The following is a 72,089-nucleotide window of genomic DNA, read 5'->3' on the forward strand; positions in this document are numbered from 1 at the left end:
GAAACATTGATGTGATTGTGATTTGTAAAGGTTTTGGAAACGCTGTCCCTGCTGTCCTGACGGATCAGATAAACAGCTGTTTTCAAAGGAAATGATGTGTTTAATTCTTTAGAGAACAAAAGAGAACAAGCACAGCTCTAAGGGACCTCTTTATTTTACAGTAGCTCTATTCATGGAGGAGACCAGAGCTTCGATAACGATACGACAAAATCTTTGTGTCCAGTGTTCAGCTTCACAACAGCTCCAACAGCTGCAGCTAAGCCTGTGCAGCATTGACAGGATGCAAGAGACCATGCAAAAGACATGTTTTGTAATAAGCAGTTTGATTATCAAATGGTCAAAATCAGAGGAAAAAGGTGTTTGTTTTAGGACAAATCATATCAGAGGATAAAACACAGAAGAACATGAGGATTTTCAAAACAAGACAGACTGGGAGTTCTGGTCTGGCTGAGGCCACAGTGAATAACCCAGAGACAGCATGCCACGGGAGAATGGTTTATGTGTTTCACTATTTCTAAAATTGTCTCTACTAGGATCCTCAAATAAACTGCACAGACATTTCATTTTTTTCCATCTATACATCCTTTCCCTACTGCCTCATTCTTTCACATCGGTCATTAGAGACACAGAGTGTGGATAGGTGGGTTCTGAACCTGAATTCCTCCAAACCTCACTCTACATTTGGCAAACTGGAAGTGCTGTATACCGACCACATCAACCGCCTCCACTGGCCTCAGCATCACAGAACATTCCTTGTGCACAGATGTTGGGATTGCTCAGCGCAGTTACTTGGTTTGTGAAACAAATAACATCCCTAACGTGCTCATGTCTGCTGCATTTCTGACTGATGGCTGAGAATAATATTTGGTCACTGCAATAAATGATGAGATGTAGGGTTTAGATATTAGTTTTTCAGTGTGGTTAGGTACTGGAGTTAATTTTAATGAAATACCTTCTCCTTTTAAAGAAACGGTTCTCACATTTTTTACCATCAATGACACTTAAAGTGACAGGAATTACACCATGGACCCCCATTTGATAAGATTTTGTCCCAGGGTCCCCCAACTGATAAGATCTTTGCTTTTAGATGTTTTATTACAGAGAGTGTTTGAAACCTTTGACTAAAAATAGTCCTACATTCTGTCATTGTGTTACTTATGGATAGAATAATAGTGAAAATAAATTATTCCACTTTTTGTTGGGGAACCCCAGGAACCCCCAGAAGGGGTTTTCCAGACCCCACTTTGAGAACCACTGTTTTAAAGGACCAGTGTTTTTGCACATTGAGGCCTGTTTACCGTCATTTACATATACTCTACAAAACTACTGCCCACTTTCTAAAGCATGTTTTGTATTTTCTTTGGATTCTGAATGTGATATTACAATTTTCCAGTCATTACTTTTCATTCATGACACGATGGTATGAAAATCTATTTGCAGTGGCTTCAAACTGGTAAGAAATCTTGCTGAAGTAACAAATGGGGCAAACAAAAACACAGATGTGGTTCTTAAATTTAAGTATAAAAACTTGGCATTAGCGACTGATCATACCACACCAAGAAAGGCTGTAGCTGAACTGAGCAATGTGTGTATTATTGCTTATGAATTGTACTTGTACTATTTCTTCTTTCAACTATAGCCTTGCTTTAGGTTAAGCAATGGCATGAATAACTCAAAGCAAAAATAACTACAGTAACCACAGTATCTTAGCTGTCATGTAAAGCCTGTAGATGACAGATAATTGGTGACTACTTCTGAAGACTATACTTTTCTGACAAATGATCTTTATAGGACAAAACTATACTGGTGTCTTATTCCTCGACTATCTTGAAAACCATCCCACACACCTTCTCCATCATTTCCAGTTCATTCTGTAGTCGTACATACGGTAATTAGAATGGAAGACAAAGTTATTTCAGGCTGCAGACTCAACTAACAGCATAACTCTGAAATGCCAAGAGACACACAGAGAAAGAGGCTGGTGCCTTTGCGCTAAAGCAGAGGACCTCGCTGACCCATAATCACAGAGGTTGATGTATGCAGTTATACTGTATATTTAGCTTCGTCTTCTCATTGTCCTGATGGCTGGTCACTTGTGGCCAAACCAAACCCATGCCATGGTAGCATCAAGTTTGGAGAACACTACTAAAAAACAGTGATGATGCATGCTTAGATACCGTATATACAACCTACAACCCGAAACTACAACCACCTGACTAACAAACAACCACCAACACGAAGAGAACATTCGCTTAAAAAATGTTCTAACATTGTCTCCATTTATCTAACATCACTTTGCTACTGATTTGTATAATATATACGGAACAAAATATGATCTCAGTCTGAAAAGACACATCAAACACTGAGTGCAGTAGAGGCCTACCCTCCATATGACAACACGTGCCGTAAAGATGATGACAGGGTCTTACCTTTCTCTTTCAGCTGCAAGAAGCCAGTGGTGGCTGCCACTTTGCTTGGAGAGAAAGTGAAGAGAGTGAAGTCCTGCCTTGGCGGTGACAGTCCTCCCTCTGGTTGGCAGAGGGAGTGGTGGGAGTGTCAGGGCAGCCTTTTACAAATCATGGTTATAGCTTCACCACAGAATATGACACTACAGAGACTGATGTGGATCCAGCGTGGATTTACACACACAAACACTCATATGGGATGTGTGGACTGACCACAGTGTGAACTTGCATTAGTGTTTGGGTGTATTTATATACTGTATATTAAATCACTGCTAAAATCTGCCATTCACTATTAAACATGAAATGAAAACACACAGACAACAGTTTCATAAGATTTCCAATCACTCAGTAACAGGCGAGGTTAGAGTACTAGGATTACGACTTAAGGGTTGTCAACTTACTTACTTCTGATGAATCCAGTTCAACTGATCCAATAACATGCTCTTATTTTGAAATTAGGGCCTCTTGTGAAAAGTTGTAACCACGATCTGTAGTCATACCATAAACCATAGCGGCGCTGTGTTCAGCACGTTCTTACTGCAGCTATACAGGAGTTTCATTAAACTACAGCTCTGTGAGATGCAAGAGATGAAACAGCAGGTGTAATGAAGTGATGATTTAGCCGTTGCTGACTCACAGGTGATTAAAATTTACTGTATTACTATTTCTTTTACTTTAACATTTTATTGTGAAAATACAAAGCAGGAAATTTTTCAATTACAGCCTGATCTTTCAGGTGAATTGTAATGAATTTTTGGTCCATGCCACACTGTCCTGTTAAAGTATATTTAATACTAGGGCACCAAATTAGGATTAATAAAGAGCTGTGAATGGTCTCCAAAAAACACAGTTTTCCTTTGTTTGTTTGCTAAAACAGCATGTGTAGAGTTGAACTGCATTTTATTAATGCATGTTTCTCATAAGTTTCTGTCATGTAAAGTAAAGTAATCTAAGTAGAAGTTTACCCACACTGCCAGAGGTTTTACACACAAAAGACAAAGTTTAAAGTATCTCGTGTGTCTTTTGTCTTTTCTCCACATTTTGGATTTGAGTGAACTTTATTTCTTCTATGACACCAGTGTTTTTTTCCGGGTCGGAAATGAACATGTTATTTTGATGTGTAGTCTTGCTAGATTCAAAGGGCCTTCTTTGGTTATTGTTCCTTCAAGGATCAATTCTGTGACAAGAGGGAAACTATAGAATATCAGCTTTATCCTTTAAATAATCCTGTCACAAAATGTCTCATGGTTTATAACAGGCTTGTGTCGACACCACTGAAACAAAGGATGGAGATAAACAAAAACCAACACTCTCTTAATAACTATTGTGTAGCAGCTGTAAGTGACTGAACATGTTGTACTGGGATTCTCCAACTGTGAATATGTGAAAACGTGTGACTATGAAGCAATGTGTTTCTGGGCAAGAGCATAAAACTAAAACAACCTGCTTGAATAACAACACTTTAAAAGACATGTAACATTGATATGGCATCTTGGCACACTGAGACCCTGCAGCTGCTGTTCATTCAAGGACAAGGAACTCTGAACTGTGTTGCCCCCTGTTGGAGCTGCACAGTGAGGTTGTTCTCAGAGACCCTTTTGATCAGGGTTGCTACTCCCTCAGTGCAAGTTAAAAGCTTTGCTGTTGCCAGAGCTTTCTGAGCACAGGAAGTAAACAACTGACAAAAAAAAACAAAAAAAAAAAACAGGAAAAACATAGCACTAGAAAAATGAATATGTGCCTTTACATGTTCTCCAACCAGACCACAAGAGGCTGGACAACACAGAGGACTATGACAAGCTCCAAGTCTGTTTACTGCAGAGGAGGGAAGCAACAGTACAATTCAGTCTATGATGCATGACACTTTTCTTTTCCCCTTTACATGCATCTGAAATACTTTCACTGTTCTACTGAATACACTTGATGTATGTATCTATTTTAAGAGAGCAGGGACGGAAGAAACTTCTGGGATTAAATTGGGTCAACATATTAAATACAAAAAAAAAAAAATCTCACTGAAGGCCAAGAGGTGAGTCTGAAAAGTCTCAAAAATACTGGACTATACTTTATGAAAACAGGAAACAGAATGTGGTGATTATGAAAAACACTGGAAGTAGAAACACTGGAAGGAAAGGTTAAAACTTATAGTGTTTAAAGGTCTGCCTCCAGTACATCTCTTTTATCAACTACTATTGGGAGTTACAGCTTTAGACAGAATCATTAAAATGCTGTTGTGTTTGAAATTGACTATTTCACACAGGATAAGTTCACTGGGATTCTCTCTGGTTGTCTTGTTCTGTCTCCAAATATCTGACGTCCTGACCTCATGCTTCTTGGCGAACGGCAGGAAATCCAGTCAGAGAAAATGGAGGCAGTTTTTTTTTGGCTGTTCAGATCAGTCCAGACACTTGAGAAGCTGCTTTTATTGACTAACACATCCTCAAACTCAGAGGAAGTCTGTAAAGCCTCCATATGTACCCACTGTTTCTTTTATTTGTAATTGTAACTTCTTTTCTCTAGAGGGCAGTATTGCCTCAATGACAGTCAGTGAAACACCATCACCATTTACTTAAATCATGTCAGTCTCATCATAGATGTATGAATCTCAGCCATTATCTTCCTCAAAACCCAGGTGCTATATAAGAGGTGGAAAGAAACTACGTATATTTACTGAAGTACTGCACTCAAGTACTGGTTTGAGGTACTTTACTTGCGAGAAATATTGTGTCATTTTACTCCACTACATTTATCTGATAACTTCAGTTATTTGCAGATTCGGGTTGACAATTGTATAATTGTAGGTTAAGATAAGACTTAGTTGATCCCCAGGGGGAATTCACAAGTTAGTAAGTAAAATGAACCCCAGCTTTACAAATTGCAGCACTGATGTACACATAATGCATTAATGATTACAATCCAGTGATATAATATACATTATTCTGAAATGGGCCACTCTTTTCTGTTATTTCTGGCACTTTAAATATATTTTGGGGCTAATACTTATACTTTTTAAGTAAAAATTTAAATGCCTGACTTTTACTGATTATTTGCATATTTGTAAGGGAATTTGCACCACTAAAGTACATAATCAACTCTGGCAGGTCCTCCATTAATAACTAACTTGTAGAGGGGCCATGTGTGTGCCAAGATCTAATTTTAAGACCTTTATTGTGCTCATTTTAGTGCTTATCAAGAAATGTTATTGTTGTATCAAGTTGTGTTTAATAAAATGACCCACTGCTATCTGACAAAGAAAACCTGGGGCCATGCCAATGTTATTTCATCATACTCTCTGGATGCGTCATAGCATAACAAAGTTGCCATGTGTAACCTGCTGTGTGTACTGTACATTTACAATGCACAGAGGGCTGTACATTGGAGTATTTTAGATGGATAATAATGAGTAGCCTAGAGACATTTACATTTAAAAAAAACAAACAGAGTAAAAAAGTAGATGTACATTTACTACTGGGAGAATAACATATTCACGACAGAAATGTGCTGACTCCAAGCCTGTGATAAGATATTTTTGATATGATGACTGAACATGTAAAAAATATATAAAAATACTAGCCTACATTATAATCAGTTTTATAAAGCCTGGTGAAGGTTACAGAAAGTCCACCAACAGTCGCAGGGTGGCAGCAGAGCGCTTATTGTGCATTGCTACTCCGCCGGAAATGGGCAGCAGAAGAAGAGCGAACCGTTGGAAAAAAAACTACAGTACTATCGCCGCGTCAGATGATTAGCTAATAGTAAAAACACTGTCAAACGACGGATAGTTCGCCTCTGTTTTCAGCATTACGATACGGTGTAAGTTGTCAATAATGTATATTGGTCCGTTATTTACACTTTGAAGCCTCTCTCGCAGCGCTGATAATGCTGGAAATGAAACTGCCGATGAAAACGGGCGAGGAAGGAGGCGACGAAACGGCCGAGGACGATTCATTGGATCAGTCGGAGCACCAACATATTCCCAGGGCTGTATCTCCCTCTTCGGTGTCCGACAGGCTGGAGGAGTCGCTGAGACCTCATTTGTATCCATCCCAGTTGGACAAGGAGACTGTCTTTGAGTGGTTCGGCCTCCATCTAAACCCCGCTAAGCGGATCGAGTTCATGTGCGGGCTCCTACATATGTGCCAACCCCTGGAGCTCCGCTTTTTGGGATCTTATTTGGAAGACCTCGCAAGGAAAGATTACCATGTTTTACGGGACTTTGAGTTTCGGGCAAATAGTCCGAGCGATTTGGGAGTTTTAACTGACGTGATTGACCCAGTGGTTAGGTCCAAACTCCTAGTCTGCCTGTCCCTCCTCGGGTCTGACAGCAGGGAATGTGCTGGAATACTCTTTCGGATACTGAGCCATGTAGACCCGGCCTTGTTCTACAAAAATTATGATTACTCCCTTCTTCCATTCAGGGGTCCTCACCATCACCCGTTCCGTCCGCCGTGTCAGGACGGGAATGTGTACGGGCGGACAGAGCAGACCTGCGGCTTGTCCACTTACGAAACAGCGGCAGGACCTCTGGAACAGTTGGCGTTGCTTTTTACCATGGCCTCTCTACACCCAGCTTTCCATTTCCACCAACGGGAGACGGTCCGAGGGCAGCTTGACAAAATAGAGCTTGCTGTAGAGGAGAGACGTCAAAATCAGCTTAGAATAAACGCCCAGACGACGGTAACTTAATGACCAATAAACCAACATTATACTATTAAACGCTAAGCTAGGTCGACATTTGCTTAACTTCAACTTTTGTTCTTCAAAGGAGAGTTTAAGTTTGTTGTATATGTGGTTATAAGTAAAATTATACGTAAGCATACATGTATAGCTAATTAGATAATAATATTTAACGTTACATTAGGCTGCATATTACAGCATGCTGAGTAGTGTGGCAGGAAAGGTCCTTTTCTTAGCATGAGCTGTCGTCCATGCTAACAGAGTTAGCTAACGTATATAAGCTAGCCGGTTAACCTGCCAGCAGCTAAGTGGTTCCAACTAGTGACACCAGCCATGTTAAAATGGTTAACATATTGCTAGGACTACGTTGCTTTTGTCCCATTGTGTTGCTTTCCATTTGTTAGGGCTGTGTATCTACATCCTACTAGATACTGTTATCTTTCTATATGCCCTGTAGAGTGAAAGTCATTAACAACTGGCTGCTAACCGGTGCCCTGTTAAAGCTTTATCCAGACGAAATGCCAAGCGCTGTTCTGATGATATTGTCTAATTATCCAGCAGCCTGCTACTCCAGATTGCCTATCCCAGCTGGTCTGTGCTATAACTGTGCAGCAGCAGGTGTTTGTCAAAGTGCTCTTTAACTTGTAGCTGTTTAAGTATTGAGTAGGGAAATTTTTACTCCAGCCGGACAGCTGATTTTACCGATTTTCTTCTCTTTTGCGGTAGAAATTTTGTCAGGTAAATTATCTATTGAGGAACTTGGTAAATTGAAGTTAAAATTTGCACCTGTTACTTTTCAGATTTTTTTTAATAGCAATAGTAAAATGTAACTCCCAAGGTTATCTGAGATTGAGCTGTTGCCTGCTTTTTACACAGCTGTTTCTCATTTCATCCCTTAATTTGTAGTGTACCATTAGAGCTTTCGATGAAGTAAAAAAAAATAATCAGACAACATAATGAAAGACATGCATGTGCCCTGGAGCATATGTGTGACTTATATAACAGGGGTAGTCATGCCTTTGATATTTGGATGTCAGATATTTTTCCCCACCTTGCAGTTCAACTGCCTGGTTTAATTCAGTTTGATTTTATTTATATAACACCTAATCATAACATGCATTATTTCATGGCACTTTACAGAGTAAGGTCAAGACCTTACAATATTATACAGCAAACCCAACAGTTATTGTTGTATTGAAGCACTGTCAGACTGGTTTTTACAATGGTAATAATGAAATTGATACTTATGGGTTTATTAATGTTATTAATAATGACAGCAGCAAATACAGAAACACCAATTATTTATAATAATGACAATAACAAAATTAATAATGATGATAGAGCTGCACAATATGCAAAAAAAAATCATATTGCGATTATTTTGGTCATTTCTGTTGTTATGGTCATCTTTGCATTTAATTTTCACTGAAAAATATAAAAATGTTGATGTGATGTCTTGTACCAAAAAAACATGTTCCTTTACATCTGGAGAACATGATTTGTAGGCCAGGGCATCTCTGTAGGACCACAACACTTATAGTGCAATCAATGTACAACTATGTTGTTTTGGTAAAACAGGGTTTCTGAAGAAGAAGAAGTTTATTAATGTTGTCATCATTTACCTGTTGCCACCTCAATAGAAAGCAGGTACAGCAGCACATTTGATTCTCTTGTAAATCAGTAGGGAAAGAACATATTTTTTAGACAACAGGTGTGTAGGAAACATAATTCCAAACATACAGAAGACACAGTTGAATACCCAGACTAAACAATTGAAACTTAATGTTATTTTGATAATATCTGAGCTTTCTTGGAACCAGAAAGGTACGTCAGTACTTAAACCACAATAGTGGTTGCTCTGGTTGCTCCATCTTTAACCAATATCCATGAAGGTCCACAATTAGTAGGTTTTTATTTCATGTGGTTCCAAACTAATTCAAATAGCTGATCATACTGATTAGACCCGTTTCCTTTCCTCAGGTTGGGGTTTTTTAACTGTGGAAAGAATCACTCTACTGTGCTTGCTTGAAATTAAACCCTCCAGACTGTAGAAACATAAAGTGGGGTGAAATCAGAAACACAAAGTTAGCCCAGGGTTTCCTTCCAGAAAACTATTAAACAAAGATGGTAAGAATTTTCTGTTGATCGAAACATTGTTTCAGCATTGAAAATGAACAGTCGTGAAAAATTAAGTACAACCCATGGAAATTGTTGATTTTTTTTTTTCATCATATTTGAACAAGCAACCATTTGATCCTCTTTGAAATGGTGCCAATTAATACAGGTGATCTACTCAAATAAATGACACATTTAGTTGAATATTTCACTATATTTTGTAGTCATTTTCGTTTTTTCAAAAAAAGGGATCAGTCGCATGGAAAGTCACACCTTTTCGATCCATAAAGGAGGAATCACATGTAGCAGATTAGGTATCAGTGATTTCAAAAAGATCTTCAAATTATTTGAAAGAAATCAATCCATTATAAGTGAAATTATTGACAAGTGGGGAAACTTTCAAGAGTAGACCATTTGATGCAAAGAGAAGTCTCACCAAACCCCAAAATTTCATCACCAGATCTGCTGGTAACTCTTGCAGCTGTTGGTGTCAAAGTGCATGCGTCTATAATCAGAGGGAGATTGCATAAATTTGACCAGCAAGGGAGCCTTGCCAGGAAAAAGCCTCTGTTTTCTAAAAAGAACATCAGAGCAAGACTAGTTTGCCAGTGAACATATAGACATAAGCCCAGCCTTTAGGATTAATGTGCCCTGGACAGATAGATAAAAGATAGAGTTGCTTGGCCACAGTAACAGTAGACATGTTTGGTGCAGACCAAAGACATCTTTTCAGGAGAAGAACCTCAGCTGTGAAACATGGTGGCGAAAATGTTACGGTTTAGGGTTGCTTCGCTGCCTCAGGGACTGGGCAGCTTTGATTCATCTATGAGTTCTGCATTATTTCAAAGAGTACTTAAAGATAATGTTAGGCCACTTGTCTGAAAGCTTAACCAGAAGGGGATCTTTCAACAGGACAAAGATCAAGCACACTAGCAAATCCACCAAGGAATGGCTCAAAGAGAAGAAATGGAGGGTTATAGAATTGCCTAGTGAAAGCCCAGATTTGAATCCCATTGAAATGTTGTGGGAGGATTTGAAACGGGCAGTGCATGCAAAAAAACATCTTGCAACATAAGGAATTTTGCATGGAAGAGTGGTCAAAAATTTCAGCAAGTCAATGTCAGACTGGTTGACAATTATCCAAAACGCCTACAAGAAGTTATTTCAGCTAAAGGGGGCAATACCAGCCTCTGTGGCCAAGGGTGTACTTACTCTTTCCACAGAGGAATATTAAATCTATTGATATTTTTGTTTAATAAATTATTGAAAAAGCTCACTTTCATTTTGGCTTTGTTTAAATAAACCTCCTCTATCTTTAGGCACTGTATCAAAGAGGATCAAATGTTTGCTTGTTCAAGTATGTTGAAAAAGTCAACTGTAAATGTACACTGTATACATATTAATGGAAAATCACTTCCCTAATCTGAAGTCATGTTAGGAATGCAAATGTAGCTGACTCTCGAGTGTCAAGAGTTTCCCATCAGCACATGAGCAACCCAGTTTACATTAGGCATACTCTCATCAGTTTAGCAATGAGTGGAAATGAATTGTCAGTATCTATTATAAATAAGTCTATCGGTAGTCTCGCAGAAAACGTTATTGTAAAACAGGCAATAATTAAAAAGTTAAACGTTACTTAAACTATTGCTCCTGCCTGATAAATCATCGCTGGTGGTTGACTACTAGAGGTAAAGCCCACATACGATGTTTAGCATTGCATAAGTAGCAGTAGAAATGTGAGCTACATTTACCTTTTTCGTTTAATACAATTCAAAGGGGAATTCCATTCCATTTTACCCACCATGTTTTCAGGTTAGGTTTACCACTTCATATGTTAAAAAACAAGCCCCGCAGGTGGAGCTACACGAAAATGTGTTAAGTGATGAAGACGTGATGAAAATGAAAAATTTCTGGGTTTGTGGAGTTAGAAAGAAGTGAGCATACCAGACATCTGCAGCCTGCTTCTCATCACTGCTTGAGACTAGCATTACACACCACAGTCTATCTATGATATAGGAGACCAGTGCTAAACCAGAGCAGTTCTCTTGTAATACAGTGACTTTACCTTTAAACAACACTGAGGGGTTGTCTCTGTTCTAGATGAATCCGTGGGGTTGACATCATTGTGAGTCAGGGCCTGGCCTGGTGAAGATGCACAGCTCTTAATAAAATCACACTTGCCATTTTTAGAGAGATGTTCTGTGTCTGGACCGTGGCACTGTCAAATCTGGTAAAAGACAGACTGTGAATGAGAGGGAGGTCGTGGCATTTCTTTGTGCTTACATAAGGTCTGCTCAGTCCCTTTGGATTGTCAGACAGTTATGCTTTAGTTGCCTTTTTGAAATCCCGCAGGCTGTGTTTACATGAATGGTGTAGCTTGACTGTTATCGCTTTTGCTGTTCCATTTCCTTTGGTATTTGTGTTGTACACACACGGTATATTTGCTGTTCACTTTGAACTGGAGATTAGTGGGTTTTCTTTAGGCTTTTCAATCCTAGTCACTGTATATACCAGACTACATGATTAGCTACATGATTAGCTAACTATGAAACCTATAGTTTCATATTTAAATGAAATTATAAATTATTAAGATCTTATGACATTGTAGTTTTGCTATAACTAAACATGAAACGTTGAAGGAACCAGTATGTGGCTGTAACTAACTTCATGTTTTTTTGCTTTCTAGGAGCTAACAGGTCAGAAGGTGGATTACCTGCCTCCCCCAGCGCTCGGTTTGGGAGAGTGTACAGCTTCTCATCCTCCCTGCCAGAGCCGACGCTCCAGCCGCTGGGCAGCACAGAGAGAAGGTAAATGGAAACATCGTGTATACTGTACATAATAATTGTTATTAATGTGATGCTGGTGCAACAGGGCAGCATTTTGATTAGTGGATCCAGTTTGTTCAGCCTCTTGATCTACTCTGTCAGCAAGGACAGTGCAAGGGACAAATATCTGTCAGAATAATAGATTTCTTCCGGAAAGCAAGGACATTAGTTACTATAGCTAGAATTGTTTTTTGTAAATTTAATTCTTATTTTCCTTTTTTCTGTCATTTGCGTGGCCTTGTAATTTTTTAAAATGCTTTTTATGTTGGTAGTTTTGCACAATGACCTCACATTTTTCTGTATTTCCTTTTTGAATAGTACATGGTGTTGACACATACAAGTTCATAGTAAGCGGTAACAGATAATTGTATGGGATTAAGTATTTATATAGGCTTTCTGTAGATGTGTTTGTCAAGTCAATATTTGCCTTGTCTCTAGCAGCTGTGATACAAAACCTGTCACAGAGTCATAATAGTTCATTTCTGGTCTCTGTTGCTGCAGCGGTGCATATAGAGGGAATTGTGCTCAGGGGCATCTCCCGGACCAGAAAAGACAAGGAATACAACTTTGAGGTATGTAACACCACAAACACACACACACACACACACACACAGCTCTGCTAATATGTGTGGATTAGGTGTGATTTGGTATGTTTATATATGTAATCTCAAGTACAGTAAGACTGTTTACACATTCATTGTGGTTATGTGTGGTGTTTCCTGTAGCGTAGCTGCGGGACACCACACATGCACACGCACATGCGCACACTTTCCGCTCTGTGGCTAACACCTTCCTGCATTGTGCTTTCAGCTTTGGTAGGTAGCCAGTTCACTGCATTCGAAAGATAAAACAAACAGTTAGCTTGATAGTGGAGTGTAACAATAACAGCTTAGTGAAAAACCTTGAAGTATTAAAGATAATGAAATTTAATAGAATAAACTTTCAAACAACCTATCTCAGGGCCACATCATTGGCTGCCTTTCTATAGGGCAGAGACGCAGGCAGAAAGTGATCATACCACATGGTCTCTTTCAGTCCATAAACCACGTTCAACCCCACACTGCTCAAAAATATAAAAACATACAAGCAGATGAACAGGGTGCAAGTATTACACACTGTCCTGCTACTGCTGATGCCCTATTTAAAAAATTTAAAAAATATTTCATATTAGACAACAACTCCTGCTGCTGAATCACTATCAGGTCAGAGGACATCATGGACTCAACTATTCACTAACCACAGCCTTCATATGCTAGTTTGTACGTGAGGTGTCTCTCTGGCATCACTTTCTCCCGTTGGTGTATTGTGCTGGTTATGCCAGTGTCAGCCTGGGGATAAGGCCTTTTTTAAAATCTCCAACATGATTTTTGAATCTGTTGAGCAGGATTTTAACAAGGTGGTTGCCCTGTATGTTGTAGCAGCCAAATTAAACTTGACCATGCAGGAAAAGAGCAGGTTCTGCATACGTCCATATTATTACAGGCATCATTTTGAGTGTGTGGGTTGGCTGTTGTAGGAAAATCTGGGGATTTTTTTCTTTATTTCCTTTATTCCTTCTTTTGCCCCAAATGGCTAATTCCACAGTGAGTGAGTATTCAGTGCTGCATTACAGAAAGAAAAATTCAGTAAGACAGATGGAGAGGAGACACTAACAGTCCTGTTGCGAGCTTTGATAGTCAAGCCAACAGCACTCACAACAGTGATCCACTCTCACTCTCCATCTGTTTATACTGGACACAAATCACTGATGCACACTCACACAGACTCAACACCCACATATTCTCACATGTTCGTACTGCACCCATGGGCTAAATAGACGTGTCGTTTTTATCATGTTGCATAATTAACATACCTTAGCTATAGATACGAATATTGTATAATACTGGGAAGGGCTCCTCCAAAGTCTCTTTTGAAAAAAGGTTGACTGTAAAAAAAAAAAAAGGCTGTAAAAATCACTTTTCCTTCATGTCAGTGTGTTACCAAGTTGGGATTTCCTCTATAGTTTCCATCTAGTTATTTATTTTAAAAGTATTATGCAGTTTTACTGGGAACACTGATTATCAGTATCAGCCAACAGACAGTTTCCCATATAACTGAGCCCCACAGTATTTAATCTATAGTCTGCCTATTACAATACTTAACTGAATTCTAAGCCCAACTTCATTAAAGCGAACTGAAGTAGTTGGCCCAATAAAACCAATCAAGTTGAGCCTCACTTGCCACAAGATAATGTAGCTAGCTGGTATTAAGACAGTAAGTCATCCCCTTAGTTGTTGCATGATAAGTCATAGCTTGCTATTTTTGTGGGTGATACAACACTGAATAAGATGCTCTGCAATAGCATGACTGTCTGACTATTCACACAGTTGATTTTAATACTTTAGCATCTACTGCAGACATAAAATTCAAATACAGTACTGTTTGAAGTGTTAGCTGCTAAAGGCAAAGTGAAGATGCTTTCAAAAATATAATGACATGACAATTACTGTCATACAAAGTTTAATTAACAGAGAAAACTAAATCAAATCAATATTTAAAACAGCACAGATTCTTCTCAGGACACTTACTTGGCAGGCAGGTTGTTCCTAGCCTCTTGGAGAACCTGCCACAGTTCCTCTGTTCCTCTGTGGATGTAGTCTGACTCAGTGTCTTCTGTCTCTTCCTGAGATCTCAGACTGACTCGATTTTGTTGAGATCAGGGCTCCGTGGGGGCCGAACATAAACTGGCACAGGCAGCTGTGTGGTGGAGGCTGGCCGGACATAGTGTATCAGTCAATAAAAACACAGTTTGACTGATGCTTATTGATCTGATAATTTATAATTAGGTTTTTGGTCTGGGACACTAAATAAGCATTGATCAAGTCATCTTTAATGAGCCAATTCTGATCAGTGTCCATTCATAAACTGCTTGGCCTTAAGAAGAGCACAGTGGCACTGTTCCTGTCCTTTGTTAATGGATTCCTATAGCTCATACAGTCACTCATGGCCACAAGTAACAAACAAATCTATTTTATTTACAACCTGGTTGTGTGTGTAGAAGTTAGAATTTTTTACGATGTTTGTTTCGTATAAAGAGAAGAATAGAAAGTGTTAAAATATGAACATTTCAAAAGTAGATGTTGTACAGTCTGAACCATTACATAACTGAAGAACATTTGTTCTTCTTAAACCCATTATATGTCATTTTCTGTCGCTAAGGGTCTCTCAGTGAAAACAATAACAAAAGACGGAGTTTGGTGACGTCATGAAGTAGCATGGGAGTTGTTGTCTCCACCGCTATTGCCATCATTGCAGTTAGCTTCTCCCGGTTCGGATTCCTTCATTGTTAATCATTCAGGAGGTTTTTATCAGGAGCTGAATTATCCACAGAGGTCTCCTCATCTCCAAAACAAACAGACCTGGTGATTATAACTGTAAAAAACAATGAATAAAATTGTTTCACGTTCAAAAATCTGTGTTTCTCTGACACTGTTTTGCGGACACAAGATGTCTCGGAGGGGCTGTGAGTCAAGCTGCAGCTGACAGCAACTTGTTTGTCTGACCTAATGACTAAAAAGTTTAATGTAAAAATGGGGCCTAAAACTGGATAAAAAGTCATCTTTGAATCTTCTGGCAGACAAACACAACAAAGGGCATATGACGCCATTGACAGACGACCAAACAAAATAGACTGTTTCCTTGATTACAATTACAGATTTCTCTTGGTTTGAAAATTGCTAGAAACATTTATGTTAGTACACAACTCAACAAAATATATAACATAGGTTTACTCATTTTTACACATTTCAATGCAGCCAAGTTAATGTCATACCTACATGATCATAGAGGGGGATGAAAAGGCAACAATACTATTTTTTTTTTTTGTGTGTCATGTTATTTTTGTTGATCTCCAAAAATAGATCACTTAAATCAACGTTGTGTAATCTTCTCTGTTTGGGTGTGTGCTTCAATATGTGTGTGTTTACTTTTTACTATGACATTATACCATCATTGCGTCTTGACGTCGCTGTTGTCAGTCTCATTGTCGTCCATGTAGTGATGGAGGTTGTCCTCTGCTGTGTTTCAGGTGAAGTGGTCAGACTCTTCTTCTAGCAGTGTGACCAAAACCCATCTGGAACTGGAGAACTTCCTTCTCAAGGTATCCACTTTTGTTTTAGCATGTGATTAAGTTATGGTTCTTAATCACAGGAAAAATCACAGTTCCTTTCCAGCCACACCACTCTAAAGGCACAGACATACTTTTCACATCCACATCTGCAGACAGCTGCAGGCTTTTCCCTGGTCATGGCATCTGGTTCCATTCATACTACAACTGAGGGTCTGTGTCGGTCCGGTGTTCTATACCTGAGCATTTCCCAATCCACACTCCATTCTAATTGGTGGCAGTAATGCTCCACAACGATGTTTGCCAACCGGTATAAAAAAATCAAAAATTAGAAGAAGAGAACAAGAGGAAGGCAAAAAAGAAAATATAATGTGCAAATACTCAATCCCAAAATGGATCCAGGCACATAATGTGTTCCAGCAAGTTTCCATGGAACTGTCTGAATAATTCAAAGTTTTAATAAACAGGGGTGTATTAATGTAAGTAAAATAATGAATCTTAGTTAAATCAAAGTTCAGTTCCTGGTCCGGTGTCTTGTGAGGTGAAACTTGTTGTGATGAGTGTGTCAGCACCATGGACAGTGTCAGAGACCCATATACCTTTTTTCACATAAGATCTTTTGTCACAGTCATAAAATTACAGGTGTAAATAGTAAAATGAACAATGGCTGAATTCCATTTAGCTACTTCAGTTTCAGGGTGCTGGTATTGTGCATGCAGACTCACTGTCAGTGAGACAGTTGAAAACTTCAATAGAACTGAGCCACCATTCATGTGTAAATGTTACAAGACCTGTGATTTCTCTGCAGTGACAAGTCAAAATATCTACTGTGAAAAAGACAATTTTACTGCCTTATTAAATGATAGAGACTGAACTTTTAATGAAGAATATTTCTGCATATTGTGGAATTATTGCCAAGTAGCAGAGAGTGATGTCAACATTTAAAATGTTCAGGCAGCAAATAACAAGATAAAAGGAGAAGATTTACTTTTACAAAAGTAAACACCAGTCAAAAGATTTGTTTTCAGTCTTCACCGTTTGAGCTACAGTGTGTAAAACAGTTTAAAAGCTTTATGCACAAACTCCAATGATGTTCAGTCGAGTCTAGAAGACAACTGACACATTCTTCAGCTAAAGCTTCATTCAAGACCACTGAAGCTGAATCCAAAGCTGCACCGCTGCATGTGGTACGACACATTTACACACTTATGACTGTTGTAGCTGTTACCAGGCAGACAATGATAGCTTTAACCTGTTTCTCAGTGAATCCTGTCTGTTGTTTACCTTCCCTCTTTTCTCTGTACAGCTTCCTAAGGATCAGTGCACCGAGTCCTTTGAGAAGAGCATCCTGAAACTCCTGAACCAGGGAGACCAGCATGAGAGCAGGGAGGTGGAGAAGAACCTCAGGTACATTACACTGTGGCACAGTAATTTCCTATTACTGATCATAATTACATAATTTGATTACAACCTCATTGTTTCCTTTTGTGAGTCTCAGTGGCCAGTCTTTCTGCTGTGTTGGATATTTTCATGGTTAGATAGAGTTAAAATACATTGAATTTCAGTTCGGGCAGTTACAGAGGGTGGACTTGTCTGGACTCCATGCTGTTGTTTGGTGTTCTCTGGCATTCACACCATGTAACATCATACGAGAACATTACAAACTGCAGCCTTGACCGAGGACAAACCGCTGTCCACACTGTGGTCACTTTCGGGGCTCTTTGGGTCATTTCCTGTATGTAATAAATCTTGAGTACATTCTTATTCCTCACTGTGCCTCAGCTCATTTAGAAGGCAGCTGACACCCATGCTTTCTGGGCTCAGGAGGCAGTCAGTAGAAACACCCAGAGAAATCCAAATCAGAGCAGTTAACTCCCTACAGGTGTTCAGTAACCACTCACGTGTATGAGCTGTTGTTTGTCACACAACAGAACTTTCTGTAACCGAAGATCGACAGCCTGTGAGTGTTATTAATGCTAATATAACAAAGCAATGCCAAGAAAAACACTGGATGAGAATCAAGAATGAGTTGAGACAACTGCGCCCCTCACCCCCTCTGACACAAGCCAAATTCCCACCCCCCCACCCCCGCTGCAAATTTTCAGCAGTTTGTTTATCTGCTTGTCAACAGATTTTCTACATAAGGGGAAATATCTGTATGTAAGAACAACGACTAAAGATCATCATTTTGAGCCCTAGTCAAAATGTCAAAATTTATTGAATGAGTGCAACATGCATAAAGGTTGATATTAATTTTTTGTCTTACTGTTGGGGAGTAATAATGCTCAAATTTTTGAAACTGCAGTTCCCATAATGCTTTTATGGATGTAACCAGAAAATATTTTGCCATGGATTCAGGGAGTTAGCTGTGGCTTACAACTTGATTCCTGTTTTTGTTAACAATTTGGCAAATTGGCACTGTTTAAAGTATGCCAAATTGTCTGTTAGCCTTTCCTGTTTGCACTGTACACATAGACATACAGACAAGTATCAGTGGATTACTTTGATACTGAAGGAAACTTTAAAATGTGACGATTCTTAGGCGAGTTCTAAAGTTATAAAGAGTGTTTTGTTTTCAATGATTTTGTCAGAGTAATGACTCAGAGAAGGAGTGAAATCTTTGGCACAAATTGCAGCAGTTGGATGCTAATGGTTTTGAAGAACCTTCATTTCCTCAGTAAGCGCTGTCTTTCAGCCTCTGCTGCAGCTCCAGCTGCTGACTGTTTCAGTGAATCAAATCACTAACAAACTACAACAGATGACTTCAAGTTGTATTCTCCCCTGGGGAGGAACCTCTCACATTGAGAAAACCTCTGATCTAGAGATACAGTTTCACTAAGGTTGACTATGACTATTTCTTTTAAATAAATCCAAATGATGCATGCAGCTTTTTACAGTTGCCCCTATAACACACTGTCAGGCACCAGGGATCTTATATTTTGTGGGTGTGTCATAGTTGGATGGCTGAGAAGAGGTCAGGCTGATTTTCAGAGCCAGTTATGCCCTTCTACTCATTCACAGCTTACACACACACACACACACACACACACACACACACACACACACACACACACACACACACACACACACACACACACAGTGGTGTCCATGGTGCATGAGTCTATGGGTTTCATTTTGTGTGAAGTGAAACTGGAAAATGAAACTTATCTCCCTGAGCTCCAGCCCATGACTCGGCTGCATCACTTTTATTTGCAAGTCTTTACGGATCTGGGCGTTACTGGTGTCAGGACAAAGCCTTTTGTTTTATTATGTTAACTGCAGTATGTTAGTGTAACTACAATATATTGGTATTAGGAGAGAGCTCTAAAGATGGTTACAACAGTTAATTTTTTTATTAATGAAGCGCTGATTTGCATGTTCAGGACCAGTGTGTTGATATGGTTTGAAGAGAGCGACACAAAGCCCAGTACTGTGACAGACATGAACAGGTCCATTGTTAATTGTGTTTTAAGTATGAAACAATGGCTTATTATAAAGTAATTTTAAATGGATTCATTTTCTCTTACAGATACTAAAACAAATATATGTAAAAGAAAGTAAAAAATGTAAAACTGTCTTTTCAGGGAGAGGTTCCTGTCTGCGCCACCAGTCTTCAGACAGACCAGAAAAGTCTGCAGCTTCTTCAATTGTGACTCCAGTTACTCTGCTAAAGCTTCTTCTTGCAGATGTGAGTATCAGACTAAGAATCACTGTCCATGAAGCTGTGAAGGAATGTGTTTTTCCTTCCCTTATAACATCTGCCCTTTATTCATATATTTTTAGCATATGACATGGTTCCTTTTAAAGTCAGCTTCAGTGATATGATCTCACATGGACACCACACACTTTCAGAATCTACTCTCTGTTCTCTTCTTCTACAGTCACTGAATAAATCTACTGTAAAACTGCAGTTTTAATTGTAGTTAAAATAACAAGAATGTTATTGTGGTATTGTGGCATTGTTAAAATCTTACAATAACAGTGTCAGTGTATTTTCTCTGATCTGTTATGTTCTTTAATTACTAATTAGATAGCTCATTATTGAGAAAAATATATTTTCACAGTCAGAACACTCATGGTATTGTTACTAAACCTTTGGCTAGACATGAAACACACGGATGTGGTCTGGCTCCAGGTAATTCATACATGATACAGTGGAAAAAAACACCTGGACAGCACAGAGAGCACATAAAAACACAAAAATGTAGGCATACTCCGTCATGGTTCCACGCATATGGAGGAAAATAAGTTTTTATGGTGATGTAGTGGAAAAAAATGTCTTTGTAGTATCAAAGGTTTGATAAAGATGAAGCAGTAACCCAGAATGGGTGCCTGCAAGGGGCATAGATCTCCAGCAACAGTTGTCACTGAGATGTGTGACCATAATCCGATTACTGTTGTCAGAAACCAAGTGATTGTTTTCTTTATAGGCAACTGCCAGCTGGGAAAGGCCTACCAAGGAGACTGCTCTGACGCCTCCAGTCAGGAGGAAGGTGAGACGAAGTGAAAATCTTTTACAGCCAATTTCCTCTGCGTAGAGTAGTAGTGGCAGGGAGGGAGCGACAAAGAGGACAAAAGAAGCGCACGGGAGCATGTATAATCAGTGAATGAGGCCTGACTGTGTGCACAGACAAAGCAAAGGAACAGCCCAGCAAGTAGAGCTGTAGTCGCAGCTTAAAAGCTAACTGGAGTTTATTTTTGGAGGTCGTTTGGAAAGGCTGAGTGTGTTTCAAATCCTCATATTTCTGGGCTATATTTGCCGGGTCATGTGCTGGACTGAGTTCAGCGCGAGCAGCAGTCCCACAGCCTGGCTCATAGTTTACATCAGAATGCATGAATGCTCAGTTAATGCTATGAGATTAATAGAATAGTCATTGCTGATACTGCTAATTAGATAATAAAATTACATTATATTTAGGTTAAAATAAACCTAAATATAACTTGACTTTTTCAAACTAAACAGTGTCATGTCTTAGCTCCCAGCACAGATAAAGGTCAAGTTATGCTTTGTTGCTAAGCTTAGTTTAGCATTAAGACTGAAAGAATGGGGAAGTGCTAGCATTGCCCTTTGATAGTAATTAAACCCCCCATCAACAAGTCATTTTAACTGTAAATGTAATGTCCTGTACTAGTCTCTGACTGGCTGCTTTACATGTAAAACACATTGGTGATAAATATCAATACTGTACTGTATTGATAATGTGAACACTTTCCCCCACTGTGCCACTGTCAGAGTAAACGAGCCCCACAGCAGCTATAACAGTGAACTGATGCTGTGCTGATGGTTACAAACTATTTTATGATATTTGAGTTGCTACCTTTCCTACTTTACATATTTGTCTCTTTCTTTATGTCTCTTTTAACATAAGAAGTAATAGGAATAATAAGAAAGAGGACATGTTTGACTTGATTTGACTTTCAAAAGGATATCTTTATTTTCCTTAGTTAAATATCTCACTTGAACTGTGGTGTTAACCTAACTTGCTTCATTTTCAGTGGACTTAGGATAGTGACAGATTGTGGTATAAAGGTTTCATTGGGCTTTGGGGTTTAGTATCAACAGCTGGAATTAAGAGCAGTAATGATACTAATATGACAGCGGTTCTATATCGTCAAATATCTGCTCTGGTCTATATTTTAAAATTGTGATACCGAGCAGATTTTTTTCCTTGTCATAGCGGGAAAACATCTACAAAAAGCATTTTACATCTTGTGTCTTGATTATTGATGAAAAGTAGTTGTAATGATGTTTTATTGATCTTTCTCTCAGATGTAGAGTCGTATGTTCAGGGACACAAGAAGAAGCATGGGACCAAGAGTCCATGTCAAGGGTGAGTAGACTGTCTATGATCTGTGCCTCTGACATCACTTCAGCAAATATAGCAGCATAAATAATAATGTAATCATAATAATACTACTGTATCATTATAATACAAAACAACAGCTGATCAAAAGGAATACAGTTCAGTAATAGTGAAACACGCTGAGACTACATTATTATTGACCTTTTTATGATCTAATACACATTTGAGAGGACAACACTTACATTCCTCTCCGTCAGTCTCTCTAGTGCCAAAGTCTCCCAGGGGGACGGGCGGAGAGGGGGCCACGCTGCAGAGGCCAATGGTCCGGCAGAGAGGAGGAAGAAGAGCGGCACTCTGAGAAGCAGTCAGGAGGCCGAGCAAGTGAAGGTAGAGGCCTCCTTTGTTCAATCCTCTGAGGAGAATCCACTGGGACATGTAATGTTTCCGGTGTAACTGTTCTATAGCTCTGAACCTTCCTTATTAACGAGAGAGAGTAGCCTTATTAAAAAACAATGATTCTTGTGTTGATGAGTCTATCTGAAGTAAGAGGTCGGCGGTGGTGTGAAAGTTTTCAGATCATTTTAAATGATTGATTGTGAGGAAAAAATTAAGAAACACATTTTAGCTTTTCTTTGAGGGTTGAAGGTTGACTGTTCCTGAGTGGTTTGGGTTGGAGGTCTTGCTGGGTCAAGATGTTTTGCTTTTCTCACCTGTAACAGCAGCAGAGGTATTTACCAGTGTAGGTTTGATGATTAACTCAACTGTACAGTTCAGAACCACAGTTCACAGCTACGGACAGTTCCATGAACACTAGTTAATCATTACAGCTTGTAGTTACACAAAGGCTACTCCTCTGTACGTGTGTGTGTGTGTGTGTGTGTGTGTGTGTGCGCGTGTGTGTGTGTGTGTGTGTGTGTGTGTGCGCGTGTGTGTGTGTGTGTGTGTGTGTGTGTGCGCGTGTGTGTGTGTGTGTGTGTGTGTGTGTGCGCGTGTGTGTGTGTGTGTGTGTGTGTGTGTGCGTGCGTGCGTGCGTGTGAGAGAGAGATTGGATGTGTTACACACTGCCACGTGAATGGGAGTACTCACTGCTAATCTCACTGATATAGGTCAAGACTAACTGTATGTGTGAGTGGGGGAGAGACACACTGCTGCTGACAAAGCACCCCCCCCCTCCCAATAGAGGCTTAACACATAGTAAATGTAAACCTTTCTGCTGCACAGTGCTGCCCCAATTTCTTGTGATTGCAACAATTATTACTAAGAATATTCAAATGTCACTTATTTTTTATGAGTTTAGTTTTATGATTTCTTCTTTTCCCCATAGATCATGAAATATTTAGTTAAATTCTACCAGCATTGGTACATAACGAAGATAACAAACATATATCACATCTTTTTTTCACACAAGTAAATTCATGATACAGCAAACTGACTAAAAATAACTTCCATACCATGTTACTCCAAAAACCTGACAGTAGGAATGTAAGGAGCAAGTCTTCCCTCCTAACATTTAATGCTCTCCTTTGGGACATTTGGATAAAAATAACTGCAAATGATATAACTTACAAAGAGTAGTATAGGTTTTGATTGTCCATTTATGTCGGTAAAAACTTAATATGATGTCAGCTGGAAGTTGAGACTGGAAAAAATGTGGCTGTACTATTTTTGCACCATTGTTTTCCCCTTTGTGTGAAACACAGCTTGGTGTCTGTCTTTTGCTGTTGTGGTAATTTAGATACTTTGTAGTGACTCTGTGATGCTACAATTTCCTAATTAGTGGTTAACTTTTGACCACACATTATTCAGAGGTACTAAGCAAACAAAATTACCATAAATAAATTCTTTGAAAATTGAAATCTGTTGTAAATGTTTTGGAAGAAACCTAAAGCTGCTCTGAAATGTTCTGACTCATTCTCTTCCTCACAGCTCCAGGAGGCTGAGAAGAGAAGCCACACAGTCACTAAAACCAAGAGCAGAGTCCTGCCCACAGACAGGTAGGTCAGCCGCAGCTTATCAGAGTTTAATGACGGTGTTCAGGTAACTTTGCAGGTATCGATGCTGCAGTGTGACACGGTTGAGTCAAATATAAATAAAGCTAAAATAAAAATGATGCATTGAGAGAAAGTCACATGAAAGCCATTAGCAGTGGTTCTTTTTATACATCTTTGTGTTTCAAAAACATTTGATCAAATCAAATGCGTGATCTGTATGGTCACAAGATGATGTATTATCACTGATATTAAAGCTACTTATTTCACTGCACTGCTCAAAGGTCTTCTGCTCATCACGCATCTCATTTACATCTTTTGTTACTGAATTTCTCTGCTGACATGACTTTGTCCCTTTGTCCTCCATCTCTGCCTCCTTTCAGGGACAAGGGGAAGGGAAAAGGAGCTGCCTTTGTGACCAATGGTAGTTTGGTGCCAGTTCTGTCACCTCAGAGGAAAGGTGAGTGTCTGGGTGACTGGTTGTAACAGACCAACAGTGGGAAGGGACATGTAGTTCTGGATAAATTGTGAATGTGTGACACAGATATGAAACTATGACACGAGGGAGGGAAAGACACTGTGAGGTAAAAGAGACGGGATCGTGCTGCTGTTCTAAAAACAACAGGAAGTTAGGCCACTGATTTGACTGAATATTAATTGCACCCCTGCTCACAACCCAGTCAAAACAGAACACAGATACGACCCACATATTTTTAGATTCAGTGTAACTTAGACTTTCCAGGGGGGTATATCATTAAGTCCATCACAAATAAAGGTTCATAAGTCCTCTTTAGTTAAGTTTTCTTCATTGTCAGAATACAATACAAACAGGAAGTGCCCCTATTACAAACAGGAAACGCTAAAAGCTAATTCAGCATACTTTTAATGGTGCACAAGCCTAAAAAATTGGGCTCAATATGAAGGAAAAAAAAGAAATGGGGCTCAAACGTGTTGATGTTAATTTAGCAAATAGTGAGACAAAGAATAATAACAGAGTGACAAAATCTGAATTTCATCTGCAGGTGGAGGTTCAGGTCCAGATACTTTTGGTGAAACATCATCAGAAAGCTACAGTTCTCCATCCAGCCCTCAACACAGAGGACCAGAGAGCCTGGATAGTGAGGATGACAACAACAAAGGTAAAATACACAAACACACTATGTATAAAATACACTTGTTTTTATAATGAGGGATGTAGCTGTGTTGTGGCCTCTCTCGCAACATGAATCTGTTCTGACCTGATGTTGTGTCTCTGTTAGATACAGACAGCCACTCTGATGATTCCAGTAAAGGTCCTGGCCCTGACGTCTTCTTCACACACCAGACTAATCCAGCTGTGGTCGGGAACGTCTCCTCTGTCCATCCTCTGTCTTCCAACAACCACCGGGCTCAGATGGAGCCCCTCTGCCCAGACACCAGCGCAGAGTTCCCCCCTCTCCCCTACATGCATTCTCTGCCCTACGTTCTCCCCAACGGCGCCACCGACTCTCCACTTCCACTGGTCCCTCCTCCCAGCCAAAGCATCATCCCTGATGGGAAGCCCTCATCTGGGACTCTGATGATGCAGATGCCCCTAGTGCCTCCTCCAGCCATCCCAGGCCCTGGAATTGTGGGAGACCCAGAGAAGAGGGACATGCTCCCGACGTTTGGGATTTCACCCATTGGCCTCCACCCTCCAGGAAGTCTTGCTGTACAGCCTCTGGTTCAGAGGTTCAAAACAGTTCTGTCTCACAGCCAGGGCGGCCCTGACGGAGCCTCAGGAAGTGGTTCTACTCCTGCTGTCCCACAGGCTTCACACCAGGCCCCTGTAAGAGCCATCAGTGTCATGACTCCTGGCCCCACATCCTTCTCTTCTCCTCTTCAGCAGTCTCTTCCCTGCCAAGACCCGGCCAGTGTCAGCTCAGGTCTGGCCTCCTCTCTGCCGCATGTGGAGACTTCACATCCCAAGCACCCCAGCTTAACCTTACCGTCTGGCCTGCCTTCCCCCTACACCCTGCCCCCTGCACCCACATCTATCATGCCTACTGTAGGAGCACCTGCTGCCACTGGAATCGCTCCATCTACTGGACATGTACAAGCAGCTGTTCCTCCAGCTGTGCCCACCCACACCCCTGGACCTGCCCCTAGCCCCAGCCCAGCACTTACTCACAGCACGGCACACAGTGACTGTACATCCTACAGCAATAGCGGCGCTACCACAGGAAGTGCCCCTGTTGCCCCTGGCAACCCTATTACTCTTCAGCAAACCCAGCAGCAACAAGTGGCTCCCCAGCAGCCGCAACCTCAGCAACAGCAGCAGCAGCAGCAGCAGCAGCAACCAATGGGCTGTGGGACGTGTGGCTGTCACAACAACTGTGGCGGGCGAGGCAGCAGCAGTGTCAGCGGAGCCTCCAGCTGCCAAGCACCTTTATTCTTCCCCACCCACCAGATGGCAGCAGCAGCAGCACGGCAGGTGTTCAGCGTTCCTCCACCTCTCTTCCAGCTAACAAGCCTGTGCAGCAACAGCTACCTCACCCAGCCTCAGCCTCCTCACCAGGCTAATGGTGCCGCCACGCTGCCCACCTTCTTCACCGCTGCCCCACCCCCTGCACACCCATCCCCTTACGGCCCTCTCCACACTCACTCTCACAGCCATGCAGACGTGCCATCACACATGCTGGGCACCCAGGCGGCGGCAGTGGCGGTCGCCGCAGCCGCAAACTACAACCTGCAGCAGCAGATGGCGCCGGCAGCATCGTTCTGTCAGCGCGTCTACCAGCACGTGTACCCAAATCCTCTGGGGATGCTGCCTGCTGCGACACTGGGGGGAGGTGGAGTCAATAAGAAGAACGGCAATGTGTCCTGTTATAACTGTGGTGTCAGTGGCCACTACGCTCAGGACTGCAACCAGCCCTCCATAGACTCCACACAGCAAGGTAAAGCAGCTACAAGGTACAGGGAGAAACAGAGGACCCTTTAGTTTTCCCTTCCCAGAATCCACAGCAGTCATCAGAGTCCAGCATTCAGCCTAGACCATGAGAAGTTAGGGTAAATTTTGAGTTGTTCCACCTGTACCACTGAAACACTCACTGTACCAAATAGCATCAGTGTGAGGCCTGAAAAGCCAAGTCTCGGTTCAGACTGTGAGTGTTCTTACGCGGAATAAATCCTGGAGAAGAGAAGCTATAGCAAAAAGCCGACGAGTTCGTCACACATAGATAGAGATCAAAGACGGTGTGTTTGTTTTGACTACACCTCTGACTGATTAGCCAGTGAGAGAAGTTCGTATCAGCTCCTGGTTTGTGTGTTTATAGACACACAGCAAGAGAAACTTACCTCAACAATCTACAGACAACAAGCAGTAGGTGGAACCACAGCTGTAGAGTTCCTGTGTTTTAGGATGCAGTCATACATGTGACACCGTTTCACCATTTTAATGTGAAACCGGCTGTCAATTGTCAGTTGACAAACTAAAACACAGACAAGCTCGCTCACTCATGATTAACAGGCTGAAGATTATCCAGAGGGGGGAGCTGTTAAGTCACTGTCAGACCAGTTCTACACTGCTCAACTTCGCCACCTTTCCTGTAGAAGATAGTGAAATCTGCAGGTTTAAACTGATGAAAAATGAAGATCTGAAACTACTTTTTCAAAACAGTGAACATTGTGTCATGCCATGAAAAACAACTATGGCAACATTGATAATAGGTCTGATGTTCCATGTGAAGTCTGACTTTCATAGTGACTGCCAGTTCATTCAACTCATTCAAAGAAAGTCTTTGGCTTTTCTTGAAAAATATGCAAAAACCTAAAATATACAGGAACAAAAACACACAAGGTTTAGACTGAGAGAAAAGCAAGCTATATCCTCACTGACCTTATATAATGTTCAGATTATCATTTCCTCAACTGATTGTGTATCCTCTGTGTGTGTGGATACATCTGTGTGTGTCCATGTGGTTGCTTGTGTGTTGGTGATTCATTGCAGGTGGCTTCCGGTTGAAGTACGCAGCCTCTCACATTTCAGAAGCGTTTGACAATGCCGACTGAAGAAGAACAAGAAGAAGAAGAAGAAAGGATGAAGAGTTCCTCTGGTGTCGTCTCCACAGTGAAGGTCCTGTTCTCCCCCAGGCGATGTGTGCGAGCGGTGCACTAAAGCTTCTGTGTTCTTCAGGAACAAAAAAGAAAAAATTCAAAAAGAAAGAGTGACCTGCCAAGGGCTCAGTGGACAAAGCCTAAGTACTTGTGCCTGAGAAAATCCTGTTCTGTGGAGGTGATACACTGTCTCACGCACACCAACGGTCCATGTGACTCCCGGTCCCTTCCCTTTCAGTTTGTTTTTGATATTTTTGCACTGAGGGTTGGAAACAATTAACTTATTACTTAATTATTAGGAAGTTGACAGATATTTTGGGGAAATTTTTGTTTTGTTTTTACATAAAAGTGGAGAATAGTCTCGACTGAAAAAGGTTCTTATTTCACTTATTTCTAAAACAGCGTATTTATGTGTTTTCCCCCTTATTAGTTTACCTGGGGTTTTACTGTCTGACAGAATTGTATAGCAGTCTTCAAAGATTTAAACAAGAATCAAAACATAACATAAGCAAGAGGGGATTTTATTTTTTCTTTTAATTTTCAAATTTGCTGTAAGTTTTTTGAATGTACACCTTCTCATTTAAGGAATCTGACTGTATCAAAATGTATGGATCTCATGCATTTTTGCCACTTGATATATGTTTGGTTAGAAAGTAAGTGCTGCTTTGTATTTTATTTTAAATGTTTTACTTGGTGAAATGCACTATAGTGAAGCAGGAACTTAAGTGCACTAAAACAGTCCTCACCACAGCCAAGTTCATGTTAAGGATCTTGTTATTTTCTCGATCAAAATCAGAACGAAATAGCAAACTAATCAGCAAACACCGCATTTTGACTGTTTTAGTCTACTTTAGTATTACAGGTGTGAAATAGTTTTTATGGCTAACGTTTTACAGCGAGATCTCTGTGTTCTAAATGAAAAATTACAGATAGTGTAGAAGAAGAAAATCAGTCTTTCTTGATCACAGTTGAGTGAACCAACAGCAGTCAGCCCACTTCTCTATCAGTCATCTACCTGGTAGGATGCAGTGGAGCTTTATGGTCGCTGAAGAAATGTTTTTCTTTTTTGCCCCCCCCCCCAACTCATTCAGTCTGAAGCTGGGCTAAAATTCCCACTTTCACCCACAGAAAATACAAACATCTATCGGGCAGATTCATGCTCTCCAGAAGAGAAGGCTATTCTGGTTTGGACACTTATAAGCTAAAGACAGGACGTAAAGTTTTTAACCACTACTGGGAGGACTCTAAAGGCCTCAGTTTGCTTCAACACAAGAGTGTGTGTCCAGGCAAAAGCGTGTTAAACCCATTCTGATTGGCTCTGTTGTCACAGCCTCCTCCGGCGTCACAATGCCACCCCGATCGCTCTCCAAGAATAATGTCTTTTGCATGTCTGCGTTGGCCCTAAATTCAAATTGATTATTGTCTCTGCCCCTTCAGTTTATTTGAGTCTTACTTGTATAAGTCAAATCACAACAGCTGTACAGCTGTGTCAGTCTCATCCACGCTTGATGCCATTTTTCTGTCACTATTTTTATGGATGTAGCGAGGTAGGTAGCTTGTTCTGTTGGAAGATGTTCCCATTCATAAAGCAAGACTGTAACGTTTGCTGAATTGTGGCCTCGAGTGATTTGACAGGATGTTAAATGTTGGAGAATAGTAAGAGTCATAAAATCAGTGAACTTCACAGTTTTAACCACACAGCGAGAGACTATAGTGACGCTTTAAGAACACTACAGTTTGGTATTGTTGAGTGCAGCCTCTTGGGGTCTCTACAGAGGATTAAGACTGTCAAGCTTATATTTTTATACAATTTTGAATGTAGTAGAAATATTTCGGCTGTTGCCTTCGTGAGCGTAGGAGATGGAGCAGTAGGGCCAGCTTTAAACAATTTAGTCAAGGGTTGTCGTTTATAGTCTGATAATCATCCTGAATTTTCCTTTTGTTTCTACTTGACAGACAGACTGACATAAAGAAGAGAATTTAAAGCAAGTTTCATTTTTATCTCACAGTTGCATTTAATTTTAAATAGTTAACAGGTAACAGCTGATTCCATTTTAAGCCTATATAACACTACACACTGAGGAAGGCAAAATCTGACATTTCTGTACTTGTTAACTGAATTAAAAAAAAATGTGAAAGATCTATAGTTTTTATTGCTGAACCAATATTTGCTCATTAACATTTTCTGAGGGTTTTCCTAAAGCTATTGTTTTTAAATAATGAATGGGAGGCAGTGTGTGAGAATATGGAGGCCCGAAGTGTTCAATAGTATATAAATAAATAAAAAAAAGTGAGTGAAATAATTTACAAAAACTATTAAAACTTAATTCCATGTTATGACGTGTTATTTTTATTCATTTCATTTTTACATTAATTTCAAAATGTCCGTTAATCACATTGAACTAACCTCTCCTTTTATTTATTTAGCTAGACAAGCCTGCACAAGCTAATTAGCTAGGCAGGGTTGTGAGCTTGGTTTATTATGAGAAACAGACCAGCCTACCTAGTTAGTCACCTGATTAAAGTTATTTATTTGTATTTATTTAATATCGAACACTTTTGGCCTCTGTAATAGAAAGTGTCCATAAGGTATTAAAAGTTCTCATTACAAAATAACGGCAAGATGACATTGAACATCTCATAGCCTGTTGATAGTGAAGTGTGTACTGTATGAGTCCATCTGAAGATCACAAAAATGTTGGATTTTTTTTTATTTTTTATTTAACAATAACTTTTTCTAAGCAGCCATTTTTTCTCAGTGATGCTCTCAAGTGTTTAAAGTTACTATAGTTTTTTCTAATTAAGTGTGTGTGAGAGACTCTGCTCTTCAGTTGTTTCAAGCTCTTGTGGACGTTCTGCTTGTTTTTGTGTTTTTGCTCAAACTGCTGTCAGTGCATGAGGTAAATATTCATCTACGCATACACAGCTGTTTGTCCTGAATGCTTAAAGTGACTGCCAGGAGATTCCAGTGGTGGCGACCATGACATATTTAATGTAAATCTGTAAAGAATGATCACCATCAGACACACTGCTGTTAAATGAGACTGTCTCCAGTTTCACTTTAAAGATTATTTATGTCCCAAACTGTTTCCCAGATATTCTTCCTTTCGTTCAAGACTTGAAGTGGATCAGAAGATCCTTCTGAGTTCTGGATCCAGAGATCATGAGCAGTGACCTGATGTGGACCAGTCAGACTGTTGTGTGGATGAAGAGTGAAGTCCAGTGTATATACTGAGGATGCACCAAGCAACCCAAGTGTAGTTTTGTCGACCTTGATGGTTTAAAAAATAAATGCTGTACTGTACATTTGCAAGGGGTCACTCTGCTGCCACCCTCGGTTGTAATGTTTACTCTACTCTTTGATATCTATGTACTGGAAAGGTCAAATATATTTCTAGAGCGGGATTTTATGCAAACTGTTGATCTGTTTTTTTCCTGTAATTAAAAGCAATAAATATAAAAACAGAAAGTGAATTTTTCCTGACTCATTTTACATTCATTGTTGGACTGTTTCACAGGGTTGAGCAGAATGAGTAATGTTTTCTATTGGAAAATTTTGACTTATTAACCTTTAAGACGAATGTAATGATTTTTCTCAAAAACAGAACATGAATAATTTCGTTTTTAGTTGAACAGTGTCTGCACTGACAGGCAGTTATGAGGATATTTAACAAAACTTAAAGCAGACATATTAACTGTGATTACAGTTACATACCTGGAGTATTAAATTACTTGCAGCCTGAAAGGTACAAAAAGAGAATGAATCCCAGATAGAGATTGTGGACAACACTGCTGATGTATGTGTAATTCATCACACACGTGAATATGATCCAACACCAGTGATTATACCACACAGCAGAACAGGGTGAACATCGCACAGTGATTTGAATGATAAAAAAAAAACTGCTGTGAATCAGCTTCAAAAATGGACCTTTATATTTATTGTATTACATGGCTAATAGTCATAACTTACAACATTAATAATCATTTTTTCAAAACCTCTTTATTCAAATTTTGAAGCTACATTCACTACAGTAGTGACAAGGAATCTCCTGTATTTTCAAATACAAAATATAGTAGATAAATAAAACAGACATTCAAATATTTCCAGGAACAACAAGCAGCTACAAACCAGAGCCACTTTCACAGACGATTAACTGGACTTTAAAGATGACTGGTGCCAATATATCTCTTTCTAACAAATGAGTTACTAGAAACAAATAAACGATGGCACATCAACGCTTTGTCAGTATCGCTGACAGACTTATGTGTTCATCCATCTCACTGAAATGGGTTGTGATAACCGACTGCAGTGTTGTCAGACTACAGACTGTGTTAAATGCTTTTTGTGTGTGTTCAACTCCTGTTGTTCTGTAGTGAGTCTATGAGAGACTTGTTGTACTCAGTCACTTGTTGAGAGACGTTCTTGGCAACTGAGGCGTAGTCACTCTCCTGGGATTTAGAGGCGATGACTAATGCTGCAGTTAAGGAAAGATCACTGATGTAACCAATGGATGACTTTTATATAGAAACATCACATGTCTCACTGAGCTGTTGTCTTTGGAGATGAAGAGCATAAACAAAGCTTAAACAAACAATCAGATAAAAGACTGAAGGATACACTCTTTCATTACAAAGTTGTTCTGCTCCAAGTGTTGCCACTTCCTTTCCAGGTTAGCCAGCTAAAACAGAAAGCAGAACATCAGAGTTTGTAACAACATAAAATGTTGAAGTGCCTTGCTCAAGGGCTCCACAAGGGTTACTGAAGAAGGCATGAGCGCATATTTCCTGAAGTGAATCAACAAAATCACAAACTGGAATCTTACAAGAAATTGCATTAAAATCCCCAAAATAGCTAAATGAAAACTTGTGTCTCTGTTTAACACAATGCATCACCTAATAATTTCAAAGTGTGAAAGTGTGAAATGGTCTGACCTGAGCATGAGTCTCGTTTTCCTGCAGCTTGGTCTTCAGAGCTTGATATTTCTGGTTCATCTCCTGCAGCAGCTCTTTGAAGGAATCCCGACGCTGAGTCAGTGAAACCCGGTCCTCCTGCAGTCTCTGCACCAGAGGAACAGACACATGGTTGGACTTTAGTTTAGTCACTTTGGTAAAACAGAAACAGGTTATGTAGTGTTTCTGATTACTTTGATGGGGCTGATTCCTCCACATACAAACAAATATACTGTACATACAGTACAGAGCTGTATACAGCACATCTATTTCTCAGTGTGTAGTATAGAACTTCAGGATCATCCATGTCTCCAGCACAGCCCGTGTTACCTTCTTCTTCTCCTCTGCTGTGTGTCTCAGGGTGTCCAGGTCTCGGTAGGTGTGCAGCTCTGACTCCATGGTGCTCACTCGCTCCTTCAGGGTGCTGAGCTCTCCTGTGATCTTCCCCTCCAGCTGCTGCACCTTCTCCAGGTCCTGCTGCAGACGCTGGGACTCTGGGTGGTCACAGTGAAAGTGAAAGTGTGTGTGTGTGTGCGTGTGTGTCTGTTTGTGTGTGTGTGTGTGTGTATTACTGACCTGTGGTCAGTCCCCGGGCAGTGCTCTCTGATTGGACCACCTCGGTCTCCTTGCTGACCAGCACCTCCTGCATGTTCCTCAGCTCACTGGCCGTCACTGTATCTACCTGACGTAGCCGCAACATGTTCTACACACACACACACACACACACACACACACACACACACACACAAACTTTGTCTTTTTCCAGTTATTTTCTCCAACTGCTCCATCTCTGTATCCTTCCTACTTTCCCACCTCTCCCCCTCCTCCTCACCCTGCTGCAGTGCTCCAACAGGGAGACGATGTTCTCCTGGCTCTGTGTCATCTTCTCCTGCTCCTGAGCCCTGGACTCCTCAAACAACTCCAGGAAGCCTGAAACAAATGAAGGAAGTTACTGACACTTACAACGGGCTGCATGTTATTTTATCTGAATCAACATCTGTTAATGCAGATACGCTCCTCTGTGCTTTGGTGACTCCTGGTGGCTGTATCCAGCATCTGCATCAGCCTTCACGTTCCCACATTACGTCAACATTTTTTTAAATAATGTTATTAATGTTCACACTGATGATTGTGTTTGGAGACAAATTATTTTTATCCATCATAAACTAAACCATTAGCACCTTTCAGAGTGGGAGAAGCTCCTCAGAAACTCTAATATTGTTTTAGAAACATAAAATAATCCATTAACCTATTTATTCAGCCAACAGTAATAATAATAGTAGCAGCAGTTTTATTGTAGTTTTATTTATTTTATTGATGTGAAATTTAAAAAATACAGATAAAAACAATGTTTTAACTCCAGACTTCCCTCCTCATGTTGGGGTCCCTGTAACTTCCACTACTCCCCTCACTTCAATGGCTCTGCATCTACTATGTGAAAGCATCTCTATCGTACCCACAATACTGTTATATTTCTAATATCAAGTTATTAAGTATATAATATTCTGAAATATGATAGTCATTATCACTCCTGTCTAGTTATACACAAAATTTCAACTTACGGTCGATTTCCTCCTCTTTCCTCCTCAGCTCTTTGTATTTCTGTTGACACTCCCCTGATGGAAAAACACAGAGAGCAGTCACATTAGTATTGAATTCATACTTTATTTACAAGATGGTCTACATAGTTTCCCTGTGAGAGTTCAGTGATATGATGAAGTGCAGATGTGTCATATCATATATATATGATTGAAATATGAACATACAACGTTTGGATATAAAAAACATGGGAAATTTGGAAACTTTATGGATTGGAACAAAACACATTAGCAGTAAATCAGCCCAACAGCCCAAATCTATAAAGAGGTGGCATCCTGCAACAGCCCTGTTTTTGCAAAAAAGTTATTTAATTTATTTTAAAGTTCTTAAAACTGTATTAATGTCAAAGCAGCTGGAAACTCAACAAAGATAAACCTGGAAACATAAAAAATGTTCTGCACTGTATAAGATGAATAAAAAATAAGCTAAAAAACGAAACAAAGTTCAGTTGAAGTCGTCGAGTGTGTTCAGTGTGTTACCCTGAGCCTCCTCCGAGTCCTGCTCCAGCTGTCGGATCTCCTCTGTGATCTGTCTGGTCCGCTCTCTGATCTCCGTGAGCCTGAACACACACACACACACACACACACACACACACACAGACACACACACACACACACACACACACACACACACACACACACAGACACACAATCAATACACAGAAGCAAAATACATTTACAACTAATTCATTAATATGACATGAACACATACTGTCTCCCCATGCTGGCGATTTCCTGGTTGTCCTCCTTCACCTGGAAAACAGAACATCTTAAAACTTTTATTTACTAACTATGTTGAGTTTATCTCAATGAAAACGTCAAATCACATCTCATTGTCTGAACAGAAGATTATAAATTGTGGTTGAAAGCTCTGGAATAATCTAGTGAGTGGATCTTTAATTTAGATTTTCTAGAAAACAACAATATATTGATTTTTTAAATATTCATAGCACTGATCAATTAAAGGTTATTTTATACTAATACAACTTTTGTTTTATTAGTATAAAATTTGTCAGTTTGAAGTCACATGTTTCTCACGTCTTTATGTGAAGCGAACCTGTTTGATTAACTTCTCTCTCTGCTCCTGCGGTGAACCCAGACTCCTGTGCTCGGCCTCCATGGCGTCACGCTTTGACTCCAGCGCTGACAGAGTCTCATGAAGCCGAACCACTTCCTGTTTGATCTGCGAGTGGGCCAGCTCCTGCACAAAGTCAAATGTCAGATAAAACATCCTGTACTACCACTTCAACTGGAGATCATGTTACTATTGTTCCAGACCTCTGACCTCATGTAAAATTCATGTGTGGAGTTTAAATTAATTAGTTATGTTTCTATTGGTTAGAAGGAATTAGATGAAGGAATGGATGCATTATCCATTCATTCATCTATTTTCTGCTGCTTATCCAGGTTATGTTTAATGATTAATGACATTATTACAATTACTTTTTTATACTGCCAGGATGTAATGACAAAAACTTTACACTGCTCCTGTTAATAATTATCAGTCCTTCTGGGTTCACTTTGGCTGGTATGACTGTGTAACAGGTATTAAATTACATTCTATGTGGTATTAAAATATCTAAATAATGTCTTAAATTCAACTTTGTGAACCCAGCAGAAACCCTGCCTTTCTTCTTTTACCACTCCCACTCCACCCCTCCCTCCTCTGTTAAAGCCAACTCACTGCATCGTAGTCCTCCTTCCTGGTTATCAGAATGTCCAGCTCTTCCTGGAGAACAGTTAGCTCCTGCAAAACAAAGAACAAGGATGCAAGGAGAAGAGAGGAGAAGATTTAACTACAGTGTGACTAATATCAAAGTATTGTCATTGTTAGTTAAACTCACATAAATTAATGCTAGAAGTAGTAGATAATGACGAAGGAGAAGGAGAAGAAGAAGTAGAAGAAGATTTATCCTGTGAAATGTCAAGGACTAATACCACTTATTTACAGTTTGAGTGTGAGTGAGGGAAAACTCCTCAGTCACACTCACTGAGTTTATTGCATCGTACATTAGAGATGGTTTAGTGAGACATTTAATACCATGATTACAGCTCAGAAAGCTGAGACTTGTTACTTGATCTGATCCAGCCTGATTGTCAGTGTGACTTGTCCTTAAACGTGACACCAGCATATAAAATTCCAGTTTATTGACAGTCACATTTGAAAAGAGCTTGTTACTACAGCAGCATTGTGTCAGTATTAAGCATGTTATACTAATACTTAAGAAGTACAAGCAAAAGAGCAGCATTATAATAACATGAACTACTGTTTTACCTGTAGCAGTTCCTCATTGGCTGTTGCCATGGTGAAATACTTCTCCTGCTTTGCAGCTGGCATTGATTGGACAACCTCGTCAGCGACCAGCCTTTCCCTCCTTATCTCCTCTTCAACCGCCCTGATCGCCTCCTCTCTCCTGTAAAACAAACACACAACAGGGAAGAGATGTTTAAGTTTATTTTTTTTTACTTTTACATTGCCTCAAGGGCGGCACGGTGGTGCAGTGGTTAGCGCTGTCGCCTCACAGCAAGAAGGTTCCGGGTTCGAGTCCCGGCTCGGGCGCGGGGTCTTTCTGTGTGGAGTTTGCATGTTCTCCCTGTGCTTGTGTGGGTTCTCTCCGGGTACTCCGGCTCCCCACAGTCCAAAGACATACAAATGGGGACTAGGCTAATTGGTTACTCCAAATTGACCATAGGTATGAATGTGAGAGTGAATGGTTGTTTGTCTCTGTGTGCCCTGTAATGGACTGGCGACCTGTCCAGGGTGTACCCCGCCTCTCGCCCGAAAGGATGCTGGGATAGGCTCCAGCCCCCCCGCGACCCTACTAGAGGATAAGCGGTAGAAAATGGATGGATGGACATTGCCTCAATTAGAAAACAGCATGTGGAGGGAGAAATGTAAAAACGATGCCAGACCTGATTCAAGCCCAGAACACAGGTATGATAGATTAGACTAGATACGATAGCTAGAAAGACAGAAAGGGGATACAAGGATCAAAGGTTGGAGGGGTAAACTGAGGGAACAGGCTTACAGTGTATCCTTGCTTTCTTGCTGCTCTCCTTCTTTCCTTCTCTTTTACCACCTTTGTTTGTCTTCCATCTAAAACTCACACTTTTCTTTTCCCTTATTTCCAAATTCCTCTCCTACCATCTTTCCTTATCGCTGTCTTTCTTCTCTCCTTGCACCCTTCTGTCTTTCCTTCCACCTGCAATCCATTACTATAAATTCTTCCCCCTTGCTTTCTTTACTCCCTCCCTTCAATCTTTAATTCCTCTCTTCCTAAGAACTGGTTATTGATCTGCTTCATTAATGTGTGATATTATCTAAATTTTAAAGGAGAGGTATTTCCAACAAAAAGCTTAAAGACACCTCTAACCAAAGTAAGAAAGAAAGAAAGAAAGAAGGGAGGAAAATCTTTATCATTCATAAATAGTTAGCTAGCAGGAACAGTGCAGTCAGCCTTTGGGTTTTTACAACAAGGAACAAAGGTCATTTGCTGTGCTGGCTGCGTCAGGTGTCAGGTGAATAAAATTTCATCTTTGTGCCCGTAGAAGTAAAAAGGTACGTGTCTTCAGTTTCTATTGATGAATATATAAAAGTGACAGATTCATTGAAACGTGTTAACAGTTTTGTCAATCCATTAGATGCACATATATTTGTCAAATAACAACCAGGACTTCAGTTTTTTATTTTCACTGCAGTGCAACATTTTGTCTTAATATCTGTAGAGGGAAACATTTAAAAATGGTCATATCATGATGACCATGATTAATAAGATTAAAGTTAATGGTTTGATTAAGGTGTTTACATGGTTCTGTGTAATGTGCCTCCCCAGTATATATGAGGTTTTATACTCAGGTTAGTGTCCAGGCTATGCATGGTAGTCTACTAGGTAAATACAAATATGTGAAGTGAACATGTGTGTAAGAAATGTGAAGGACTTCACTGGTATGTCATTTTCACAAGGCTGTATTTACAGATCACTATTAGTCGAGTTCCACTGCTTCCACTAAAAGCTGTTTCACTTTCAACCACTGCTGGTACACATGCTGCTTTCTATCACAAAGCTGTACTTCAGTTGAACGATCCATTGATCAGCAAATCACCAGAAAATGAATTTGCAACAATTCTGGCAATCAATGATTGGTTTAAGACATTAAACAAACAAGACAAAATGCCAAACATTATCTGGGTTCATATTTTTAAACATGTGGATTTCATTTTTGTAAATGACAGATCTTTGGTTGGCACTGTAAACTGCTGGGTAGACAAAACAAGCATTTTACAGACTAAACTTTTAATAATGATGATAATAATAAGCTATGGAAATAATTGTTCGCTGCAGCAATAAAGGAGAAATGATTAACAGAGAAGGCAGCTGTTTTATCAGGTTATTCTGAGTGCACACGGCTACATAATTTGGGATTAACTGCAACTAACTTGGCACAAAATTTACACACTGAAATCAGACAGAGAGAATCTGTGGTACCTATAAAGCTCAACTCAAAGTGATGAAGGAGGCAAACTCATCATTGCCTATGATTGTAACGCTACAGCAGAGTTGGTGTTAATGAGTGACTGACAGGCTGCCGGTCAAAACGAACCAGCAGAATAAAGCTATGTGATTGTTTTTGGCAGACAAACTTTCTCTTCTCACACATCCCAGGCAAAACAGAGGAGTTTATTTTTTATGTGAAGTATTGGTTACCCAGTGTTTTCTATTTCTTTCTTTTCATGGCAGCATGATGCAAAGGAGGCGGAAACCTCTCCTTCTGCTGTGTTTGACTGCAGCAGTCGCCATGAATATCCTGGGAGATACTGCTGAGGCCGTGGAGGGGGTTGCGCTGGTATGAAAATTTCCATTCTTTAACATTTTTAATTATTGTTTTTTATGTTTATTGTGCTCCAATTGTCTGTATGTGTTACTCAGACTGTTTATCTGTTGTAATTACTGTCCATTCATCCACCAGGAGGTAAAGAACTTGACCAACAAGTCTCTGCAAGTCATTCCTCACAGTGGCAACAGCTCCTCTCTTACTAAACTGATGGTTGAGGGGAACTTTATCACTCTGACTGAGGAGGATGGATTGGCCCTGGCCAGTTATCCTGCACTGGTAGAACTCCACTTGGATGATAACCGGATGACTGATGTACCAGCCAAGTACTTCTCAGTGGTGCCACGCCTCAGAGTGCTGTCTCTGTCCAGGAACAACATCAGCGGGTGAATAAGAAAGCAAATATAAACATCAGCCTTGTGCTACAGTATTTAAATACTGTGTTGATGGCAGTATACAGTATAGTATATAGACAGTGTATAGTGTTTAGACAGCATACTCAAAAATGTCATGATGTATACTAAATTAGCTAGATGTCTGAGAGCAATGTGACTGTCCCATTCACTAAAACTTGAGGTGGTGATGCACCTCAGTACTGTTCCAGACTTGTAGCTTACACACCTAAGAAATTGACACATTACTTACAGTAAATACTACAAGTGATCCTAGAATTGTGGACCTTGTTACAGCCTGGATCCTGAGGCTTTCTCTGGCCTGGATAATCTGACAGATCTGGACCTGTCCCACAACCTGCTGACAAGTCTCCCCACACAGCTGCTCAGAGGGCTAAACAATCTGCAGGTAAAACCCAACTGGTCAACAAGAATCTAGGAAGATATTCTGGTAAATTCCCATGACATGAGCAAGAGTTTCATTCAGTATCATTTAGCTATATAAGATACCGTGACTATATTTACAAAATAAAAGTGAAATGATTACATGTGTCAGTCTTAAAGAAAGCTATTTCAGTGAAGGTACGTCTATTATCATTGAGTCAGGGTTGTTCTCCATTCAAAATAAAAGAAACAACTCATTGTAAACCTTTCCATCAGTAATCTAGCAGTGTTAACCAGGTAATTATAAATCTATAATTAATCTATATTAATCCTATCTGGTCCTATCAGGTGCTGAATCTCCAGGAAAACCCCTGGAATTGTTCCTGTCCACTGCTGAGCAGCATTAGAGAGGTCACGGCGGGAAATGTTAGCATTGGTAATAATTCAATAATTATTTGAAGTTACACTGGCAAGTAAAAAGAAGTGAACCTTTTAAAATTACATCCATTTATGTGTAAATTTATCTCTTCAAACAAAGAAAATCCATCTTCTGGAGTGGTCCGATCAGAGCCCAGACCTTAACCCAGTAAAGATACTGCTGAAGAGAGACACTCACACCAGATTATCCTCAGAATATGTCTGAGCTGAAGCAGCTCTGTAGGAAGAATGCTTCAAAGTTCCTCCTGAACATTGTGCAGCTCTGATCAGCAGCTAATGGAAGAGGTGGTTTGAGGTTATTGGTACAAAAGGAGGTTCCACGAGATATTAAATCCAAAGGTTTACTTACTTTTCTCACCAACACTGTGAATGTTTAATGTTTGTCCACATTTGCGATTTAAATCAAGATCAGATCACATTTTATGACCAACCAATGCAGAAAACAGATGATTCCAAAGTCCAAAGTTTTTCTTGTCACTGTAAGTAATATATTGACTTGTGACTGACATATCCAGCCTGGTCTGGAATTGTAATCTTACCTACTTTAGGGCTTAATATTTATCTATGGGTGTAAACATAAACTTATTCAAAGACAACTGAGACCAGTATTTAAAAGCCATAGGCTTTCTCTACAACAAATGTCTTTGAAACTATCTGTGGTGATGTTGACAACACTGAAAGACGGGACATTTAACCTACTCAACTGAGTGACTGCTCGTTAATTAAATTACTTCTGTATGTGATGTCTGTCTCAACAGGGGGACCACGAGCCACCTGTGCTTCTCCAGAAAATCAGGCCGGACATGATCTTTTAGAGGCTGCAGCTGTATGTTACCCAGCACCATCACCCACCTTCGCTACAGACACACAAAAACCAAAAACACACACAACAGTCAACTCTCAACAGTCCTGGGGTTCATCCACTGTGCTGAAGACCACACAGTCATCAAGCAAGAACATCACCATAAACAGGGGTAAGACTAAGAGAGATAAAGGTATTTTACCCATTTTCTCATTCTTCAACTGTTCTTCTATTAAATATGTGGATTAACAAATAGAACGCAACCATCTCAACAGAATGGTCTCTCCTCTCTATCTCCCCCCTCCAATCCCAACCAGGCCAGACCCCTGTGTTCGGCAACACGTGGAAGTTCACAGCATGTGTTGCAGCCTTGGCTCTAATAACCTCCATGCTCATTGTATGTGCCATCAAGGGGCCTTCCTTGTACAAGCTCTTCCACAACTACCAGCACCGGCGGCTAGACCAAGAGGAGGATGAGGAGGAAGACGTTGTGTCAACGGTCTTCTCAGGGACAGGAAGATACGTCAACCATCAGACATTCACCTTCGAGCAAGGGAACGCACAGATAGAGATAGAGGAGGAAGAGGAAGATGGGTATTTTGAGGATCCATACATCAAGAGGGACGAATGACATGCAGGAGAACCGTGACAAATCACACAGCTGCTTCGGTCACAAGAAGAGGAGGCAATTACCTCCTGTCACTTGTGTCACACCTAAATACTCTGTGTTTAATTGGGGGCTGTTAAATTGTACATATTTATTTTTTTTAGCACTGCTAAATACTATCAATCTAAGAGTTAAGAAAAGGGTTCTCTTAGCTCTATGCTCTCACTGTGAGTTTGTTGTAGTGTTGGTACTGATCTTATGTTCCTCTATAGCATCACATCATTGCCACAAATATGAAGTAAAAACTTGACTGTAACATGATCTCTTGCTCTTGCTCACCTAAGAAACTAACATATCAAACCTTATATATCAGGCCCACTAAACATCAGAGAGGTGTGTATTTATTCTGCTCCCCATTCCACTGTTCCACACCCTGGTGTTATGCAGACAGGTCTTCTACAAAATGTGGTTGTATAGTGGAAAAAAACAAACCATGCCTCTGTGCACGAGATTGCATTTTTCATATATGTAAATATTTAGAATAAAACACTGACAGACACAGAAAGATGTAGAATCAAATCATTCAAATCTGAATCTGAGACTCTGGCAAATTACTTCAGATGTGTTACTGCAGTCATAAACCTCTGCACAAGGGATCTCATGCAACGTGTGTTTGAGAGATCACACAATAATCAACATAAATAAACTTTCACTAGATACTTACTCCCTCCTCTCAGTGAAGACGCTGTCAATGCTTTCAGCCTCGCTGTCATTCTGGGCTTTCACCTGGGAGGGAAGAGAAGAACGAATCACTTCTGACTTCCTGGGTTTAAAGCAGGACATGACAAAATTACCATATTATGTACATAGTAGCAATCCACAAATCGGACAGGCCAGGTCATAAAATTAACACTGTGATTAACAGCAAATGGGTAGCGGGTGGATGAGATAATATATGATGTATGAGGAAAACATTACATTGTCTAAAAGGTTAACATATTTTAAGCTTAATTTTTCTGTGATTGGATTTCTGAACTTACTGATTAATTATTTATTCTGGGCTGTAACAAAAACTTATTATGAGCTTTTTAATTGTTTGTGTTCAGGAAGTAGCCGTGACATTCAGAATTTTAATGTCAGACTGTGGTCAGGCTATTGTGGAAATACCTGCTGCCATTTTCATTTTACCAAAAAAGGACAACTTTTGCTTTAAATAAATGTTTGTTAATTTAAAACCAGCATTCTTATGTTACCATATCATCACACATAATATTCCCCTGAGAAATAATGGTGATGTGTGATTGAGTGTGGGTCTCTAAATCATGGTGGTGGATGATTTATGCATACATGTGGATTAGGATGACATCAGAGTCAATCACTATTACATAGTGTACTTACAATGTTGTAGTCATTTATCATTTCCTCCATCTCTGTGTTGGTGTTGAGCTTGTCCACCAGCTGGAAATACAAATAAAGAATAAAAAAAAATTAAGATACTTCTCAACCATCAAACATTACCATCATATCACTAGTGAGCTGTGGCATTTCCTTCAGTGCCTGTACTTTGTTCCAGTTAATCAAATGGTGTTTACATACTTAAATTTAGTCTTACAATTGCTTGTTTGTAGTGTTGAGGTTGTAGGAGCTAAGATTTAAAGCGGTGGCTCACTGAAAATAACTACAGACAAGGGCTAAAACTTTTAGTTTACAGCTGCTTACCATATTGTGGTCAGCAAGCTGGCCTTGCAAATCCTTAATCTCTGCAGCCAGGCCTTCAGCTCTGAAAATAAAAGATAAAAATGAAGGGTTGGTCGTTTGGAGATTTTTTTTTCATGCTGTTATTAAATCATAAAATGTACAGTGTCAAGACAAACTAGTTAAAATACCACTCACTTCTTCTCATAGGAGAGGTAGACAGAGTTCTCCTGGTTGTAGTTGTCAATCTCTTTGTGCAGTTTGCTGGTCTCTGTGGTCAACTCAGTGATCTTACTCCTGTAGCAAAACAACAGTAATATTCACTTTTACATGGTTTAATTGATCATTATGTACCAACAGGAAGAGATGGTTGCTCTGCTGGAAACACCTGCTACATAGTGTAAAATAATGCTAATAGGCGCTCTAACTGTAACATAGCCTTTAAGATCAGAAAATGTTAACGTATGCTACTACATTCTGATATTATTGTAACAAAAATCTTTTTATATCACAGTTTTACAACCTAGCACTCAGCTCAACTCTATCTTTAACAAACATATATGTATTTTTGAAATATATATGATATTGTTGTGTTAGTTTTCCATATTGCAATTTTATTATTTTTATTTCTGTCTGTCATGAAGCAGGAATCCCTCCTCTGCTGCTCCTCTTTATTCCTGTTAAAAGTTTTTTTTGAGCGGAGATTTTATTTATCTGAAGTGGGGGGTCTGAGGACAGAGGGTGTCATGTGCTGCACAGATTGTGAAGCAAAGTTGTGATTTTGGGCAACATAAATTAAATGGACTTGGCTTGGTTACAGTAAAACACTATCGTACCACCTGTTTGTATTTTAATGAACTTAGCTCTGAAAACCCAGATAAGAAAACACCAAAGTCCACAAAACAGTGTGTGCATTTCCTGCCGCCATAACTTAATCTGTGAGTAAAAATATAATTGATGGCAGATAGTTTGTGTTACCTGAGAAGGCCCAAGTAGTAGGACTTATCCAGAATTTGTCTTTGAGGTCCTGGAGATGGAAGAAGGAAAGGGTTTGTGGAGTGAAAGATTAAATACAAATCTCTCCATGTGAAGAGTACACTGCTATCACTTCAAATCTACCTTTCATGCCAGTCTTCATCCCACTGAGCCCCTGTTGGGTGACAGGCCGGTCAGTCACTTTGATCTGTGCTGACAGGACTCCAGGAGTGGCAACTGGGATCCCGCCCCTCATACCAGGATGACCACTTGTACCTGGAACCATCTGTATTAAAAATGAAAGAACATAACTCCATAACACTGGGTTTCTACTCTAGTTACTATCACTGCAACACATAGGGTCAGTATCATACACTGATTGTGTAATGAAGTGCTGCCATGGTAATCCTGTGATAACTGTGCACAGATCATAAATGCTAACACAAATTCCTCCACCTTGCACTAAAAAGAAGTTTGACTGAGAGCTTAAATCGGTGACACGTAAACAAAAGTTACCCGAATGTGAAAAAACTGAAAAAGCTGAAAAGTCCTAAATGAAGTGTTTTCTTTTTTTGAAGTTGAACTTTTCAAAAAGCACTAAGTCAGTCAGTTATGAGAGAGGAGTCACTGGGTTTCATGTCAGATCACACAATGAAAAACATGGAGAAAGTGAAGCAAAGGGCCATGTAATCGCCGTATGCTGTGAAATTATCAGGTATTTGTAGCAGGCTAAGGAGCGAGGACTGAAGTAGAAATGAAAGAAAAAGAAAAATGAGAGAAAAGACACTACATTAAGCACTCCTTTGTAGAAACAAGGCTTTTAACAGGTACTCTTTTCCCCCAGAAAAAAGCTCCTTGCGGTGCCTTTCCCACACAAAAAAATCTGTGAAAGCACAAATTCAGATTATTAAGTCTTGCAGTTCAAAAACTTAAACTATTATAATGAGTTTGGAAACAATGTCTTTAAAAGTTAAATTAAGTTGAGGCAAATTCACTTTCAGAAAACTCAGTTATTCGAAAAGATGAAGTTATTGTGATTTAGATTCACCTTCTAAGACACTGCCTGTCGACAAGCACAGGTTCCACTGTGGTTGTTCTTGCACCTGTTTGCCAAAGCGTGTCAACATTGGATTTAAAAATGGTAATCAGAGGTGGGGTACTCAGAGTTTATTTTTGGCCTTTTGGATTAGTTGATATGCTGCTCTGACTTCAGCAATAAATAATATGGTATAATATAAGGTATATACTCATGGAAAGAGCACTTGCATCTTAAATCTAAAATAAATCCACACTGCAGTTGACTCACCCCAGTTGCGACACGTATGGCTGTAGGAGGAGGTCGGATGGCTGTTGGGGGTCTTCCAGCACCAGGGACCACAGATCCACTACGGCTCATTGGACGGCCTATGCTTGAGGGAGGCCGCTGACTTGCCATGATGCCTAAAACATGGTAACAATATTGACATATTAACAGTAACTGCTGCTGGATGGAAATTAATTCATACTACTCATCAACCCACTGATGAGTGCTTATTAGTTTGTCTGCATGGTGACAACACTGTGGTGGACAGTGAAGCTTCATTGTGACTGGAAGTTTGCTGGTTAGAAACCTGAAGCACAACATTTAAAACAGTGGTACCACGCCTTCGTCCAAGCCCCACTGTATATATTCCATCCCTCCCCCTACTCTGCCCACCTGAACAGTTTTTAATTGGCTGAACACACCTGAACCAGCTGCGCCTAGGGGCGATAGAGTCGTACAAGTTTGTGAGGCACAATCAGTCACGCAACAATTACTTGCAGCCCTGATGTCAAGTCGGAGAACTTATGAGACATCTAACTTATGAGAACTTCAGAGACCTCCATCACGGGGTGCAGTATTTGAGTGTGGAAAACATTGTTTTCTTGTTAATCGAGGATATATGCTGTTTCCTACTAGCTTAAAACGCTAATTGTGACAACAACAGTTTCAAATATCAAGAAAATGTTTACCATATGAGTAGCATCAGCTAGCAAAATGTTTGTTAGTTCGGTGGTGTATTAACTTTGCTCCCAACAGCCTAAGTATTGGCTATGCAGCGTTACGTTACAACAAAGTTGACGTTATCTGTAAGACACATTGTAACGTTAACTAAATAAACTAGACCGTTGTTTTGAAAATGTTGTTTTGTAATGTTTGATAGCTATCTAGCTTAGTTTACCATATGCCATCACCATTAGCAAATGCTAAGACAACTTTAGCATTAACGTTAGCTGACTGCCACGGTGTAACGTGGATAAGCTAGCAAGCGTTGCTTATCTTTAAACTGAACTCCTTCACGGTTGTTTTCGTCGGCAGTATAAACCTTTACATTTTCCAACCGAAGCGGCTGTTTAGTTAATTTACCTGAGAGGAAACTGACAACTAGCGTGAACACGGTAACAACAGCTAAAAGAAAGTCAGAAGCTTGGGATGATGATGTTGACGGTAACCCAGTAACCGTCTTCTTCTCCTGACATTAGGCAGCGGAGAGTGTACTTCTGCCCCCTAACGTTCAACAGGGGATGTTACATGCTGACCAAAGACCAGTTTATAGGTAAGTTAAATATTCTGCTGAGGCTTTCTCACTATTTTCTTTGAGTTGATTTGCAATGTAAAGCATTTGTTTGATTTATTGTTGTATCCAGAATTAAGAAGGAAAGAAGTAACTATGAAATAGATTGTAACTTAACTTTCTTAAGAATAATGTGGGGAATGTATATGTATATGTATGTATATGTAATAGTGTGGACTGTGGACCCAAACCAGTCGCCATAGGGGAAAGGGTCCTTGAATATGTGAAATTAAGGTATCTTTTATTTCTAAGCCAGTTTGCACTTTAATTCCAAAGTTAGTTTGATGAGGTGCACACCAACTTTTTTTTCTAATCCAGTGAGTTTTAAAATGCTGGACACACAAGGGCATAGGTTTGGTCTTAACATTGGTAACAACCCCGCCAACCCTCCAAAACAAAGAGATTGGCTCTTTAATGCTCTTTAATAACCAAACGGTTTATTAACATATAAGATCTGAATTGACATTCAGGAATGCCCATACACAAATGTAACATATGTACATGTGTTGAATTTCTTTATATGAAATAAAGTATCTATCTATCTATCTATCTATCTATCTATCTATCTATCTATCTATCTATCTATCTATATGTACATATGAAGTAAAATCATATGTATTTAAAGTATAACCTATATATGTAAAAATTGCATATGAAATCTGAAATTGGAACAATATCATATATTGACATATATATATCTAACTAATAGAAACATATATTTTAGTATGTCTGTTTATATTATAGACATATGTTACATAAATATATATCCATCCCAAAGCTTGTCAGTATATATTCATTATTCCAATTAACCTAATGTGCAGGTCTTTGGACTGTAAGAAAAGATATAAAGAGAGGGGGAGGTAATTAGGACGTGGAAAAAATTAGCATTAAAGGAAGCAAAGGAATAAAGTAATCAAAGCAATGTTACAAAATCACAGACGCAGGATATCCGGGGGACGGAGCCGGAGCACAAGGAAGGACACCACTCAGCGTCACAGACAGAGAACGCTTTAAGCAACGCTGAATTCATGCTAAAGCAAAGGCAACCCAGAAACGCTGTTTGAGTTGAGTTGTGCCGGACTGGAACATCCAGGAAATCTGGAGAGGTAGCCAGTAAGCATGACTGCAAGCATGGACTCACGGATTCAGAGACTGGTGGAGAGTGCGATCTGGCGAGGACACTGACACTTCTGTGCCAGGTAGAGTCTTGATTCTGGTGTCTTGGCTCAGTCCTGCTTACCTGCTGCGCCAGGTAGTGTCAGCCTCATGCATGGTCGGCTTGTTAGATTGAAACGTCCAGGGTCGATTATTATAATTATTATTTTCAAGTTGATGTTGAAAACATAGGTTGAGATGACTTAAAAATCACTTCGGTTAATTCTTTTTTTTAGTCTGGAAAAATGGAGAAATAATTAATATTAAAACGTTTAATACAATTAAAAGAGTTGTATTAATGTATACATTTTCTCTTTTTCTGATTTTATTTTTAAGATTTTTCAGCTAATGATAATTAATGACCAGAGATACTGCTGAATCTTCCAAAGTAAAAGGAAAAAAAAAAGGAAAACGGTGTTATCACTGAGTAAAATCCTGTTAAAACCCAGTTGGATGGACCAATCCCTTTCAATTGGGGAAGCTGCATGTTCTTGAGGGTTAACTTGACAGCGAAAAACCGGGTGACCAGGACACTGAAGGACCAGTTTGGGAGCTTTGAAATGGAACAGCAGGAGCAATAACCTGGAGTCAAGTCAAGATAAGACCATAAATCATTTAAAGTCATCTTGTGAATAACCTGCAGATTGGAAGTAAATATGGCAGAGCAAGCTATTGGGAAATCAGTTGAGCAACTGAAGGCAGAGAAAACATATGCAAAAAGATTATTCCCTTGTCTGGTCAACAGTATTACCAGGAACTGCAAAGACATGTCTGAAGAAGAACTCAAAGTTTCATTAAACTCACAATAGAAGCTGAAAAAGTCATGGAAGCTAATGACAATGTTGAGGCTGGATTCATTGCAGAGCTGGAGGTGGAGCTGGACACAGATGAAGTAGCTATGTTAACAGCAAAAAGTCGACCTAGCAAAGTTTTTTAATGAGTGCAAGTTGAAGCTAAAGTAGGTCAAAAGTATAATTCAGGAGACTCTCTGGGTTAACCTTGGAAGTGTTGAGTTGTCCACAGCACTACAGGCAGCAGAAGCTCAGTCTGAACATGTTGCTGCTGTGCAACCTAATGGAAACCAGGAGGCATATGACTTCATGCTCAATTACTTGCAAGGCCTAGTAAAGACTGCAAAGGAGGTGCATGGTCAGTGGAAATGATGAGCCTTATCAGGTGACCAGACAAACCTTTAGACTCACATACAAAAGCTCAAACTTTATGTTCCCAAGCTCGTTTCTTGAAAGGCTGATTTCATACAATCAAGGATAAAGCAGGACGCTGAAAAAGAAACATTGTCTGTGATTACCTCCAACTATCCCATACCAACCATCAAGTTGAAGCCCACAGCCCTTCACAAGTTTACTGGCAAAAAAATTTCACGGGTGGAAGGAGGACAGGGAAGCACTCTAGAGGCAGGGGTAACCAACCGGTTCAAGAGAGGTGAAAAAGGTGCAATTGGATAGTCTTGGTGACAAAGTCACAAGAGACCTTCGCCTCACTGCTTATGACCTAGAGAACTGCTACAGCAACTGCTAAGGCAATCAAACATCCATTGCTATTGAAATGATGGAGGAGTTACAGAAAATGCCCGCTGTCAGAAGTCTACCAAATCAGGCAGTGGCCATGCAGGATGTTTAATCTGTGGGGGTGGGAAGCACAAGAAGAAGCTTCACTTTTGCAAGCAGTTTTGGACACTAAAGCTAGCAGACAAAAAGGCTGCACTAAGAAAGCTTGGGGCATGTAAGAGGTGTCTTGAAGTTCATGAAGACAGTTCATACTGCAAACCTGGCTATTTAAAAACCAAGACTGCAAGGATGAGTATTCATCAGAGCATCATTACTATCTGTGTCCTAATGCTGAGCTTAAGAAAATCAGTGCAAGTCAGAAAAAATGTAGATCTGGTCCAGAGGAAGACAAAAGTAAGAAGAAATATACAGAGGATCAAGAGGAGTTCATCAGTAAACTTTCACCAGAGTTGGCAAAAGAATGTTGAGATGTATTTTCAAACGTTGCATCCAGAGCCTTCAGCACTGTGAAAGAGCAGGCAGGTCGATGGAAAGTAGATTACAAGAGCTGCCAGTGGTTATGCTTCTATAGGTCAAAGCTATTGCTGAGCAAAAAGTTGGGGCATTAATTGCTTTGGCTTCAGACACTAATTACATAACCCCCAAGGCTGCAAAAAGACTGAGGTAAAGGAATAACTCTCATCGTCCATGGAATTGGTTGGGGGTGAAGGTTCACGTGGAGACAAAGCGGTTCCTTCTAAAGATCTGAATAAACACTCCCAAGGGCACTCTCAAATCACACCAATTGGTTTGTTATGGACTAGACAGCATCGCAGATGTCCACAAACATGTGACTGTTGCTTGAACTCAGCCCAAGCTCTTTGAGGAGCTTACTATGTCAGCCCACATATCGTTAGCCTCATAGCATAATTGCCTAAGTCATATTTTGGCCAAATTGAGATGTCTGCCTAACTCTACTCTCCTAAAAATGCTGAGTCACTGTGTCTTACTGGCTATATCCACGGCCAATCAGAGTGCTTGTTACACTGCATAATCACTATCTGCCTAAGTCATCAATTTCACTTAGGCATTTTTGACGCTAAATACAAGATGGCGGCCCCCGGGAAAAAGAGGGCTAAGATGACTGCATTTGAAGCATTGGCTCTTTTCTTTGACTCATCTGGTAAGTTAGTTCATATTTCTTCAACTTTTTATACAGTAAATGTACTTTCAGTCGATCATAGGACTTATGTAATGTGTGTTTAAACTTTTAATCATGTTTCTGCAACACAGTATTTTGATGTGGTGTTGCTAATGTAAATAGCTAATCTGCTAAATCCTTTCATTTAACAGGTTTTGCTAATGTATCTGTTCATTTAACATGGTTTATTGTGTTAAAACACTCAGCAGCACTGTCTTTTCTTTTGCTTCATGGTCAGGAAATGAACTTGATATTTCTTGAACTTACTGATATTTGCTATTTGACATTTGAATGATAAACTTGATGATATTCCTTCAGCCTTCTATACAGTAAATGTACTTTCAATCGATCATAGAAATTATGGACTGTGTTTAAACTTTTTACTGTGTTAAAAGACTCAGCACTTTCTTTTCTTCTGCTTCAGGGTCAGGAAAAAACTTGATGACACTGATTTTGAGAAGGACTATAGACCTGAGAAAGAAGGCCAGTCAGGAAGTGACTAAGACACCGGGCAACATATTGAAGAAGAAACGGCAGTTAAAGACTCCAGCACAGCTCTTGATTCATGGTCAGAAAGTGAACATGATGACTCTTGCTTGGATACAGACAATAGACCAGAGAAAGATGACTGCCCAGAAAGTGATAGTGATACAGACTCACCTCAACACAGTGAGGAAGAAACAGGAGAGGAGGTAGGAGGTGAGAGGAGAGAAGAAACAGGGGCTGCACTTGAAGCTGCAGTTGTGAAACATCATAAGTGTCCAAGGCCACACATGTGGAAGCGCCAGGTGATAAAAGAGAAGCGCCTTAAGGGGGAAAGTTTGAAGAATGCAATGGGACAGGAGAGACAGCCAAAGACCATGGGCCCACCCTGCACATAACAGTACTGCTTAAGGTCAAAGAAAGGAAGTTGTGAACTACTCAGTAATGAGGGGAGAACAGATATCTTCAACAGTTTTTGGTCCATGCCGTCCTGGGAGACACTCAAGCTGTACATCCAGACTTTGGTGGAAAATGTGAGTGGTTAGTCATAGCAAATTTGTCATCTCTACTGCATCCTTATCTAATCAGCCTGTATTTTACTGGTTTCAGTCCAGCTTTGAATTTAATGTATTTTGATTGGCAATTTTACTTCCCTTTACCCGCAGTTGCCTATAAAGCAGAAGAAAGGTGGTGCTGCATCAAGGAGAGCAAAGTCTCAATCATACCACTTGCAACTGGCAGATCGACGTAAACTACCTGTGTGTAAGAATCTTTTTTGTTCAACCCTTGGCATCGCCCCCAGAACCATTGCATCATGGTTAGCTTTGGACATGAAAACCAAAACAGATCCATCCAAACCCAAGACCAATAGGACTGGTGAGTAACTCAGAAATAAAGAACGTGCTTGTAAATTGTAAATCTAAAATTCTGTGTGTGTGTGGTGGTGGGGAGTTGTTATTAAGGCCAAGATGTTAGTTCACTTACCTTGGGAGTCTATAATATATCTCCATTCTAATTTCCATGATTTCTTTGTATTTGTTAGGTCCACATTTGCCAATAGCAGATGCTGACCAGACCTTCCTGAAAGAATGGCTCTCTGGGCTGCCTACTGTTCCATCTCATTACTGCCGCCATGTTCCCTCCTATCAGGATAGGAGGTTTCTGGAGCCGGGAACAGTTCTAAGTGACCTGTACAAAGAGTACCAGAAAGCTGCTAGTGAAAGTGGAGCACGGGTTGTGAGTGAGACGTATTTCCGAAATGTGTTCTGTGAGCAAAAATACTCTGTGTTTGTACCATAAAAGGGTCCGACTCTTTCCTGCTCAGTTACCAATTACTGTCAGGAAATTCAGTGACCTGCAGGCAATGAAGCCGGTACTACCAAGAGTGGCCCACCAGTACTATGACAACCTCCCTCATCAATAGACATTGTGAAAATGCGCACAGTACCTGAGTGGGACTTAATAGCTTGGTTAAGTTTGGCAAGAGAAATGTAAGAGAAAAATGTTTACAATGTAATGCAGATGTACAGTCCCCTCCAAAAGTATTGGAACAGCAAGGCAAATTCCCTTGTTTTTGTTGTTCACTGAAGACATTTGGGTTTTAAGATCAAAAGATGAGTATGAGACAAGAGTTCAGAATGTCAGCTTTTATTTCCTGGTATTTACATTTATGTGTTAAACAACTTAGGATATATCACTGTTTGTATTACACCACAGCATTTTTAGGTGAGCAAAAGTAAAGGAGCAAATAATCTTAAAGTAAATAACATTTAATATTTGGTGGCATAACTCTTGCTTGCAATAACTGCCTCAAGCCTGCGACCCATCGACATCACCAAACTGTTGCATTCTTCATTTGTGATGCTATTGCAGGCTTTTACCGCAGCTTCTTTCAGTTCTTGTTTGTTTCGGGGGGTTTCTCCCTTCAGTCTCCTCTTCAGGAGGTGAAATCCATGCTCTATTGGGTTATGGTCAGGTGAATGACTTGGCCAGTCTAAAACCTTCCACTTTTTTCCCCTGATGAAGTCCTTTGTTTTGTTGGCAGTGTGCTTTGGGTCATTGTCGGTCATCGATTAATTTGGATGCATTTCTCCGTAAATTGGCAGACAAAATGTTTCTGTACACTTCGGAATTCATTCTGCTGCTACCATCATCAGTTACATCATCAATAAATATTAATGAGCCTGTTCCAGAAGTGGCCATGACATTACCTCCACCATGCTTCACAGATGAGCTTGTATGCTTCGGATCATAAGCAGTTCCTTTCTTTCTCCACACTTTGGCCTTTCCATCACTTTGGTAGAGATTAATCTTGGTCTCATCAGTCCATAAGATTGTGTTCCAGAACTTTTGCGGCTCATCTCTGTACTTCTTTGCAAATTTCAATCTGGCCTTCCGATTCTTACTGCTGATGAGTGGTTTGCATCTTGTGGTATGGCCTCTATATTTCTGCTCTCGGAGTCTTCTTCGAACAGTGGATTGTGATACCTTCACCCCTGCACTGTGGAGGTCGTTGGTGATGTGACTTACTGATGTTTTGGGGTTTTTCTTCACAGCTCTCACAATATTTCTGTCATCAACTACTGTTGTTTTCCTTGGCCGACCTGTTCGACGTCTGTTGCTCAGTACACTAGTAGTTTATTTCTTTTTCAGGACATTTGTTGTGCTTGCTATGCCCAATGTTTGTCCAATGGCTCTGATTGATTTTTTCTCAGCTTCAAAATGGCTTGCTTTTCTCCCATAGACAACTCTTCATGTTGGTTTATCCCTTTAACAAGAAATGCAGTCTTTATAGGTTTAAACCCAGGCCAAAAAGTAGGCTAGTCATGCAGAGCTATTTAATGTTTGAACAATCAACCTTAAAGACAACACCTGGTCAACAAGAAACACCTGTCAGTCACATGTTCCAATAGTTTTGCTCACTTGAAAAATGGGTGGGTTCAGACAAAGGGTGGTATGTCCTGAGTTGTTTAACACATCTAGATGTAAATACCAGGAAATAAAAGCTGACATTCTGAACTCTTGTCTCATACTCATCTTTTGATCTTAAACCCAAATGTCTTCAGTGAACAACAAAAACAAGGGAATTTGCCTTGCTGTTTCAATACTTTTGGAGGGGACTGTATGTAAGAGTAAAAATGTCATGGCATATTTTCTGCAAGATTTGCCTAAGTCATTTTTCTTTATGATGTAGTTGTTGTTGTTTCTTTTCTTTTTGAAGAAACTTGTTCACACATCTGTTCAAAATAACTGGTACAGTATAAATAAAAAAAACTTGTGTTTGCCAAAAAAACATGTTTTTCTTTTTTCCTGAAACCCTTAAAATATGACTTAGGCAATTATGCTATGAGGCTAACAATATCTGAGACACATTTTGCGAGGTCAATGACAGCAGCTGATGTAAGGTACAAGGAGCTTACTGGCAGGGTCCCAAAGCAACTTCCACCAAAAGAGTAGGTCATTACCATGTTCCAGGAGTCAAGTACTTCAAACACTAATCGGAGCTGGTGGAGATGGCATATTATTGGCACAGCATGTGACCCAAAATGCGGAGGTTGCCGCTGTGGAAACCAGGTGGTAAAGAAATGGCTCTTGTTGAGGAAAGGGAACTAGATGTAGAAAGAGGGGGCCTCACCTATGTCACAGGTGACAGCCACAGCAAGGAACCACATTGGCATACCAGGTAAAGGATCCAGCTACCTTACCGAGCAACAAAAGGACAGTCGGACATCACAAGATTAAACATCGGAGATAAACCAGCAGGGTGCATTGCACAGCTAGCAATGTGCAAAACTGCTAACCTCCCTCTTTTCATCCATCTCAAGGAGGAATGTCAGGTACTCCAACAAGATAGCTATGTTGACGACATCCTCACATCCCACAACGACTTGGATCAACTGAAATCTATTACAGCAAATGTGGAGGGAATCCCTAAAGGCTGGAGGATTTGTGCTCAAGCCTTGGGTCTTTTCTGGTCAAAATGGGAGGAAGGAGTGCAGTGACAACCAGGAGAGGACTAAAGCAGAGACTTGCAATGATGACAAGGCGCTTGGCCTGGGCTACATAGTAGTAGAAGACGAGCTCCATGTCATGATCACAGTCAATTTCTCAAAAGAGAAGGAAGAAATTCAACTTGGCCAAGATCTTTCAAAAGATCGAATAAGAGCTCAGATGCCAAACCCCCTGACATACAGAGAACTTTGCAGCCAACCTTGCAAATAAGTGCCCAATTGATGCCAGAGTGCAAAGTCAAGAAGACTGTATTCAGTATGTGAAACCAAATACCATCTTACTTGGCTGAGCATCCCAAAGTGGGGATTTCAAAACTGTTGAGTTTGTCAGCTACCCCTATGAAAGACGCATTCATGCAATCAGAAGTGACCAAATTCTGGCAGAGCTGGAGCCAACTTGCTGGTACTAACCAAAGAGTTATATACAACACCAAGTGTCAAGATTTTTGATGGATGACCGCTCTATTGTCTACATGTCATCATGGTTATGCTAATGAGGGGGGTGGGTGTGGGAAAATGTATTGCAGTAGACTTTCCCAGGGGGATATGATAAAGATGCACACTGACGTATGAGGGGGGTATGTATAATACCTTTATGAAACTTGGTTGAATGGGTTTAAAGGATGCATCCGTATTCACAAGCAACAAGTCTTGATGACTATGCGTGAGAAACATAAGTTCTTAAAGCATATTACCTTATGAGTTCTCCCTCTCCCTCCCTGTCTCTCTGTCACACACACACACACACACACACACACACACACACACACACACAGACACACTGTGAGTTCTCCCCCTCCCTCTCTGCCACTCTCTGTCACTCATACACACACACACCGTGTTCAGTCAAGTATTGATTACTATGCGTGAGAAACGTAAGTTCTTAAAGCATATTACCTTTGTGAGACAACAGTTTCAAAGGAATGGGTCATCATGCATACGTATTCACAAGAAACAAACCACGAAACGTTTTTCATAAGCATAAAACCCTTTATTGTAAAAAAATAAATAAAGTTTAACAATTTACCCGGGTATAAAATGCATGCTCTCCTGCATTTGTTTATTTTAGAAAATAAAGTTTCTGTAGAGGTTCACCATCTTCCTCTACAAAACAGAGACAACACATATCTTGGTAAGTAATATATTTCTTCTCCCGGAATCACTATTTATTTAATTTTTAAAAGGGTTGCGCTCTACAACTATGATATTTTTTTTGGTCTTTTTTTTAAAGTTACCCCTGATGAGCTGGAGGGTCTGTACCTTATGCAATCAGACTACGGTAATGTTACCATTTGTTTGTTTTTCCATTTAACGTCAATATCGGAAATGGCATCATTCATTCTTTAACTACCTACAGATTTAATAGACGCTGCCGATCAGCTTAACCGGGTTGGAAATCCAGCCGTTTTCCACGGGGAGTCAGGAAGCGTTGAAGAAGGAGAGAGTTCACCGGCAGTAGAGAGTAGCCGTCCGAGGGTCAACCGTTTACAGCTTCCAAAACGTCGTAAACCCGGTCTGTCGGATTCATCCTCCGAAAATATCCGATCCGAAGGTCCTACGAGGGAATCTGCCGACAGTCCGGATGTAACGGGTAAGTCGATGAAACCTTTTTTAAACGTTTCTTCGGATTAAAGTATTTATTTATTTACTTTTTAATAATTCCTGCGGACATTCCGCTTTTACCGCTTACACATTTAAAATGAAGACTGGTCTTCCTGTGGACTGCGGAATTTCAGGGGTGTGTCTGTGACGCTTTTCCGGCAGTGTATTTGGAAGACAGTGCCACCAGCGGGTTGGCGATGTAATGTCACCTTCATTTAGTTGCATGGAGTATAGAATAAATATAGTTTTATTAATTGCGTTTTTCTGCCTATGTACAGGGGTTCAGTCATCAACTATACCTCCTGAGACTCCTGTGACACAGTCGCATCTACCCAGCCTATCAGACGGACACGCGCCCGTGGCAAGGAGACTGATCAGAGATAGGCTTAGTATATTTTATTTATGGCACATGATATAAAATACACGTAACCTAAAATGAGATAACCCGAATCATTAAATCCTAAAGCTAAAAGTATGTGACATGCAAAATAAAACATTTCCTCTCACCGTCTTTCATCACAGAGGGGATATCGAGGAGAAATCTGATTCGTCAGCCCAGAAGAGGGCGAAGAGGACCTCCCTACTTACGTCGGAGAAGCTCAAGAACCCACTCCGTCGATCCTCAGCGCCTGTGCACGTGCAATCGCAGAGTCATTTTACAGTTGGGTCAGGGTCTTTTATCCGCCTTTATGGTTTTGTGTGAGAAGTTGTAAAGTAAGGTGTGACATTTCAACATGGATAAAGAATTAAAATTTCTTTGTCAGTCTGACGTAGTTCCAACCGAATTAGAGAAATATGTAGAGGAATTGAACCGTATTCCACCCGCTTTTGCGGTAGACGTTAGCCTTAACATAGCTGAAAATTCCTCAGAATCTGATCCTTTTGCAGAAATCCATCAAATCTGCTATACAGAAAATTATTTCCAACCTATAAAAGATGCTCTCAGACTAGTCGAACAAACACCGTCACCCACCCCCTCCCAGCAGCAGGAATCTGACGCTCAAGCCTCTTTTGCCGCCATTGCGTCACTCACTCCTTCTCCTCGAGTGTGCCGATAGAGACCGATAATGAACCTATTTCCCCTGCCTTGCCCGCCGCTCATACGAGCGTGTGTGAATCAAACCCCACTCAACAGTGCAGGGGAAATTCGGGGTGGGAAGCCGAACCATGCAGAACGCTATCCCGCGACCGTTTTAACAATCTAGAAATGAGAAGTTTTTACCATACTACCTCCTAGAAACGCGCCTGATCTAGCTCAATTTTACCAAGATGTCGTCAAGATCCTCAAGGATCTGGCCGACAAAGTGAAATTAAAGGCTAAACGTAACAATGTGATACAGTTGGAAGTGAAAGGCGAAAACGTGCAAAATCACGTTAACGTGACTGTTGACGAAGCCAGTGAAGCTATCCTGCCGGCTTTTGAAGGCTTACTAGAGCGCTTAGTGCAATCCAACACAAATATAGCCTCAGATGCTAGCCTTGAATTAATCGTTCAGGTGGTGCAAAACCCCAGAGGGGGTAAGACACGAAAAGCGGTCAAAACTTTATACTGTGAAATTATAAATAGAGAAAAGCAACATCTGTACATCGTAGACAATAGGAACGACCGTCTCTGCTTCGTTATCAGCTCATCTCATCTCATCGACCCTCAACTCACGGACACAGAGGCCGAAGAACGAGGAAGAGAGTTGCAACGTCTCGCCGGTCTGAGCGATCAGATGTTGTGACCTTTAGCGATGTAGGCAAATTAGAAAATATTGTTAAACGTAAAATTGTGGTGTTTTACAGAACCCCTGACAACCGCCCCCTCTCTCAATTAGAAACTGACTTTTCTGATCATTCTAACCCCGCTTCTATTTTTATTCCAAAACCATTACTACGGAATAAAAAATCTCAAAGCCTTTATAGGGGCCAAGCACATCTGTCATTATTGCTACAGAAGCTATGAAAATCCCCACTTGCATCATTGCAAAGGTTACTGCTCTGTCTGCAACGACCCCACCTGCGTTAAGCAAAAGTTAGCGCCCGTACTCTGCGGCGACTCTCACAGGACGTGTCGCACGCTCTCGTTTTACCAGGCACAAAGAACCTAAACAAGCGCCTGTGCACCAAACGTACGTCAGCACTTGCGATTTGATAAAAAGATGCCAGGAATGCAAAAAAATGTACCGCATCGCTATAAATATTGGTATCGATGGTCACGAGTGTGCAAGGCCTAAATGTAAAATCTACGGTGAGAAATTGCCCTGCGTTTCTGGCACGACCATCGACGATCATCAATGCTACATTCAGAGTGTTCCGCCAGCCACACAACACAGCGAGAAATTGATTTTCTACGATTTTGAAACATCCGTCAATCAGGATGGCACCCACGTCCCTTTTCTGGTGTGTACAAAAACACTGAAGGGCATAGAGTGGGCCTCTTAGGGTCTACGGTGCGCCAGAGACTTTGTCCTGCATTTCAGAAAACCAATTTACCGGGGAACTAAGTTCATAGCCCACAACGCAAAAGGTTTCAACAGCTACTTGGTTCTTAACACCATGGTAGAGCTGGGTTTAGAACCCTATCTCATCATGCAAGGAAGTAAAATCCTCTGCTTCACAGATCCCGATTATGACTTAAGATTTATCGACTCTCTTTGTTTCCTCACCATGCCTCTCAGCGCTATGCCTCTCAGCGCTAGGTTTCAGCGATCAAACCAAGTGCTACTTTGCTCACGGGTTCAGCTCTAAGGAGCACTTAAAGTACAACGGACCCTACCCGCCTGAGCACGATTATGGCGTAAAACGCATGACGGCGCAGCGGTGGGAAGAGTTTCGCGGCTGGTACAGTACCGCCAGTCGCAGTGTCTTTAACTTTGAGAGGGAAGCTCAGCACTACTGTAAAAAGGACGTCGATATTCTCGCCGAAGGCTGCGTCCGGTTCAGGAACCAGTTTCTCAACGACACAGGCGTGGACCCTTTCAGCTGCATAACCATTGCATCGGCCTGCATGAAGGTGTTTCTCACTAATTTCCTGCCTCCTAAAACCCTCGCCATACCTTCACCCGACGACTACAGAAGACAGTGTAAAACATACTCCAACGCCTCCATCCAATGGTTAGAGTGGGTGGTGCGCAGCCAAAACATGTTTATCCAGCATGCCTTACACAGGGGAGAAAAACAGATCGGTCCTTATTTTGCGGACGGTTATGCCGAAATCAATGGTGAAAAACGATACGTGGACGTCACTCTGTACCCGTACGTCAGCTGTAGCTTTTCTTACCCGCTAGGTCACCCTAGCATCATCCACAAAGACTTTGACGAACCTTAAAACTACTACGGGTTCATCAGGGCCGTCGTCTACCCACCGCGCAGGCTCTGCATTGACGGGGGTCTGGGTGACCGTTGAAGTTAACAAGGCTCTCGAGCTGGGCTACAGAGTTGCCAAGATCACCAAAGTGTGGCTCTTTGATGGATGTAGTGACTCTATTTTTGTCAAGTACATGCACACCTTTCTGAAAGGTAAGCAGGAAGCTCCGGGCTACCCGCCCAAGGCCACCGATCAGGAAAGCAGGGAAAAGTACATCGAGGACTATCGGGTCAATCAGGGCATTCAGCTAGACGCTGACAAAATTGAGGTGAACCCGGCCAAGGGGCAGGTGTCTAAACTGTGCCTCAACAAATTCTGGGGTAGGTTTGCGCAGAAAACTAATTTGGCGCAAACCAGCCTCGTCAGCAATTCTGAACAGTTTTTCCACTTTCTGTTTCCCGGACAGTATAAAGTCAACTACTTTACCTTTCTCAACGACAAAACCGCCATGATTCAGTGGAACTACAAAGAGCATTGCGTCATGCCCCCCGGCACAGCCAATAACGTATTCATTGCCACGTTCACTACCGCCTACGCCCACCTCAAGCTGTACGGTTATCTGGAACAGCTGGCAGAGAACGTTCTCTATACGAACATCGACAGCTTGATCTACATGGTGAAAGACGAAGAGTCCCCCTTTGAATTGGGGATTTGACGCACGAGCTGGGGGGTGATAGCATTCAAGAATTTGCAGCCATTGGTCCCAAGAGTTATGGGTACCAAACCAGAAACAGTAAGAAAGTAGTGCTGCACATCAAGGGTATCACGCAGATCCGCAAGCAGGTCAACTTTGACAGTATCAGGGAGCTAGTGGAGGGTTACCTGAAAGACTTGCGAGAGGGCGTGATCGAGACTCCTCAGCGCAATATCAAACGAGATAAAAAGAGCTTTTCGCTGAAGGATTCAAGTGGTGTATGACAAAAGACGTCTCTTTAGCGACGGGACAACTTTGCCATTTGGCTATTAGAATTTGAGCAAGTAGGAAAGGAAAGGAGAGGGAAATAAAAAAAAATGTCACACCTCGCTGTTACGGAGGAGATGGATTTTGATCCTAGACTCACTGTGCCTTTTTCATGTTTGGTTGTGGGACCCAGTGGTTGCAGGAAAACTTATTTTGTAAAAAGTGTACTGGAAAACTTCAATCATGTCATGGATGCTATACCGAAAAACATTGTGTGGATTTATACTTCTTTTCAACCTATGTACGCTGAACTGTATAAGATAAATAAAAAGATTAAATTTATTGAAGGGCTACCTGATTCTTTTGAAGACTTCAACCTGTTTCCTTCCAACCAGAATCATCTGGTCATTTTGGACGACGTTATTTTTCAAGCCTCCGACCACCCTGAAGTGGTCAGAATTTTCACCCAGTACAGACATCATAGTAAAATGAGCGTTATGATGCTGACGCAGAATGTATTTCACCAAGGCAAACACAGTCGTACCCCTCGGGACAACTTACAGGTAAATATATTGGCTCATCAAATCTTCCCCTCACAAAAAGCCTTTTTCCTGAAAAGCTTTGAGGACGCCACCAGAGATCCCCACGGTTATTTAATCATCGACCTCACACCCTCCTGCCCAGAATGGTACAGACTGAGGACGGGCATACTCCCTCACCAGTGGCCGATCGTCTACGTTCCCAAAACGAAGCCTACGTAAAAAAAAACAAACAAACAAAAAAAAACATGTCAGCCCGTATAAAAAGGAACGCTCCCTTACTACAAGCTCTGTACCAGGCCACGCCTCAGAAACGACGAGACATTCTCGCCCACTGCTCCCCTGACTTTCTCAAAGCTCTGTGCGAGATTGCCTTAAATCTCTTGAGAGGGAACATTCCTCTCTCTATCTATCTCTATCTATCTTCTCAATACAAAAAACTAAAGAGGCAGATGAAAATTATCCGACTGTTGTTGGATAAAAAAAATGGTTTAAAACAGCTGGTTCTAGAGAAACAGTCGGGTGGCTTTCTTTCACCGCTCAACCATCTAAGAGGACTCGGTAGTAAATGATAAAATGTCTCTTAGGACGACCCAAAAAATGTTTCTCGTCTCACCGCAGCAGTTGAGCCGTCTGCCTCGACCGGAGTCGTCCATCAGACAATTAAAATCAAATATGGCCGAAGACAATTTGGATGCGAAAGTGAGGGTGATATTAAACGAACCAGGATTCAGGACGAAAAAGTAAAGAAATACAATGCTCTGCTGCAGAGATCTCTCACTCTGATCAAACAAGGTCAGAACGACAAGCCTCAAGTTACTTTGATTCTGCATCGGGACCGGCTGAGCGACGACGCGTCAGCCGTTCAGGCTAAGCCTGAGCAGCGCAAGGTCCGGGGCGTCTCTGAACCTGACCAGGAGGACTTGGATGAAACGTCTACGAGGTCGTCAAAAGCCTTCCCCAGCACAATCGCAAGAATGTCAAGTACAACTCGAAGGGGCCTCCGTCTGTGATGGTGGACAGAGGTAAAATTTCTGTGTAAATCTTATTTTCGATAGACAACTGCGTCATGGGGGCTGTAAAATAAATCCAGTTCCGCCAAGAAACACTCGGGCAATTTCTGATGTAAAAGAGCCAAGTTTTTTTGTTTTTTTTAAAAAAAAGATATCCACGCTCCGACCAGACTTCCTCCCCTTAGGCTTGCGTTTGCCGACCGATTTCCTCTTTGGACCTTCCCGGCGTTTTTTAGACGTTGTGAGCACACGCTCCCCCGGCGGTCTCCTCCTCAATCTGCGCGATAAGGTCATAATTCCTCCGGATCCCTCTTGTGCCCAGTTATTGATTACTTTCCCCACCATTCGACTTATCACATCGATGTTAGAAGCGGACGTTTTAAGGTGACGTTTAGTGATGGTGAAACCTTTTCTCAGCAGAGAGGATACGAAACAAAACAATTTCGAGAATATAGAACCTATGCCTTAACCGTACATGACCGGTGCTCCGTTAAAACCGGGTAGAGCGCCCTCTACTTGGCTTTCATAATAACTCACAAAGCGATGAGGATCCCATCTCAGACGTATTTGAGCCATGGTTATTTTTTTCACAGAGGACGTTGAGAGGTAGCCGGTCTAAAATGTAATTTGACGATGGTTTTACCGAAGGTGAAATTGACGGGTGCGTTCTGATCCGATTTAATCTCTACGTGACTGTTTTAAATGTGATTCTTTGCCACAGGCAGATAGTAGGCGGGGTTAAAATACTGAGTGATGATGTCGCCGTAAGTTCCTTGTATATCCACGATTCTCAGGAGAGGAGCGTAAGCGTCACCTACCAACTGATGCTGTACCACGTCACTATAACAGTAGAGATGATAAAACCCTGCTTTTATATCCGCCCGATAGGGTGACATCCTCTCCTCAAAGGTGACCCATTCTCTGGGTTTTACCCCAAACATGTAAGCCAAGGGAGGGAGAAAACACAGATGATGCTGACCTCCCGCCTGATATTCAAATCTTTTTTGAACAGCGCTAAAGATTAGGTGAATATCAGATCCTATTTTTTTAAGAAAGCTGTTCATCTCGTTCGTGAGTTGATTCACGTTCGAGTAATAGCCTCCTCTAATCTTTTGACGACGGATCTCCGTCTGCGCACCCTGGGGTTTCTCTCTCCATTCAAAGTAGCCGGACTCTATGGGAACGTTATACCATGTGTGAGGGTATGAAAGATGGTTTTCAACTGCCATACGGCGCTGAAAACCATCTTTTTCTGAGCAAGCTCGATGTCGGTGGGAAAAGATTGCACTTTGGCACGTTTAGCAGGTATAGGGTCATCTTCCTCCACTTCTTTTTCTTCCTGACACGGGGGTTGCGTTGTGCCTCCGAGACCCCGACGCGGTATCACATACACTATGTTGCCAAAAGTATTGGCTAACCTGCCTTGACTCGCATATGAACTTAAGTGACATCCCATTTTTAATCCATAGGGTTTAATATGAAGTCGGTCCACTCTTTGCAGCTATAACAGCTTCAACTTTTCTGGGAGGGCTTTCCACAAGGTTTAGGAGTGTGTTTATGGGAATTTTTGACCATTCTTCCAGAAGCGAATTTGTGAGGTCACACACTGATGTTGGACGAGAAGGCCTGGCTCTCAGTCTTCGCTCTAATTCATCCCAAAGGTGTTCTGTCAGGTTGAGGTCAGGACTCTGTGCAGGCCAGTCAAGTTCATCCACACCAAACTCTCTCATCCATGTCTTTATGGACCTTGCTTTGTGCACTGGTGCCCAGTCATGTTGGAACAGGAAGGGGCCATCCCCAAACTGTTCCCACAAAGTTGGGAGCATGGAATTGTCCAAAATCTCTTGGTATGCTGAAGCATTCAGAGTTCCTTTCACTGCAACTAAGGGGCCAAGCCCAGCTCCTGAAAAACAACCCCACACCATAATCCCCCCTCCACCAAACTTTACACTTGGCACAATGCAGTCAGACAAGGACCGTTCTCCTGGCAACCGCCAAACCCAGACTCGTCCATCAGATCGCCAGATGGTGAAGCACGATTCGTCACTCCAGAGAACGCATCTCCACTGCTCTAGAGTCCAGTGGCGGCGTGCTTTACACCCCTGCATCCGACGCTTTGCATTGCACTTGGTGATGTATGGCTTGGATGCAGCTGCTCGGCCATGGAAACCCATTCCATGAAGCTCTCTACGCACTATTCTTGAACTAATCTGAAGGTTACATGAAGTTTGGAGGTCTGTAGCGATTGACTCTGCAGAAAGTTGGCGACCTGCGCACTATGCGCCTCAGCATCCGCTGACCCTGCTCCGTCATTTTACGTAGCCTACCACTTCGTGGCTGAGTTGCTGCCATTCCCATCGCTTCCACTTTGTTATAATACCACGGACAGTTGACTGTGGAATATTTAGGAGCGAGGAAATTTCACAACTGGACTTGTTGCACAGGTGGCACAGTACCACGCTGGAATTCACTGAGTTCCTGAGAGTGACCCATTCTTTCACAAATGTTTGTAGAAACAGTCTGCATGGAAGTGATTGGAACACCTGATTTCAATTATTTGGATGGGAGAGTGAATACTTTTGGCAATATAGTGTATTTCAACACCCCCCGGTCATTGGAAGTCAGCGTGGCTGCGGCTGTGTATGATTCTAGCATTTCATCCTCATCCGGCTGATACAAACACAGTTCTCCCTTTTCATACCTGAACACGTACCCCCAGCGTCCGCACATTCCATAGGGCACTAAAGACCATTCCTCACGCAGCGATTTGGGTGGCGGCATCTGGGTTCGACATAGATAAACTATGTTTCTCTGAGGCGCCTTCCCTAATGAAGGTGATTCTTGAAAGAGCATATTGGCATCTCACTAATAAGCGATGTGAATAGCCTCTTGGGTTTCTTATGCTGTAGACCCTCCATTTCTTCTTCAGACATGTCCAGAACCAAGTTCCCATCGATGTTGTTGGTGATGACAGATTCGGCCATTCTCAGAGGCGTTTGTTTTTGTTTTTGTTTTCTGTCGTCCCTGATGTCAGATTCTGGCTCTTAAGGATTCGTAGTCAGCGTATTCCCCGCCTACTTACTCTTATCGGTCTTCCCTTTTTTCAGCCTCCCAATTTCATTGGTTCACACAGAGGAGGGACTTTATCGGTGAATCTCTTGCGGAAACTTTATTTTCTAAAATAAATAAATGCTATATTTAGACGTTTTTATTTCTTTAAACGATAACGGGGCTGGTAAAATATACTACTTGGTTTTTTTCTTGACACATTTCAGTTGTAGAAAACAGCGTAGGATTCAATCTTGGTATAATAATTTTTGCAACAAAGTATTCTGCGGGATAAGGCTCCCATAGCATGTCCTGCACTTCGTTGCTAGCGCCGTAGTATCGCTCGTGATTGTCCTTTACCGATTGGTGTGTATCTCTAACTTTATTTTTTGCAACAAAGTATTCTGCAGGATAAGGCTCCCACAGCATGTCCTGCACTTCGTTGCTAGCGCTGTAGTATCGCTCGTGATCGTCCTCCACCGATTGCCGTGTACGTAAACACAGGGACTTGTAATATCGTATATAGGTATAGACCAATCCCTTTCAAATGGGCAAGCTGCAAGTTCTTGAGGGTTAACTTGACAGTAAGGCATTAAAAAGTCATAGTGTAGTAAGACAAAAAAATGTCAGTCATAGTAAGGCATAAAAACATAATAAAACATCATAGTATGAGTCATAAAATGTCATAGTATAGTACGTCGTAAAAAATGTCATAATATAGTGAGGCTTAAAAACGTCATTGAAAATTCATAGTATAGTAAGTCCTAAAAAATGTAGTAAAAAATAGTATCACTTGAGCTTGGGAATAAGCTGAATTCATATTTTAACCGCTTTGACACTCAGCTCCGGGGCCTAATGGCATTTCAGCAAGGGTGCTGAAGACCTGCCCCATAGAACTTTCTCCAATAATTTACTCACTGCCCAAAAAACCCCAACCCACAGAACTCAAAGACTCCCACCCCATTGCCCTCCCATCCATAATAATGAAGTGCCTGGAATATCTGTTGCTACAACTGGATCCCCTCCAATTCGCCAATAAGGCCAAGAGGGGCACAGAAGACACTGTAGCCTGCCTACTGCATTTCCTCCTCCACTTCCGCCAGGATCCTCTTCGCAGATTTCAGCTCTGCGTTTAAAACCATCCAGAGGCATCTGCTGATCTACAACACCTCAACATCCCCTCCCACCTGATCCTTCTCCTCCACAACTTCTTGTCCAAAGAAGTCCATCCAGACAAGCACAACAACCACACCTTGGTCTCCTCACAAATAATCATTCAGTTGAGGAATACCATAATTCAGTCTCTTACTTCACTCAGTGGTGTGAGCAAAACCACATTCATCTCAATGTCAGTACCACAAAAGAAATGGTGTTTGGCACCCCAGCACCTCACCATCAGAAACAACGAAAAAGTAGAAAAAGTTGACCGTTTCAAATACCTTGGACTCACAATGGACAATAAACTAAATTTTGATCAACACACAACAGATATTCAAAAAAGAATTCATCAGAGACTGTCAGCCATCCGCAAACTAAAATGACTTGATGTTGCCCCCCATCTCCTCTTACTCTTATGTAAAAGTATTGTTCAGCCCATTTTGCTCTACTGCTCCACATGTTTTGTTAATATGCTCAATGTAAAAAACCGGAACGAATTCACACATATAACCAACACCGCTACCAAAATAGTAGGTCCCCCCATTCCCAACCTCTTAGAGCAAAATTGCAAAACCATCACACGCATCACAAATGCAAGATACCACCCAACCACTCAACTGCCACTTCACCATTCTGCCCTCCGGACAGAGGTATAGAACCCTGAGGTGCAGCAGGGCCCGTCTAAGCAAAAGCCTGATACCCTCAGCCATAAATAGAGTTAACCGCTGAGGGCGCCATTTTTCTCAACTCACAATCAACTACTGCTCAAATACTGGTGTTATCGATTATGTGTTCATGTGATGATGTGACAAGTTATTGTTATGTGGCGATGTGTTAATTTTATTTTTATGTGATGATGTGTTAAATCATTGTTATGTGAAGATGTGTAAAGTTTATTGCTGTATGATGAAGTGTTCAGTTTACTGTTGTGTGATGATTTGTAATGTGCATGCGTTTGTGTACATAAAATGAATTTCCCCTCAGGGTCAATGAACTAACTAACTAATTAAGTAACTAACTAACCAATTAAGGCATAAAATTGTCATAAAAATGCCATAGTATAGTGAGGCATAGAAAAACGTCATCATATTGTTAGACATAAAACGTCATAAAAATACCATAGTATAGTAAGGCATGACAACGCCATAGTATAATAAGGTATAAGGCATATATAAGGCATTAAGAAGTCATAGTATATTAAAGCATTAAAATGTCATTAAAATGTCATAATTTAGTAAGGCATAAAAAAGTCATAATAGAGTAAGGCATAAAAATGTGATTAAAAACGTCATACTATAATAAGTCATAAAAAATGTCATATAATAAGCCATAAAAACATCATAGTAGAGTAAGGCTTGAAAATTCTTAAAAATGGCATAGTATAGGAAGGCAGAAAAACAACGTAAAGACGTCATAGTATAGTAAGGCATTGAAACTTTATAGTGTAGTAAGACATAAAAATGTCACTATATTAAGTCATAAAAAACGTCATATAGTAAGGCATAAAAATGTCAAATAAGTTATAGTTGAATAAGGCATAAAAAAAGGTCATAAGATAGTAAGGCAGAAAAACAACGTAAAGACTTCATAGTATAGCAAGGCAGAAAAACGTCAGTATATTAAGGCATAAAAAATGTCATATTATAGTAAGGCATAAAAACGTCATAGTTGAGTAAGGCATAAAAAAGGTCATACTATCGTGAAGCATAAAAATGTCAAAAAAAAGGCCATAGTATAGTAAGGCATGACAACTTCATAGTATAATAAGGCATAAAAACATAAGGCATGAGGAAGTCATAGGATAATAAGTCATTAAAATGTCATTTAAACATCAAAATTAATAAGGTATACAAACGTCACAGTATAGTAAGGCATAAAAATGTGATAAAAACTTCATATAGTATGCCATAAAAACCTAAAAATCATATTATAGTAAGGTTTGAAAAAACAACAAACAGTATAGTGAGGTATAAAAATGTCATAAATACATCATAGTTGAGTAAGACATTAAAAAACATAAGATAGTAAGGCAGAAAAACAAAGTAAAACGTAAACGTCATAGTATAGCAAGACATAAAAACGTTATAGTATAGTAAAGCATTAAAACTTTATAGTGTAGTGAGGGATAAAAATGTCATAAAAATGTCAGTATATTAAGGAATAAAATCATCATAGTATACTAAGGCATAAAGATGTCATAGTATAGTAAGGCATAAAAATATCATAAAAACGTCATAGTATAATAAGGCATAAAAACATCATAGTATAGCTAGGAATAAAAACGTCATAGTATAGTTACGCATAAAAACGTCATAGTATAGTTAGGCATGAAAATATCATAGTACATTAAGTCATAAAGAATGTCATACTATAGTAAGACATAAAAATGACCTAAAAAAGTCATAGTATAGTAAAATATGAAAAACATAATATAGTAAGGCATTAAAAAGTAACAGTATAATAAGAAAACGACATGAAAAACATCATAATATGTCATAGTACAGTAAGGCATTTGAGTGTCAAAGTATAGTAATTCATAAAAACGACATCCTACAGCAAAGCATCAAAATATCTTATATAGTAAGGTATAAAAAACATCATAGTATAATAAGGCATGAAACTTATCACTGAATATGTAGGCAAAAAAAAGTTATAAACGTCATGGTATAGAAAGGCATTAAAAACGCCATACAAACGTCAAAGTATAGTAGGTCATAAAAAATGTCATAGGATAGTAAGGCATGAAAATCTCATAGAATGCTATAAAAAGGACCTAAAACGTAATAGCATAGTAAATTGTAAAAAAAAGGCATTAGAAAGTAATAGTATAATAAGGCATAAGAATGTCATAAAAACGTCATAGTGTAGTAAGGCACAAAAATATAATAAAAATGTCATAGTATAAGGCATAAAAACGTCATAGTATATCAAGGCATGAAAGGTCATAAAAACGTCTTAGTATACTATGGCATAAAAATATGTTAAAAATGTCATAGTATAAGGCATAAAAACATCATAGTATATTGAGGCATAAAAGGTCATAAAAACATCATAGTATGGTAAAAAATAGAACTTCATAGTATAGTATATCATAAAACATCCAAAAGCATAATAATATATTAAGGTATTAAACGTCATAAAAACATCATAGAATGGTAAGGTATCAAATGAAGTAGTATTGTAAGGCATAAAAATGCCACAAAACTTCATAGTATGGTATGGCATAAAAATGCAAATAAACGTCATAGTATAGTATGGCATAAAAATGCAAATAAACGTCATAGTATAGTATGGCATAAAAATGCAAATAAACGTCATAGTATAGTATTGCATGAAACATCAAAAACCTCATAAAAAGGCATAAAAGGTCATAAAAACATCATAGTATGGTAAGGAATAGAACAACATAGTACAGTAAGGCATAAAAATGCAAATAAACGTCATAGTATAGTATTGCATGAAACATCAAAAACCTCATAAAAAGGCATAAAAGGTCATGAAAACATCATAGCATTGTAAGGAATAGAACAACATAGTTCAGTAAGGAATAAAAATGCAAATAAACGTCATAGTATAGTATTGCATGAAACATCACAAAACATCATAATAAGGCATAAAAGGTCATAAAAACATCATAGCATGGTAAGGAATAGAACAACATAGTACAGTAAGGCATAAAAAGCCAATAAACGTCATAGTATAGTATTGCATGAAACATCACAAAACATCATAATAAGGCATAAAAGGTCATGAAAACATCATAGCATCGTAAGGAATAGAACAACATAGTACAGTAAGGCATAAAAAGCCAATAAACGTCATAGTATAGTATTGCATGAAACATCACAAAACATCATAATAAGGCATAAAAGGTCATGAAAACATCATAGCATCGTAAGGAATAGAACAACATAGTACAGTAAGGCATAAAAAGCCAATAAACGTCATAGTATAGTATTGCATGAAACATCACAAAACATCATAATAAGGCATAAAAGGTCATGAAAACATCATAGCATCGTAAGGAATAGAACAACATAGTACAGTAAGGCATAAAAAGCCAATAAACGTCATAGTATAGTATTGCATGAAACATCACAAAACATCATAATAAGGCATAAAAGGTCATGAAAACATCATAGCATCGTAAGGAATAGAACAACATAGTACAGTAAGGCATAAAAAGCCAATAAACGTCATAGTATAGTATTGCATGAAACATCACAAAACATCATAATAAGGCATAAAAGGTCATGAAAACATCATAGCATCGTAAGGAATAGAACAACATAGTACAGTAAGGCATAAAAAGCCAATAAACGTCATATTATAGTCTGGCATAAAAATGCCAAAAAACGTCATAGTATAGTATGGCATAAAACATCAAAAAACATCATAGTATATTAAGGCATTAAAAGTAAAAAAAACATCGTAGTATGGTAAGGAATACAACAACATTGTTCAGTAAGGAATAAAAGTGCAAATAAACGTCATAGTATAGTATGGCATAAAACATCAAAAAGTATAATAGTATAGCGAGGCATAAAAGGTCATAAAAACGTAATAGAATGGTAAGGCATCAAATTAAATAGTATAGTAAGGCATAAAAAGTCATAAAAACGTCATAGTATATTAAGGCATTAAAAGTCATAAAAACGTCATAGTATAGTATGGCATAAAACATCAAAAAGTATAATAGTATAGCGAGGCATAAAAGGTCATAAAAACATCATAGTATGGTAAGGAATACAACAACATTGTTCAGTAAGGAATAAAAGTGCAAATAAACGTCATA

General features: G+C 40.2%; 3 protein-coding genes across 4 annotated transcripts; 2 read left to right on the top strand and 1 right to left on the bottom strand.

Annotated features, from left to right (window-relative positions):
• Positions 1–6,045: 6,045 nt before the first annotated feature.
• On the top strand, positions 6,046–30,195 carry zcchc2 (zinc finger CCHC-type containing 2). The gene is made up of 14 exons (XM_022754042.1): positions 6,046–7,142; positions 11,944–12,064; positions 12,584–12,654; positions 16,149–16,220; positions 17,494–17,594; positions 19,772–19,875; positions 20,618–20,680; positions 21,958–22,018; positions 22,249–22,378; positions 23,918–23,985; positions 24,363–24,439; positions 25,002–25,118; positions 25,239–26,894; positions 27,947–30,195. Exons 1-14 carry the CDS (start codon positions 6,345–6,347, stop codon positions 28,006–28,008), a joined length of 3,501 nt encoding a protein of 1,166 aa, XP_022609763.1. The 5' UTR covers positions 6,046–6,344; the 3' UTR covers positions 28,009–30,195.
• A 1,869-nt stretch (positions 30,196–32,064) lies between these two features.
• ift74 (intraflagellar transport 74) lies at positions 32,065–47,177 on the bottom strand. The gene is made up of 20 exons (XM_022754116.1): positions 47,117–47,177; positions 46,037–46,170; positions 44,875–45,016; positions 44,734–44,782; positions 43,954–44,052; positions 43,780–43,840; positions 43,459–43,518; positions 42,785–42,846; positions 36,880–37,018; positions 36,289–36,351; positions 35,662–35,805; positions 35,317–35,357; positions 35,085–35,164; positions 34,569–34,622; positions 33,839–33,936; positions 33,583–33,709; positions 33,337–33,500; positions 32,989–33,114; positions 32,675–32,735; positions 32,065–32,525 (listed from the first exon to the last, which is right to left on the bottom strand). The coding sequence occupies exons 2-20, from the start codon at positions 46,163–46,165 to the stop codon at positions 32,410–32,412; spliced, it is 1,815 nt and encodes a 604-aa protein (XP_022609837.1). The 5' UTR covers positions 46,166–46,170; positions 47,117–47,177; the 3' UTR covers positions 32,065–32,409.
• On the top strand, positions 38,109–42,770 carry LOC111228264 (leucine-rich repeat-containing protein 19-like). 2 transcript variants are annotated; one of them, XM_022754117.1, is made up of 7 exons: positions 38,109–38,163; positions 39,344–39,449; positions 39,573–39,823; positions 40,127–40,238; positions 40,562–40,649; positions 41,410–41,646; positions 41,771–42,770. In XM_022754117.1, the coding sequence occupies exons 2-7, from the start codon at positions 39,345–39,347 to the stop codon at positions 42,082–42,084; spliced, it is 1,107 nt and encodes a 368-aa protein (XP_022609838.1). In that variant the 5' UTR covers positions 38,109–38,163; position 39,344; the 3' UTR covers positions 42,085–42,770. The 2 variants fall into 2 exon arrangements, with proteins under 2 accessions (XP_022609838.1, XP_022609839.1); XM_022754118.1 differs by having other exon boundaries at positions 41,410–41,625.
• Positions 47,178–72,089: the final 24,912 nt, after the last annotated feature.

This window comes from Seriola dumerili, unplaced genomic scaffold (genome assembly GCF_002260705.1).
Source record: "Seriola dumerili isolate Sdu_G_001 unplaced genomic scaffold, Sdu_1.0 BDQW01000216.1, whole genome shotgun sequence".
Lineage (NCBI taxonomy): Eukaryota > Metazoa > Chordata > Actinopteri > Carangiformes > Carangidae > Seriola > Seriola dumerili.

Excerpts from the sequence above, each read along its gene's own strand:
- zcchc2 (XM_022754042.1), top strand. The coding sequence starts at position 6,345 with ATGCTGGAAATGAAACTGCCGATGAAAACGGGCGAGGAAGGAGGCGAC. Across the intron at positions 7,143-11,943 it reads GAATAAACGCCCAGACGACG|GAGCTAACAGGTCAGAAGGT; the intron begins GTAACTTAATGA and ends TTTGCTTTCTAG. Across the intron at positions 25,119-25,238 it reads TGAGGATGACAACAACAAAG|ATACAGACAGCCACTCTGAT; the intron begins GTAAAATACACA and ends TGTCTCTGTTAG.
- LOC111228264 (XM_022754117.1), top strand. The coding sequence starts at position 39,345 with ATGATGCAAAGGAGGCGGAAACCTCTCCTTCTGCTGTGTTTGACTGCA. Across the intron at positions 40,239-40,561 it reads GAGGGCTAAACAATCTGCAG|GTGCTGAATCTCCAGGAAAA; the intron begins GTAAAACCCAAC and ends TGGTCCTATCAG. Across the intron at positions 40,650-41,409 it reads GGCGGGAAATGTTAGCATTG|GGGGACCACGAGCCACCTGT; the intron begins GTAATAATTCAA and ends CTGTCTCAACAG.
- ift74 (XM_022754116.1), bottom strand. The coding sequence starts at position 46,165 with ATGGCAAGTCAGCGGCCTCCCTCAAGCATAGGCCGTCCAATGAGCCGT. Across the intron at positions 44,053-44,733 it reads TACTACTTGGGCCTTCTCAG|GAGTAAGATCACTGAGTTGA; the intron begins GTAACACAAACT and ends GTTTTGCTACAG. Across the intron at positions 35,358-35,661 it reads GAGAGAAGTTAATCAAACAG|GTGAAGGAGGACAACCAGGA; the intron begins GTTCGCTTCACA and ends TCTGTTTTCCAG.